The following is a 72,089-nucleotide window of genomic DNA, read 5'->3' as shown; positions in this document are numbered from 1 at the left end:
TTTACCCCAATGCCGAACGCAGATCGTTGTCAATTTGCTTGCGGTGATGTGAGCCAAACTCTCCATAAATGTACAGCTTTGTAGATGAATAGTGGAAAGAAAATTTTGATATCTCGCTGAACCTCTTCCTCTTCCTCTTCAAACGGCGTCTGCCACGGAGCCCGGGCTACGTAAATGTTTACCGGTACTTCTTCTTATTCGGGGCCGCTTTAAATTCTAACATTTGCTTTTCTTCTCCATAGACCTCAATTATGATTTTTTTCTCTCTCTCTCTCTCTATTTGTGGTAGGTCTTCTTCTAATTGCGCTTGCCTGTACACTGCTACTAAGCTACTGAGCTTCTAACAGAAAGGAAACGCTTACGGCACTTGACAATGAACGGCAAACAGCAGTCCGCGATTTCTTTGCCTAAACCTGAGTTTATTTAGCTCTTTTTGCCCGTTGACTTGAAACCTACTTACATTAGAAGAAATCTTTGTCTATTTTTCCCTTTTTCACGCGCTGCACGCGTCAACACTTGCTGCCAAGCTATCGCGGCAAAGTCTGCTGTCCAGCTGGCTTTTACTCGGTTACCGTCGGTTACTGAGCTAACCCATGCCTGATGAGGCGTTCAACTGTCTACAAACCTAGGTTGGCTTAGCTTACTTTTGATTTAACCGCCATTTACCGAGGTTTGCTACTCTGTTTACACGATTAAAAATTTCAGTTCGGTAAAGTTAAAACAAAACCAAGATAAACATCTCTCGAGAAAAAACGGGCTTTGTAATGTTTGTCGGCTTCCACTTTGACTCATTTCATTTTTGGAAATCATAAACTTGCGCAGACACAAATCAAGCGGTGATTTCAAAGCCTTTTTCTTTCAAGGAACTCGACCTCCCCAGTAGAGAAGTTTTAAAATACAGCTCACGACAATTATCTGTGTACGCTGTGCGCTCGGCAGAAATCTTAAGGTGGCTCCGTAGAGTATTTACGAACACCCTCCCTATAGAGCGCGGGTTAGAAAAGGAAACTTTTCTCTTAAAGCTTTCCCTGTAGAGATTATTTTTTGGTTGTTAATTTCTGGATTAAGGCCGGTACCATGGCAACATCTCATCTAATGGCAGGCAGATATACTCCTCATTTCGGCCTAAACGCCTTAACATTTATACTTTTCTTGGTGAAATTTTTCCATACTTTGCCACATCATGGAAATGATATTGTCTGTCATTGTGAATTGGTAAAAAGTCAACGCTGTTCACACGGTTTTTCCAATATTCTGTAATTTGTCATTCTTCTAAATATATTAGATTAGCTCTGACAGATTTTAACAAAAATAGAGTGTTTTATAGGAATTTATGTTGTTACAACTGAGCCAAATTTAGAAAAAATTAACCGAAGGAAACGCGAGAAAATTAACTGTCAGTTTTGCTTTTTGTGCTCATGTGGGCGAGTTGTCTCGCCTCAGCAGGTTGGGTAACCTTGGTTGGGACAACTTTTCTTCATATAAACGCTTTGACGCGCCTAAACGGGACAACTCTCTGCGTGGCGAGTGTCACGTAATGCCTAGATTTTGGATTCTAAAGCAGAAATTCATATCAAAGAAGTGAAAGTTAACCCAGCAAAACCCACTGTGATCGAATGACCGAGGGAAACTCAAAGAAAAAGGAATATTTGCACATTTGATTATTCAATATGGGTCATGAATAATCATGCAGGGTCAACTTTGACTTGGTCTACAGGGACAACGTTTTCACATGTAAACGCTCGCTAAAGTTACCTTGGGGGTGGGGTTGTCTCGGGTACCCAAGACTATATAACTGGGGCCTAACTTTTGTTTTTCTCAATGCGTCACCAATAACAATAGATATGAATTAATTTACTACTTATAACTACTGAATATTTACGAGCAAGAAATGTGTTTAGTAAAGTCAACTCAATTGCTTTAATTAGCATGCACATGCATGCATGCAAACTTTCATCTCCGTCTCTAAGTAATGTCCGGTTGCGAAGATTTTGATCATTATAAGAATTACATTTTAAGAGTAATTCTAAAGCTGAAAATGCGTTTTCTTTTTGTTTCGTGACAAAACCATAGATAATTGCTACTTTTTCTGATATAATGTCAAATTGCAAGTAATGAATTCACTACCTTTTGCCGCGAGTTTGAAAAACAAAACAAGTTGACAATGAAAACTAATGAACCCGGATGTTTTGATAAAGGCAAAAAACATTTTGTTGAATGAAACATCTACTGCGCGACACGCAATTCTTTATTTAAAAGTGAAGTTCTCCCAATGACGCAAGCAAATTCTCGCAAGGCCATATATCCTGCTCGATTACTCTCCCGTTGAAAGAAATTCTTTTTTATCTTTGTTTGAGACCGTGATAGCCTAAGATGTTGACGTGTTTTACATGTATTAAAAGTAAAGCACAAAATTAAACGCACTAGTAATTAATTATAACAGAAACACGAATTTCAAACTTAAAATGTGTATACTTTTAACTGATTTAACTTACCAAACTTTTTTAATCCTTAGGTTCAAACATTGTACCACGAAAAAAATCACCCTTTTCTGCAGCTGGCCTTCCAAAGAAATTATATACTGATATATATATAAAAAAACCATTAAGCAGCGGTGAAAATGCTTTATAATAATAAAGTGATAACCTTTGCGAAATCCATTACTGTACTTCTTATCATGATGCATTCGTCCTTGGTTGTCACCTTACATCAAAATTATTGTCTTGAAGTGGACGGAACAACTGCAAATTATTGTGTTCATATGGGTTCATATCAACTGACTGTACTTGGCGTGCAATTGAATCTTGTGTCAACATGATAATTGAACAATAATTCTCTCTGCGCAGAGTACAACAAATTTACATACCTATCTCATTCGGCACGAGCGAAAGTTCTCTTCCGCCTACGAAGTTGGAAATTCGGTTTCTCTTGAATGTTGTAAGGGGTGTTATCAGGCTACGCAGTGGCAGTGTAAATACTATCCTTCGTTATCCACAAAAAGGAAATTTTCATCATGCAGGTAAATGCACCTTTTGGTACTATTGTCTTCATTTTTTACGCTTAGTTTAGTCTATTCTTCCCTAAATCTGCAAGCCATCCAGACTGATGAAATGCATTTCGTCGCTGGCAGGCCGACAAAGTCTTGTTTTACTGTCTCAGACGCCAACCATGACTTAATATACTGACGGCTTAAAAATATTTATCGCGATCTATAAAAGAAGCTGAAAAAACCATCAGTGAAAGCTCAATTACGTATTTAAAGAATCGCTTTAGTTTCTTCTGAAAGTAATATTTCAGCCGGGTGCGACAAACACAGAATGCAGACCTACAGAAATCCCCAGGCTTCATTCCATTTCATATCGTGTCATCATTACTGTTATCGAGAGCTTAACATTATCAGGCTAACCTAAGCGTTACTTAGGCTACCTGTAACCTGATACACTTTTTCGTAAGAATGTTTCCTTAAAAGAAAATTGAGGCTGAAATTGGCGAAATCTTAAGAATATGTTTAAAATGCACCCGAGGCTGAGATTTTGCCATGATCATTTCTTTTTTTTTTTTTTTTTTTTTTTTTTTTGCATTTTGGCGGAAAATAAAAAGTGATAAAATCACATAATGATTTTAAATGAACTATATCTTACAATTGGAAAGTTGGTTGAATTCTTTCTTCTTTCTAACAAAACTAGCTAACACACCGATAAAAACTAGCACTAGACAGACGATTTTATTTCTGGTTACATTCGTTATATTGACCTGGAATATATGTGCTATACTCTCTGTAATCTAGGAATGTACAGAGAAAATATGTTCAGTCTAAAGTTGGCAGGAAAATAGGAATATCTAGCCTGGGTGTGAAAAATATACATTATTATAAAACGAAAAAGAGGAGTGACCGAGGTTTAAGTCTGCAGATCTGCATTACCAAGAAAAAAATGGAAAGGGAACAGGTGTATTTTTTCCCAAGTATATGCTCATTTTAATTTTGATTATTTCATCAGCTGCAGTATGCGAAATTTCTCCTTGAAATTGCTTGTTTTCTTTTATTAAAAAGATTTTATAAAAGCAGGACTACTTGAGTAGCTCCATTTTCTCTTGATAGTTCGATCTTATGAGTAAGCTCCGTTGAAACTGATTGGTCAGTTTAGCTGTGATGGTACAAACTGTTACACACATGCCTTTTAAGTTTAATTTCCCAACAGTTATTCCTCAGTTTTAGTAAGTTTCGATCTGTCCATTGTTAGTGAAATAAAATCGATCTTTTTGAAATCCGTCCGTCGGTTTTGTTCATGTCAACTGCGGATTACTTTTATTTCGAATGGCAAAAAAACAATATCCCAAATAAATAAATAAAATATCATAAATAACCCATAGTTTTTTCATTTGTTTATTGATTTTTGTTTCATCATTAAATTTACGAGCTTTTTGGGAAAAGAAAAGTTTCTCTCCCATGAGCAAATTAAAGCTCTAATACCGTCTTTATAAAAATCTTATAGCGGTTATGCGGTTTGTAAACTGGTTACTGTGAGTTTAGATAATTTGCGGCATCGTAATTTGCATGCAGCATCATGTTAGGTTATTTATCAACACGAATTTTTAAGCACAAGGATAATTAAAACGCTTGGGAAACAAACTCCAAAATTTTAAGCCCTTAAATTCAACGAAGAAAAAAAACAGGCAATGAAGAAGGCTTGCCAAGATTAATCTTATCTTTTTAAAAGGATGCATTATATTGACACCAAAAAGCACTCTACCGTAATATCAAATCCTGGAATACAATCATATAAAAAATAGAATTTATAAATATGGCTGATTATTTGTCAAATCAGTATGGCATGTTTTAAAGCAATTGTACCTTAGTTTTAAAAAACAATACGGCGGCCATTTCTGTGGTGCAGCGAGTGAAAAAGTGAACATTTCAATAAGGCTCATCTGTCTAAGTTTATCCAAAAAAGTAAAAGAATTTTAAGAAAAACTGCGTGAGGTTTAAATGGATTAATAAATGAACTCGAATGCTTGAACGCTTCAGGGATAAACTTTTGAGGTAATCTCTGAATCAGCTAGATCGATTAAAGTCGTTTATGAGGGAATATTTACCTCGTATTACGGGCAAACATGAACATGGGTGTGAAGTGATATTTGATAATACCGATTTGAAATTGTGTTATTACTCATGCGCAGTATCGCGCATGAGTTAAGGATTGGGCTCCGTTTCTCCGTTTTGGTGTCACATTTGTGCATGCAAATTTGTGCCTGCATACATTTATCACGGTCTTTGAAGCTCCGTCCGTCGTATTGGATTCTTCAAGAAGGCGCCGTTTTCTTTTTGCAAACGTTGTGTTTTTTTCCCCAGTTTGATGCGGTGTGAAAGTACCTATCTGAACTGGCATGTGAGCATGCATAAACAGCAAGAAAGTGTTTCTGGAGAGGTGAGCCATTGTTTATGTCGATCGCCATCTGACAATATGACAAGTATCAAATTTATTAGGGTTTTGAAGATTCAAGGACATATTACGAAGAATCATTTACTAAGGACGTGCTCTGTATACTTAATCTTTTGCTCAAAAAATGCTTCCTGTTCGTGTAAATAAACGTGTTCAACAAAACGGGCAGGTAATAGGCCACGTTCGATATATATCAATATTCTAGCATGTCTCGGAGGATTTCAGGACAAAATTTTCAAGTTTCTTTTGTCCCTCGAATCCCAAAAGATACTTGGTTACAAAGAAATCATTTTGAAAGGAAAATAAATGCTATAACTTGACGTTTCAACATTATCTTGTCGCCATTATCAAATGCAGATTAAAGTCGTTCAGTTCAGTTATAGTTATATACTAGCTTAGGTGTTAGGAAGGAATCCACCAAAAGTTCGAGTAACAAGTGGACTAAAACATTTTACTGAGATCATTGGAAACTTCTGTGCGACTCTTTTAAATATCTTCTCAAAAGAAATCATTTCTAACAACATCAAATGTAGAAAATAAATTTTGAAGTAATATATGAAACACTTGAAAGTACTGGTGAAATGAAACTGATGATGAAATTGTACCTGTGTTTTAACTGACAATTCCTCTGAACTTTGAAATTTACTTGCTCGAGGTCCCATGAGAAAGTGTTTTTGGTGTTATTTCAGACAACGGTTCATATCTTTTGCTTTCAGAAAATGCAAAAAGGACTGTAATATACTTAAATTGAAGTTATTCTGGTACAAGGTTAATTGTGTCCATTAAAAACTGAAATTGCTCGAGTCAAAAAGAATGTGACGAGCAATGTCACGTAATAAAACATTTGTGTGTGTTAAGTTTTTTTTCTTTCTTTCTTTCTTTTTCTGCTTCTTGGTTAGTCTAGTACACCCTGTATTTTGTATCAATTATTGAAACCTATTACATTTTTAGCAACATGTGTAAGGATATCTATATAGTAATATTTTAATTCTCGCAAATATGGCATTGCATGATACAACTTACAAAAAACGCCAGGTGCCTACTGAGAAGTACCGTTATTTTATCAAGTTTCAAGTGTACTTTAAAATCAAATTACAAATATAATAAAAATAAGGCAAAGCTGATATTTCTTACAATGGCCCAGTACTGGAATATATTCCTAACAACCAACATAAACAAGTCTAACACTTGAACAAAAAATGCCTAAAGGGATTTAGTTCAGAATTGCTATGAAAAAAGATACTTCATCCAATTCACAATTCTGATCGTTTGTTAATTCTCTATTTATAATTTTTCGGCTCGGCTTGCTTTGTTATTCGCCTGGCGATATCCTTGTAATAAAGATGGCATATTGCGTTACAGCATTTATCTTCTCTCCTGCGTCTTAATTTTCCATATCTCAGATCTATGATGCACTTTTTTCAAATTAGCATTTCTCCCATATCATTTCTAGTTATCAGATGGCAAACGTTTTCAAATTGCTTGTCTGACTAAGTACGCATTGCGTATCTATTTTATACGACTTGTATTCTCTTGCGCATGAGTATAGGCTACTTGGAGCCTCTTGTTTCAAAAGGATTCAAAATATCACTGGCCTAAGCGACTTTGGACTCTTTGCATAGTCTTAAAGATTTCAGTGGCATAATTCGGCATTGCATTATCTAACCATTTAATACAACGTATGTAATGGACTTTGCGCGCTGCGGGTTATTTGATATCGTTTCAGCACACAGCAAAAGATACGATGTATTTCGTAAGTCAGGCTATCGATGGCGTCACTTTTTCACCGCAAAAAAAAAAAAACTCTGGGAAAGTTTTGAATGACTTGAAATTTGTTGTCCTTCGGGAAAATCTTCCGCAAATAATTATAATTATTCCAAAACTCGATTAAAAACCTTCATTAGAATTTTTACATCAAAAGCAAAACAACACATGTCTTTTAGAAGACACACAGAACAGTTAATTGCGTGGGACATCGATCTTAAAATGCCAGCAGGGAAATTGATATCTACGCGAAGTCATGAATTACTCTCTTTTCCAGTTCCGCATTATCTTGTCATTATCTAGATCAGTTTAGTTTGTCAATTGATACAAATATAAAAAAGGGTGTCTTCCTACAATAAAACATTATTGAATTTTCCGCGGTACTTCTTTCTCATACTCCGCGTGTAGTATCAATTTTAAATTACCATGATAATAGACGTTGTATTTACATATCTGATCATGATTTAAATTGCTGAATAGTGATAATTCACTACTCGACTGGTTTTATCAACAGGCTGCGGTGGGGTTACACTCAATTAACGCTGTGTTGAAGGCTACTGCGAGCTGACTGAACTTCAAATATACCAACTTGACTATACCACGAGGTAAGATGATACTTTGTTTACAAGCCAAAAACACATTTTAATAGAAAGTTTCTAATGGTTTTTGTGGGAAGCACAAGTACAAGAAATGATTGCCCCTTTGGCGATCTGCTCCAATTCTTGAGCGACTAGCTACAGTGTTTACTATTAGTAATTATATAGAAAACATGTACCGTGTTTCTATCGAGTTTTAGAAACACGTGTCGAAATTCGGGAGAACAAGAACACGAGACGACAGGCGAGTGTTTTCATAGCTTTTTCCACCACGTCCGATGATGAAAACGGAGTTAAAGGTAGTAAAGTCTCACTTTGCATGTAAATATTTTAAACTCTTGTTTTAAACCAATAACTTGGAAGTATGTAAAGAGCTGAGATAACCATCACATCAGAAAACCCTCTTGTCAGAATTTGTGTCTTTTGGTGAGAAAAGAGAACTCTGAAGCTTTTTCCATACAGCTGCACATAACACATCCTAAAATATCGTAATATTTCCAAAATAATTTTTCTCGTTTCCCGACCAAGTTTGGCCTTTTTTTTTTCATGAACGTGATGAGCCATAAGTTATGTACGTCATTAGGAAAATCACTCAAAGCTTGCAGCTTGAAATTCATTTGCCAATCGGCAAAACATCGAGACCTTTTCATTTTCGATTTCAGATGACATCCTAGTGGGACTAGACCACAGGTGTCATCACAGATTATTCAACGATCTTGCACATTCTGCTCAATTTCGGGGGAGTGTCAAAAAGTTTAAATTTTAATATCGCCAACAAGCTCCACTAGTATTAATGAGTCCTTTAGTCTTTCCTTAAAAACGGTCTCTTCCAAAATCATCCTCTCAGTAACATCGTGTTTTCAACATTCATTTCCGGACATACGCCCTAAGCAACAAACACGTCAAAATTACTTTCCTCGTCAAACTCAGAGTCAATATTTAAGTTGAAATATCCCTTACTCGATGTTTTTGGTTTATTCCCCCTTTTAGGACTCTTTTAAAAATCGAAATATTCAAGCTTTGCTAGTATTAATGACATTTCTAGTTATTTATTAAAACAACGGTCTGTTCGAACACCATTCTCCCACTAACATCGTGTTTACGACAATCATTTCAAGACATATGTCCTGTGCGACAAACACATCAAAAACGCTTGGCTAGTCAAAATCAAAATTAATAGTTTCGTGAAAATATCCATCACTCAATACTTTTGGTTTGTTCTGCCTTTTTAAGAGTCTTTCTACAGCAACCCAAATATACACGCCTTGCAGGCAGCCATAGCTTACAAGACGAAGCTGGAGTCTAACATTAAAAATGGTTTCCAATATGATATTTTACAGGTTCATATTATTGCCTTAGGCGAAAATGAAATGAAAACATTAAATGGCAACAGTCGAAAAACTTGTCTGCAGCCTTCCAAATGATGAAGGAAAAGCGAAAAAAGGAGTAAAACGGCATTTCTTGCTAAAACCTAAAAGCCGAGTGAAAAAGGCCTGGTATTTACACAGAACTTGAATCTGACGGTGGAAAAGATAAATGGATCCATCTTACACCGTCAGGGCCGCAACAAGGGTAAGACTTGTTGGCACCGTCGATGTGTAATTTCGGTGGACTCGTAACAAATCAAAGCATTAATTTGGACCATCAAAGTCATCCGGCGGAAGATATCTTTCCGGGACAGACACTTCTTTTTTGTTTGCGAATCCATATAACTAATAAACTTGTTTTACTCTTTGATTATTTATGAATGTCGGTTTTGTTACGTCTGTCGTCTCCTTTGTGCATGCACAGATGTATAATAATAAAACCACTTATGATGAGTGCGGACCCGCACAGTGCCCTTCAGTTAAAGAGTTCTTTGGCCTCTTAACAATATACAAGCAAGTGTTAATTTAAAACTGAAGAAAAGAAAAGGGTGAGGTGATCCAAAACACCTTTGACGTGGGTTATACTCAAGACCTACAGATTTAACAGAGCTGCTGACGCGCGGCCAACAATAATTCTTGTTGTCATATTTCACTCGTTCTTATTCCTGCCTCAGGCGAAAATGAAATGAAACTAAATGAAAATGTCAACAATAGAAAAACATGTCTCCAAGGTTCCAACTGATAAAGTTCTCAGTTTTACTGCTGCTTAAATTGAAAACTAAAGAAATTATACGTGGCACGCCAATGTTACTTTGGCATCGGAATGATTATGATAATTATGATATAGATGCCCTGAGGAAGGTTTCGACGAACAATCGGGGAAAAAATGGCAGAAACTCAGCGCTCCACTGGACGAGAAACTGATGACCAAAAGGCATGGATAAAGTACGGCCATTTGTCGGTCTCCTTGTACCGGATGTCGTTATGAATCTTAAACAACAACTGGACGAGGCTGAAATTGATGTAAAGAATTATTAAAATTTATCGAGGACCGAGGTGTGCATAAATTTTCCAAAAATATGACGGCCGCCTGTCTCAAGTCGGCGCCGCCTAAGACAGGTGCTTCTTGGGATGAGATAAAAACAGTAGCTCAAGGAGACCCGTGGAGGCTGGGGCAGTTTTCCCGCTGTTTTCTTCGCGTGACAATGCATTTCTAACTCATCGAGCTGCAGCGTATAAACGTAGGTTTCTGTGACTCTTTGCTAGCATTGTGGGTAGGGCATACGACTTGGTAAGTAGCAGCGAGTTTGTTTTTGAATATTTTTGAGTTCGATATTTTACGCAAAGAAAATTTTCTTACAATAACATTTTAACAAATCGTCTTAATACTTCTGTTATAGACCTTAGCACTTTGCTTTTATCATCTCGTTTTCATGATAGCAAACTATATCGTTTTTAGTGACTAGTTAACGCAGTTTAGTACTTATCATTATTTCTTAATATTTTGTTATCATTTGACTACCTGCCTCGCAATCTAGATCTTCTCTCGGGAACGTTCCTTGCACACATAACGTGTCTTTATGCCTCGCTTATATCCCTGATCTTTTCACAATCATGGAACACAGCTACAAGTTTTTCAAAGAACTTCTGATAGAGAAGCTAAAGCCGGAAAAATGCATAATGCCAATTGAAGGAAAAGCTAAACTCTTTATGTTGAAATATGAATTTTCTAATACAGTTCTATTTTGGCGAAACAAAAAACCAGTGTAGCTGGAAGTAATATTTCTCTGGATTTTATATTTGGTTGCTAATCGTCGCCGAGTAAGCATTAATTTTTTTAATTATTGTTTTAAAAACGTGGTTAACCATTTAATTGTTAATAAATTTTGATTAGCTTGTGGTCGGATTTGTGGCTAACTACCAGTTAATACATTGTTGCTTTGTCTGAGACTAAAAGATGATTTAACCTCTTGTTGTATTAGCCATGATCATGTCTGGTCATGGTGATATTTACGTGGATATCAAAATCATGCCTTTTGTAGCTTCTAAGCATATATTTGTACCACGGTAGTTTATAATGTCAAGAAACAGCCAATCAAAATCATCGGCGTATTGACCAGTGCGGTTTATAGACCTGTTAGGCCAAGCATCATCTCCCTCTTTCTTGCTCTGACCAATGCAGGTATTACATCGCTTTTGAGAAAGCTTCTCAGTCAAGCAAGCCTTACTGGTTTTCCTCAGTGACATGTTATCAGATTATCTAGCCATTCTATTCCTTTCCAGTCGAACTTGAAACTTAGCTTTACCTTCACATTCACCAGGTAAACAGCTCGTATATTTTACTATATCTGAGTATTAAGAGGTGTGAGGCATCGAAGTAGTTATAGCTTAGCCTCGAAAATTAATACTCGGACATTCTCCTGTCTGCCGTATGAGCAGTTGATTGTTTTTAAGTAGACATGCGACTACAGCCTCCGTGGCTGGAAGATTTCCTAGCCACAGTGCTGGAGTATGGATGTGACCCGAAATAGTGACTGATTTAATATCTTCCCGGTTTTGTCCTCTAGTAGTTGTTTTCGTTGTTGCCGGAGAACCTAATGCACATCTTGCAAAATTCTTATGGAGCTAACTTGGCGTAAACACTGTATTGTGAGTCTGACCCTGCGTTTCACAGGTGGTTCAGTGGACTCAAAAAATACACATAACGTTATTTTATTGTAACAACCACTGAGAACACAGACGTCTTCTGGATCACTACCTTTAAATTTTTCTACCGTGAAGATAAGCTCTTGAATAGTCCGAATAGTGAGGGCAATACAGAGTTTTTCGTAACCTAAGAGGGCTTGTTTTAGAGTCTTTGTGTTTTAGGGGTTGATTAATTTAGCCAAGTTTTCTCTTTTCATGTATATTTACAGTCTGCACCTCAAACCAAGTCGTGTGCTCTTTTACGATGCGCAGTGAATCAGCTTTTATTAGGTCACTTTGACTCGTTTACGTCTATTTTTATTTTTGCAAGTGCCGGGTGAAAAAAAGGCGAACGGCGAATTATATTCGGCGAGATCATGAATCAGTATGCAAAAAAAAATTAAATCTGTCCTGGCGAGCAGAACTTACGAGGCAGGATGCCCTGACAAAAAATACACGTGATACTTTATTAATGGCAGTTGATTTTACTGTACAAGGTTTCCTTACAAAAGAGCACAGTTTCAACAGTTTCTCCAGTTCTCCAGGTTTAACCTCGTGGAACTATAATATTATCATTGTTTGATTTACTGGTGCAAGCTAGAAGGACCTGCATCTAAGAGCATAAGAATGTAAGCAGAAATTTACTCGTTACCAAGAAATTTCAAGATACCATCAAATATACAACATGGTAGTAAGGTCAGCTGATAAGGTCAGGTAGTCTGAGCTACGTTTTACCTCCAACGGAAGCACATTCCGTACCACGTACACAGATGCGAACCTTACGTTCAAGATACAGATAAGGCCATTGACAAATAAGATAACCTTCAATTACTAAGATTTCAAAATTCCACGCGCCAAGCACTGGTTGTTGACTTGCCTTTTAGCTGAGCCGATACTTACACCTCGAGGACATATAAACCAATACTTCCGTGCTAAAGCGTTTTTGAGTTTCTCGTGAAAAAAGAAATATCTAAAAAAAAATTTAAGAGGACCCTTGACTAAGTTCCCGATTTGACAATACTATCTACCCCCGCCCCTTCCACGCTCCCAATCAATTCAAATTACAGTATCGATTAGAAAGGAAGGAATCATGATGATAAATCTTGAAATTAGAGGACCATAGAAAGAAACCAGACACAATTTGTTTAAAATATGTCGATTGAAACCAAAACTGTATTGTGGAAATAAAAATAAAGTACATGAAAATGGGGACAGAATTTGGTGGGCAATATGTTTTCAAACCCGTCACTGTTATTCCTTGGACTTTACCAAATACATTAGAGCATTGGATTTAACGAACAAAAAGAGCATTGAACTTCACGAAAAAGAAGAATATTTTTTTAAAAAAATTGTATGTGTGTATGCACGTAGACGGAAAATGAGAAGCCGTGATTATAGAAATTCAAGGAATTCTCTAGTAGAAGCAAATCGAGTATTTTAGCCCCAAATAACCTTTCCTATAAATTCTTATTAGACACTGATTCTTGTTAAATGATTTCAAATAAACTCGCCCTGCACAACTTTCTAGAGCATTCTCAGACAGTCAAAGAAGACTACGATTAGATTAAGGAAACAAGCTATTCCAGAAGTCCCTTAATTATAATCCGATTAAACTGCATATTTAAAACTGTAGAGGTCAGCGATATATTCATTTGTTTTAGGTGCAAGGCCAAGGTAAGAAAATGTTTTTACTGTGTATTATCCGAAACACAATAGCTTTTTTTTTTTTTTAACACACACAATTAATAACAGACTATTTATATAGTCAGCGATTAGGCTAAAAGAAGAAAATGTGTCAATTGACAAAACAATAGTTCTGTATTAAGCTTATGCAAGAACATCACAAGCATTTTTTCCTCTGGTATTTCATCAGCCGATAACAAGCAGCTAATAACTTCTGCAAGTCAATCAAACTTTTATGTACTTTACCCGACGCGTGCTTTGTTGATAACTCCCCACGCACAAGGGTCAGCTTCCGATTTTTACTAGAAGAATCTTCATAGAGATTCCTACTGTATAAAGACTGCGACCAAGCAATAAGATCGATCGTGCCAAAAGATCTAAAAACATCTCATCAGCTTAACACTCGGAAAAGAAATTACACTTTGCGTGAAGGACAACTTGACAGTGTGCCCGACTGAATAATACAAGAGAGATATCGCTGACTGAGTCGTGGCGACATGCACTTTGGTGAGATTCAGTTTAAAGCAATGCCTGTTTGCTAAACCGTTTTAGTTCAAAAACATGATTTATCGTCTAATACATTTTAGACAACAGTAGTAGAAGAGAATTAGTCAGTTCACTAGTAATCATAAGTGTAATGTTTGTTTATGAGCGTGGGTTGGTGTATCCTGATCAATCTCGATCCTGAAATATTAGCCAAAAAGGACTCCGTCTGTGTGGAACTTATGCACTGATCAATGATTACGGCTCAGCAAACGCCAGTAATACCGGCTGTTTCTTAACTGGGTACTTTAGAAATGTTGAAATCAAATTAATTTTTAACACCCATTTATTTAAGTCCAGTGGAGGACCTTCTTGATATCATTTATATTCAAATGACGATGTTCATGTTTAAGAACTCAACCTTAACACTTAAATCGTTTAATGTGGGTTTTTCAGTCTAACGGATTCACTCCTTTTAATGGCGCAAACTGTGTATCCGTGTATATTAAAAGCAACATTGCCAATTTAAGTGAATAGTATCTAGTTTTAGAAAGACTATAGTGTGGTAAATTGTTTTCGCACGCAACAAGCTGCAACAATTATCAACTCGCTCCCTATAGCCATCAATCTGGTCGCCAGCTGTAGCTTAAAAATTGATGCCTGCTGCAAATTTGGACGATTTAATCAAAACATTTATTCCATTTCTCGTTCTTTGACTAACAATGCTATAAAGTAATACTAGTGTTTGCGTTAATGGAAGATATCGGAGAATCGCAAGAAAAGCCGATTACTACGTTACCATTTGTGAGCTGAGGCCAGTTGGTTAATTATTTGAAATGTTGTGCTGTATCGTATTGGATCATTCTCTTTCATAAGAGTAACGACAAGTTCCGGTTTTCGACCAAGCCTCAAGAACCAGCGTATTTCAAACGAAGGAGTTAAATACCTGTACAGTTTAACCCGGGTGTTTAGTAACCTCGGATGAGAGCTACTGTTGACATAACATTTTAACACACGTGAAGGAAAAATAAATATAAAGATTGCATCCCGACAACGGCTAATTATGTAGTGTCTAGTGACGTTTTTCAGTATAGAACTGAATTGGAAAGATTCTATTCGTATTGTAGAAGTAAGCAAATCTCTGGCCTAAATTGTGAAGTTGTGCAAAATTGGAGAAATGAAGCAAAATGAAAACCACCAAAATAATCGACGGAAAGTTTTAACCGAACACTTGGTACAAGTATCCCCAAGAAGAAGAAGAAGAAGACTGAGTTTCGTGGACATCACTTCGTTTTTTTTTTTGTTTTTTTGTTTTTTTTTTTAACTTTTTGGTTTGGAGCTCTGCTTTATTTATTCTCAGCTTGGTAATGAAAACCACAGGCTACTCCTCTTCGCTATTTGCGGGTAAATTTACGAACACTGAAGCCCTTCCTGCGGAAATACATTCTGTAAACTTAATCTGACGTTAACATTGCCGCCTTCAGTTGTCATGAAGATAACTTTAATTGTACATTTTTATTTCGAGCCGGCGTAGATAGTTTAGCGAGCATTAGATTTTATTTCAGCAAACAATGAATCAAAGTCGAATTGGTTGTCTATGTTAACTTGACTCCTCCTTGACTCTGTGCCTTGTTGTCGAAGCTGAACTAAGACAACTAAGCACGATCTGTTACAAGTTGTTGACACTTATCAACTGTCGCAAAGGTATTTTCAAAGGTATTTCAATCAGTTCAGTTGAAATTGATAGTGTCCTCTTATTAATGCAAGCGAGTTATCACGCGTGCTGAGCTGAGAAGGTCAGAGCAACACTTCATATGGATCTCGGTAATTTCTTTGTCAAAACGCTTTAGTCTCGTACTTGTGAGGTTCGGGCCGTGGTTACGCTTAACTCGTATCAGCGTTAGACAGTCAACTTCGCGGTCTGCCTTTGGACACCTTACTTCTGAGCCGCGCAATCCATTACGTCCCGATGACTTTTGTTCAGCTGTAACATGAACAGATCAAGGAGGGAGAAAGAAACTCGTACTGCCAACTTCACTTCTAGGGTAGCTTTAAATGCTTTTTTATCTCCACTGAAACTAAATTGTAGTCTGGTGAAAACATCTTTATGAGTGGATGAATGAATATCATATGTCATCAGATGGAATAAATAAATAAATATCTTTTGGGTAACTGCAGCCGGTCAATTGATATATCGTATATGGAAAAGCAAAAGTCCAAGGTCGTAAGACACCCAGAATAAATAACAAAAACAACGAGCGGAAACGGATTTGTTTTTAATCATTTCTTAAGTTCGCACTTTTGTAATGCTCATTTCATAATACTGATGTCACTTTTAGCCTTCCTTTCAACCATAAATTTTGACAAATATAAGATAAGATAACCCCATTAACTTAGTTTGAAAATATTTTTCACAAGTGCCCTCTTCAGCGAATTGGGTGTTAAGTTGTCAAGTATCCAGTTCTTCCCTATTGATTATTGTAGCTGCTATTTATGTTTTAGGTTATCAGCAACACGAACAGCGTAAGGCCTTGAGTTATAGTTTAATAACTGGAAGAAAGGCAAATTAACTAAGTGCCGTACTTGATCAACATGTCATCTTTATAATTACTACCTTTTCTTGGAGTAGAAAAGCTAGCACTTTTGGGCAACCGAAGTCCACAGTTCTTCATGGGTCTCATCGAGCCCGTGGAATTGAGTTTTAACTGTATTTTGGTATTTTAAAACCACTCAATCGCCACTTCTATTTTTGTTTTTATCAGAATGCAGATGTCGAACAGCACAGACAGTCCACTGCCTGATCTTTCACCAGACACCGAATACTCAGAGATACCAAGAACTCCTCTAGTAGTTACTCTGGCGTGTCTTTCATTTTGCACAGTCCTTGGTAACAGCATAGTATGCTTCGCAATCTATAACCATCCAGCTTTGCGTCATGTAACCTACATGTCAATCTTCAGCCTAGCAATCGCTGACTCTTTGGCAGGCCTGGTCGCCATGCCGAGCTATATCTTTAAAAAGTTCACATGGGAAGAACCAATGCAGACGATCGTTTGCCACATATTTCGCTCTTCCTACTTTCTCACGGGTTACGCTTCCATTCTGAGTTTGTCTGTCATCAGTGTAGAGCGCCTGATCGCCATCAGAAATCCGCTGAACCATGTTAGTATTGTCACTCGTCGTCGTGTTGCCCTGGCGCTACTGTTCGCCTGGATGGACGCCCTGTTTGTTTCTTCCCTTCCTTTTGTCCCATGGGAATCAAACGAACCTTATAAGGAGTGCAACTACAGCCCGACCCACTGGTGGGGCATCATGGTCATTATATCCAACGTCATAGTTCCGTTTCTTGTGATCGTGATCTGCTATACCTACATGTACATCACGGCCCAGTCGCACATCAAGAAAATATCAAGTAATAGGAAAAACGTATCACACAACAGCGAACATTCTCGCAAAGATTACAAGGAACGCCGAGCAAATATCACCATCATGATTGTGATTGGCGTCTTTGTGGCCTGTTGGTTTCCATCCTGCTTTTACTACTTTTTACAGAAAACATGTCCGCAATGTTTCTCTGAATCGTTCCGTTCGAAGCAAAGCCTTGTCAATGCTTTGGTAAAGATCCTGACTTTTACATCGTCCTTTGTGAATCCATTAATTTATTGCTGGAGAAGTCGTGAGTTTAGAAGCGTGTTCCTGAAAATTTGCATTCGAAAGAAGCGAAGCTTTTCTGACTCGCTCTCCAGTTATTTCAACAGTTACATTTCACGACGGGGAAACGACGATCAAACGAGGTTGCAGTGTTCTACGACACAAGAAAAAGTGAACATTATCAAAACTAGCGACAGCAAAGACAGCATTGTTTAGATATAGTGGAGTCACTGGAATGATAATTACTATTAAGCAGAGTGGAATAATTTTTCTATTAAATCTTAACCTCTGACAATAAAAATAAACGGTAAAAGTTTGCGACGTTTCGACCGCTCTTCGGTCATTATCAAGCAAGATGTAAGAAGTAAAATTTGCATAGATATATATAGCAACAAAGAGATAAGAATGTGTGAAAAATTATTAATGAAGTAAAAATATGTAAAAAGTATGTAAAAGAATTTACAAAGTAGTGCTTAAAACAATAAAAACATGTAAAACTAATTAATAAAAAAAAAAAGATTATCTAAAAACTTTCGCACGAATAGAGTCAGATTGTACATTGAGACTTGGTCGAAACGTCGCAAACTTTTACCGTTTATTTTTATTGTCAAATGTTTTAAAAAACCCTTACTGATAAGAATCTTAACCTCGGATAATGTATTTATAGCTTTTTGATTGGTTCAATGAATCTCGGTTACCAGCCATCATACCTGTGTTAAAGTGTTTGACCGTATATGGAGAACGAGGGAGGAGTGGGCCGCTTAGTTAAAAATTTTTCGCCTGAAATGAAAGTTCTGTCGGGAAAAATTGCTTAAAACAGCACATTTGGTAAGCTTTCTTGCGCAAAAATACAGGGAATAATAGGTCATTGCATCCCGGAAACTACAAAACATCTTATATCGTCACAATAAACTCAACTACGTAGAGTTTGACAGGAACATTAAAATTCATCAAAATGCTTGTAAACATACAGCAAAAGCCAGGGAATCAAGAAGATAAGCGTGCCAAACGTTTACTCGAAGATCCAAAAAACGTACTCAAAATCAGTGTTGAGGTTTATGATAAATAAAAATAAACTGTTCACAATGTTTAATTAAGCCCCATTTTTCTTAACAGAGAGAAAATTACTCTGACTGGCTGCGTTTCCCGCAGCATCCACATCACATTGCTTTGAAAATTATTTTGATTAATTAGTAATTGTTACGACGAACGCCTGCTCCTTACTATTTTGAGTAATTTAGCCTTAATAACTAGATTTTTCAAGCTAGTGTGAAAAATAATTGTTGCATGTTCTTTTGTTATTGCTGAAAAAATCAAATCGCTATTGCTAGACCTCCGACAATCTTAGAATCTTTTTAAACCCGTTGAGTTTAGAATTCTGCTTAATTCGGTATCAGAGCTTCCTAAAATTATGGATTAAAAACGAGTTAATATTTCAACTGATGGATAAATTTATGCAAGTTGCTGTGGTAATCAATTTAACTGGCTTTACGTGCACAAAGAACGCAGAACAGGAATTCAAGGGCTTCCGCAGATCTGGTGATAAATTTGAATCTCGTTCGACGTTCCAGCCGTCGTAAGCTGTTGATAAATTTTCACGATTTTACTTTAGTAAAGCCAATACCAATTCAGTTGAAATCGATTTATTAGGTGAAATAAAAATAAACAAATTACGCGCTTTGCAGAAATGCGCCCTTCGTAATGAAAAAAGAGCGAAAAAACAGAGACCTTCAATTTTGTTAACAACGTACTGATTATCTATAATCAGTCCAGTTTTGGAGTATTAACTCCTAACATTACATTGCCTTTTTTTCTGGAATGAGTAATAGAAAAATGAGTTAGATTAAAGCGCTTCGGAAAATCGTAAATGAAGATATCCGTGGTTACAAATGAACGTCCGCCTCTATTTCGCAAGATTTATAAAAAGATAAACAACAGGAATGTAAGGAGTGCATTTTAAGTTCACTGCTTGATGGTATTAAAGCCAATTTGGACTGAATATAAGTTTTTCACGGGATCAGTTTCTTCTGTTAATTCCGTAAACGAAGGCTTCAATATTGATGATAAAAGAACGAAAGTTGATAAAAATTTAATCGGCAAAGGATAGCTTTATTGAATTTAAAGTTAACAATATCTCCAAAATTGAGAGTTTGGAGTTCGGTAGAAAGTAGAAATGTCGACATTTACAAACGAATTGAATATGCGTATATGTTTCACCTGTTGGAAGCATGTATCGTATTTCTCAACACGGTTCGTGTTGGTCACATCATGACAGCTCTCTAGGCCGTCATGTAAATGCCGCGTCACGCAAAAGCTTAGAAATTCAAGCGTAGTGTATCACAAAACCAAGAACCCATTCGGAGCGAAAATTTGTATGAATATTAGTTTTCAGCCGGTCTTATACATCATTTAAGTAAAATCTCAGGAAGATCAATAGTTTTGTAGTTCAAATTTTAGTGACGTCATGTGAAAACCAGCTATAGTAAAAATTTCTAAGGCGACTAGGGTAACATTTTGAAACGAAACACCTCCAAAGTTCTCATATTTTTGTTAATTAAAGTTAGTACCTTAAAAATTTCTGCGATTTTCAACTGCTGAACAAAACATAAATATATATATTTTTTAAAAAATCACCGACTAAAATATCAAAACTAAAGCAAATATACGTGAAAACAGACACAATATGATATGAAACAACTAGAATGTTTATAATTACTTCACCATTTCTGAAGTTTGTCACCTTACTTTAAAGTTAAGCGATGGAATCAAAAAGACGGTAGAAGATTGAAACATGTTTTGACACAGACAAATGTGTGTGTACGTGATTGTTAATTGTGGTTTGGGCTTTAGTGATACACTTCAAATAACTGTCTGACAGAATACTGACTCCGTTTTCAGGACTGACTTCCTCAGGGAGGATCTTACTTAGTACTATTGTCCCGAACAGTTGGTACTCAAACGAACTTTGATTAATTTTTGTGTTCTTTTAGACGTCGTGGTGCGCCACTTTTGCCGTGTTTTCACGAGAGAGGTTTACTACGGTTACTCCTTACTGAGGTTTAGTATACAGTTTCGAGTTCAATTTGGAATTAATTTGCAGGAGTGAGTTTTTCAAAAAGCTGAAATTGCACGAGCCGCTTCGGCGAGTGTAATTTCAGCTTTTTGAAAAACTCACAAGTGCGAATTAGTTACAAACTGAGCGAGAAAAACCGTATGATTACTTATTAATAATATAAATATGCAAAAATTCGCTCGGAGGAAGTGGCGGAAGACCTTTCTTGAAGCCATTTTTTCTCATTCGAGAAAACTTTTTTTAAAGTTTCCGCACAAAATTTTCCTCCTCATTTTACGTAATATCATTGGCTTCGAAAATTTCCTATTATCTTTCAGCCAATCATAATCCAGACTTACGATGTGTAATTTGCACTGGTGTTACACTTTTGCACCGGTGTTACACTTTTTGCACTGGTGTTACACTTGAACTGCACTGTTCTCAACCAATCAGAATCGAGTAATTTTTTCCTGTATATTATTAGTAACTAAACCGCAGTTATTAGAGAAGCTGTTAACGAGAAACTAATTAACTAAAGTAGGCTGCATACAACCTGGCCGGACGGTTTGAGGTTTTCTCGGAAAGCAAGTGCTGCAATGTTGCTCAGAAACTATTCTTGGTTTTCATGTGACGTAGTCATATTCCAAAATTAGAAATTATCCTTCCTTCTGAGGTTTTAGTTTCATCAGATAAAAGACCCTGTAGGAACGTGACGTTTGACAATGTTTTAGCTCGACAGAGTTCTTCTTTTTGTAACAGAGCACTCCAAGATTTTGCGTTGCGTGACATGAAAATGGCGGCCAGAAAAGACTGTCGCCTAGGTCAAAAGACGAGTTATCGCTTTAGTTTTTGTTAAATAAACGGTGCTTGCACTGGAAGAAGCATTTATTTCAATGTGTCGGAGAACTAGAGTAAAAATTTTCGTTTCAATAGCAAAACTCAATGACGGATGTTTTTGTTATTTTACGGTCGCCACGTTTGTGCCCCTCCGAAGGGCACAAACATGGCGTCTCCATACAAAGCTCTATAAATTTGGATGACACGCTTCTACGAATAGCGGACCAATGAAAAACAGCAGAAACCTGATTCTTGGCGAGGTTGTTTATATAGCAATCATCTATCATATTCCAGATTCTTGAATTTATTTATTGAATGGTTACGATTTTTAGTTTTGATCACATGACTGGTGAAAACCGAGAATTGGAAAATTATAAAATTTGACTTTACCCCAATGCCGAACGCAGATCGTTGTCAATTTGCTTGCGGTGATGTGAGCCAAACTCTCCATAAATGTACAGCTTTCTAGATGAATAGTGGAAAGAAAATTTTGATATCTCGCTGAACCTCTTCCTCTTCCTCTTCAAACGGCATCTGCCACGGAGCCCGGGCTACGTAAATGTTCACCGGTACTTCTTCTTATTCGGGGCCGCTTTAAATTCTAACATTTGCTTTTCTTCTCCATAGACCTCAATTATGATTTTTTTCTCTCTCTCTCTCTATTTGTGGTAGGTCTTCTTCTAATTGCGCTTGCCTGTACACTGCTACTAAGCTACTGAGCTTCTAACAGAAAGGAAACGCTTACGGCACTTGACAATGAACGGCAAACAGCAGTCCGCGATTTCTTTGCCTAAACCTGAATTTATTTAGCTCTTTTTGCCCGTTGACTTGAAACCTACTTACATTAGGAGAAATCTTTGTCTATTTTTCCCTTTTTTACGCGCTGCACGCGTCAACACTTGCTGCCAAACACTTGCTGCCAAAGTCTGCTGTTCAGCTGGCTTTTCCTCGGTTTCCGTCGGTTACTGAGCTAAACCATGCCTGATGAGGCGTTCAACTGTCGACAAACCTAGGTTGGCTTAGCTTACTTTTGATTTTGCCACCGTTTACCGAGGTTTGCTACTGTGTTTACACGATTAAAAATTTCACTTCGGTAAAGTGAAAACAAAACCAAGATAAACATCTCTTGAGAAAAAACGGGCTTTGTAATGTTTGTCGGCTTCCACTTTGACTCATTTCATCGTTGGAAATCATAACCTTGCGGTGACACAAATCAAGCGGTGATTTCAAAGCCTTTTTCTTTCAAGGAACTCGACCTCCCCAGTAGAGAAGTTTTAAAATACAGCTCACGACAATTATCTGTGTACGCTGTGCGCTCGGCAGAAACCTTAAGGTGGCTCCCTAGAGTATTTACGAACACCCTCCCTATAGAGCGCGGGTTAGAAAAGGAAACTTTTCTCTTAAAGCTTTCCCTGCAGAGATTATTTTTTGGTTGTCAATTTCTGGATTAAGGCCGGTACCATGGCAGCATCTCATCTAATCACAAGCAGATATACTCCTCATTTCGTCCTAAACTCCTTAACATTTATAGATTTTAAGGAAAACGACCAATTTTTTAAGTTTGCAAGACATGTTTCGACAGAGCTTCTGTCATCTTCAGTTGAATGAATGATTACAAAGCAAGTTGAATAATAAGTAGGCAAAAATGCTAATCAAGACAAATAGTAACAACAGAACGTGAAAAGGTGTAAGTTAAAAGGATAATTTTAGATTTACATGGTGTAATTGCTGATTGAGGGAAGGTAGTTCTTTTTGAATATGAATAGCCTCCTTTATCTTGAGTTGAAAGCTGGTAGTGGCGTGATCTAAAATATGAAAGCAGTCTATTGAACACAATGAGCGACAACGTTCAGAATTCTGAAGATGTTTGAAGATGTGAGAGGCCCTATCAACGGCTAAGTGCTCACGTACGCGTGTGGAAAAATGTCGGGAGGTTTCGCCGACATAACAGGCATTACAGCCCGCACATGTAAACTTATAAACCACACGTGAACGAAGCCCGTCGGGGATAGGGTCTTTCACACCAAAAAGGTTACCTATCTTAAAGGAAGAAAAAACTAATTTGATGTATCTAACATTTATACTTTTCTTGGTGAAATTTTTTCATACTTTGCCACATCATGGAAATGATATTGTCTGTCATTGTGAATTGGTAAAAAGTCAAGGTTGTTCACACGGTTTTTCCAATATTCTGTAATTTGTCATTCTTCTAAATATATTAGATTAGCTCTGAAAGATTTTAACAAAAATAGAGTATTTTATAGGAATTTATGTGGTTACAACTGAGCCAAATTTAGAACAAATTAACCGAAGGAAACGCGAGAAAATTAACTGTTAGTTTTGCTTTTTGTGCTCATGTGGGCGAGTTGTCTCGCCTCAGCAGGTTGGGTAACCCTGGCAAGCGGGACAACTTTTCTTCATATAAACGCTTTGGCTCGCCTAAACGGGACAACTCTCTGAGTGGCGAGTGTCACGTAATGCCTAGATTTTGGATTTTAAAGCAGAAATTCATATCAAAGAAGTGAAAGTTAACCCAGCAAAACCCACTGTGATCGAATGACCGAGGGAAACTCAAAGAAAGAGGAATATTTGCACATGGGTCATGAATAATCATGCAGGGTCAACTTTGACTTGGTCTACAGGGACAACGTTTTCACATGTAAACGCTCGCTAAAATTACCTTGGGAGTCGGGTTGTCTCGGGTACCCAAGACTATATAACTGGGGCCTAACTTTTGTTTTTCTCAACGCGTCACCAATAACAATAGATATGAATTAATTTACTACTTATAACTACTGAATATTTACGAGCAAGAAATGTGTTTAGTAAAGTCAACTCAATTGCTTTAATTAGCATGCACATGCATGCATGCAAACTTTCATCTCCGTCTCTAAGTAATGTCCGGTTGCGAAGATTTTGATCATTATAAGAATTACATTTTAAGAGTAATTCTAGAGCTGAAAATGCGTTTTCTTTTTGTTTCGTCACAAAACCATAAATAATTGCTACTTTTTCTGATATAATGTCAAATTGCAAACTAATGAATTCACTACCTTTTGCCGCGAGTTTGAAAAACAAAACAAGTTGACAATGAAAACTAATGAACCCGGATGTTTTGATAATGGCAAAAAACATTTTGTTGAATGAAACATCTACTGCGCGACACGCAATTCTTTATTTGAAAGTGAAGTTTCTCTCAATGACGCAAGCAAATTCTCGCAAGGCCACATATCCTGCTTTATAACTCTCCCGTTGAAAGAAATTCTTTTTTTATCTTTGTTTGAGACCGTCATAGCCTAAGATGTTGACGTGTTTTACATGTATTAAAAGTAAAGCACAAAATTAAACGCACTAGTAATTAATTATAACAGAAACACGAATTTCAAACTTAAAATGTGTATACTTTTAACTGATTTAACTTACCAAACCTTTTTTAATCCTTAGGTTCAAACATTGTACCACAAAAAAAAATCACCCTTTTCTGAAGCTGGCCTTCCAAAGAGATTATATACTGATATACAAAAAAAACCCATGAAGCAGCGGTGAAAATGCTTTATAATAATAAAGTGATAACCTTTGCGAAATCCATTACTGTACTTCTTATCATGATGCATTCGTCCTTGGTTGTCACCTTACATCAAAATTATTGTCTTGAAATGGACGGAACAACTGCAAATTATAGTTTCATATGGGTTCATATCAACTGACTGTACCTGGGGTGCAATTGAATCTTGTGTCAACATGATAATTGAACAATAATTCTCTCTGCGCAGAGTACAACAAATTTACATACCTATCTTATTCGGCACGAGCGAAACTTCTCTCCCGCCTACGAAGTTGGAAGTTCGGTTTGTCTTGAATGTTGTAAGGGGTGTTATCAGGTTACGCAGTGGCAGTGTAAATACTATCCTTCGTTATCCACAAAAAGGAAATTTTCATCATGCAGGTAAATGCACCTTTTGGTACTATTGTCTTCATTTTTTACGCTTATTTTAGTCTATTCTTCCCTAAGTCTGCAAGCCATCCAGACTGATGAAATGCATTTCGTCGCTGGGAGGCCGACAAAGTCTTGTTTTACTGTCTCAGACGCCAGCCATGACTTAATATACTGACGGCCTAAAAATATTTATCGCGATCTATAAAAGACGCTGAAAAAACCATCAGTGAAAGCTCAATTACATATTTAAAGAATCGCTTTGGTTTCTTCTGAAAGTAATATTTCAGCCGGGTGCGACAAACACAGAATGCAGACCTACAGAAATCCCCAGGCTTCATTCCATTTCATATCGTGTCATCATTACTGTTATCGAGAGCTTAACATTATCAGGCTAACCTAAGCGTTATTTAGGCTACGTGTAACCTGATACACTTTTTCGTAAGAATGTTTCCTTAAAAGAAAATTGAGGCTGAAATTGGCGAAATCTTAAGAATATGGTTAAAATGCACCCGGGGCTGAGATTTTGCCATAAGCTTTTTTTTTTTTTTTTTTTTTCTTTTGCATTTTGGTGGAAAATAAAAAGTGATAAAATCACAAAATGATTTTAAATGAACTATATCTTACAATTGAAAAGTTGGTTGAATTCTTTCCTCTTTCTAACAAAACTAGCTAACAAACCGATAAAAACTAGCACTAGACAGACGATTTTATTTCTGGTTACATTCGTTATATTGACCTCGAATATATGTGCCATACTCCCTGTAATCTAGGAATGTTCAGAGAAAATATGTTCAGCCTAAAGTTGGTAGAAAAATGGGAATATCTAGCCTGGGTGTGAAAAATATGCATTATTATAAAACGAAAAAGAGGAGTAACCGAGGTTTAAGTCTGAATATCTGGAAAGGGAACAGGTGTATTACTTCATCAGCTGGAGTATGCGAAATTTCTCCTTGAAATTGCTTGTTTTCTTTTAATAAAAAGATTTTATAAAAGCAGGACTACTTGAGTAGCTCCATTTTCTCTTGATAGTTCGATCTTATGAGTAAACTCCGTTGAAACTGATTGGTCAGTTTAGCTGTGATGGTACAAACTGTTACACACATGCCTTTTAAGTTTAATTTCCCAACAGTTATTCCTCAGTTTTAGTAAGTTTCGATCTGTCCATTGTTAGTGAAATAAAATCGATCTTTTTGAAATCCGTCCGTCGGTTTTGTTCATGTCAACTGCGGATTACTTTTATTTCGAATGGCAAAAAAACAATATCCCAAATAAATAAATAAAATATCATAACTAACCCACACTTTTTTCATTTATTTATTGATTTTTATTTCATCATTAAATTTAGGAGCTTTTTGGGAAAATAAAAGTTTCTCTCCCATGAGCAAATTAAAGCTCTAATACTGTCTTTATAAAAATCTTATAGCGGTTATGCGGTTTGTAAACTGGTTACTGTGAGTTTAGATAATTTGCGACATCGTAATTTGCATGCAGCATCATATTAGGTTATTTATCAACACGAATTTTTAAGTACAATGATAATTAAAACGCTTGGGAAACAAACCCCAAAATTTTAAGCCCTTAAATTCAACGAAGAAAAAAAACAGGCAATGAAGAAGGCTTGCCAAGATTAATCTTATCTTTTTAAAAGGATGCATTATATTGACACCAAAAAGCACTCTACCGTAATATCAAATCCTGGAATACAATCATATAAAAATAGAATTTATGAGTATGGCTGATTATTTGTCAAATCAGTATGGCATGTTTTTAAGTAATTGCACCTTAGTTTTAAAAAACAATACGGCGGCCATTTCTGTGGTGCAGCGAGTGAAAAAGTGAACATTTCAATAAGGCTCATCTGTCTAAGTTTATCCAAAAGAAGTAAAAGAATTTTAAGAAAAACTGCGTGAGGTTTAAATGGATTAATAAATGAACTCGACTGCTTGAACACTTCAGAGATAAACTTTTGAGGTAATCTCTGAATCAGCTAGATCGATTAAAGTCGTTTATGAGGGAATATTTGTGTCGTATTACGGGCAAACATGAACATGGGTGTGAGGTGATATTTGACAATACCGATTTGAAATTGTGTTATTACTCATGCGCAGTATGGCGCATGAGTTAAGGATTGGGCTCCGTTTCTCCGTTTTGGTGTCACATTTGTGCATGCAAATTTATGCCTGCATACATTTATCACGGTCTTTGAAGCTCCGTCCGCCATATTGGATTCTTCAAGAAGGTGCCGTTTTTTTTTGCAAACGTTGTGTTTTTTCCCCAGTTTGATGCGGTGTGAAAGTATCTATCAGTACTTTAGTTCGTTGTTAAGATTCTGAACTGGCATGTGAGCATGCATAAACAGCAAGAAAGTGTTTCTGGACAGGTGAGCCATTGTTTATGTCGATCAGCCATCTGACAAATTTATTAGGGTTTTGGAGATTCAAGGACATATTACGAAGAATCATTTACTAAGGACGTGCTCTGTATACTTAATCTTTTGCTCAAAAAATGCTTCCTGTTCGTGTAAATGGACGTGTTCAACAAAATGGGCAGGTAATAGGCCACGTTCGATATATATCAATATTCTAGCATGTCTTCGAGGATTTCAGGACAAAATTCTCAAGTTTCTTTTGTCCCTCGAATCCCAAAAGATACTTGGTTACAAAGAAATCATTTTGAAAGGAAAATAAATGCTATAACTTGACGTTTCGACATTATCTTGTCGCCATTATCAAATGCAGATTAAAGTCGTTCAGTTCAGTTATAGTTATATACTAGCTTAGGTGTTAGGAAGGAATCCACCAAAAGTTCGAGTAACAAGTGGACTAAAACATTTTACCGAGATTATTGGAAACTTCTGTGCGACTCTTTTAAATATCTTCTCAAAAGAAATCATTTCTAACAACATCAAATGTAGAAAATAAATTTTGAAGTAATATATGAAACACTTGAAAGTACTGGTGAAATGAAACTGATGATGAAATTGTACCTGTGTTTTAACTAACAATTCCTCTGAACTTTGAAATTTACTTGCTCGAGTTCCCATGAGAAAGTGTTTTTGGTGTTATTTCAGACAACGGTTCATATCTTTAACTTTCAGAAAATGCAAAAAGGACCGTAATATACTTAAGGTATCAGTAAGGGGAAAATTTGCAATTTTGCATAATTTTATACTTTTTTAAGCGGTTGGATAAATCTTAAAGTAATCTTTAAGATAAAAAAAACTCCACGAAAAAATCTTATATCTGCCGCTAGTTATTGCGCGAGAAAGATTTTTTGCATGTCAATTACTTAATTGAGAGTTGACAAGTTCTGTCAAATGAATTAATTATCGAGGCAAGAAGTCACATGACATCAAGATCATGCTGAGTTGACACGCGATTCGCGCGCCATAATCAGTGCCGGTTGTCTTCGAAGAAGACAGAGCGATCTTGCACGTTTTCATCGGCTAAAGGAAGGCCAAAGAAGGCGAAAAACACTTTCGACAAAGAGTGGGCCGCTAAATTAGCGGAAAGCGGCAAAGGGTTCGTTTTACAATCAAGAAAAATTGCTGGATGAACTCGACAACGATCACGATCACGAAGCCAGTGAGCAAGCCGAAATGAGCGCAAGCCGTGCTAAAATACTGTTGCGAGAAACTGTCGAAGCAGAGGAGATTGACGAAGAGAAGTGGACGAAATTGAAAGGCAGATCGATTGTACAAAATTAGAATCAGCAGTGCAACGTTTTTTTTTCTTACCCAGCTATTGTCATTTCTTCCAGTATCTTTGCCTTTGCATCAACATCAGTCGATGTAGTCCCGTTTACGATGTCGTCTCCAGCGTTTCCCTTTGTGCGCTTGCATTTTCTCGGGGACCTTCTACGGGCCTTCAGCATGTTAACAGTGACATGGTCATAATTTTGAAGATTAGTCAACCGATACGTAAAATTTCGAACGCTAATATAGTAAATCAAAAGATAATTTCACGTTTACTAACTTTGGAATTCTGACTTCACACATGAAAAAGCGGTTTATTCACTGGTGAATAGTTGACCGCGCGCCGTCGCGGAAATTTGTATCTGTTGCATGTTAACTGTCACAGTCCTATTGTTATACAGAAAGTTGATTCCTCTGCGGTGTCTCTCTTGGTGTGATAATCTCGTAACACTTGGATGCCGCTGAATTTTATTTTTTCTCTGTTTCTCGAAAGTAAAAAATAGCGAGTTGTCTGTGCATTTCGAGTTCCAGGTCGGCAGCCCCTGGACCAAATTGGCTGAAATTCGGAGAGAATGTTGCCAGAACGATCGCCGACAAAAACGTGTCTGCGAATTCTGATTACTCTTTTCATTAAAAAGTTATGCCTTTTTTTCGCGGACAGTCCTATTTTTTCCCTTTTCTAACTTTATCCTCTTGTAAAATAATAACAAACGCATGTGCCAAAAATCTCAGACACGGTTTTTGAGGTCAATGTGTGAAGAAACGGACGCCATGTTAATCGTTTTCTCCGACCTAAATTGAGCGGGCGTATACCTTGATTTATGGGTTCGTGAAGCTTTGTAAATATATTCACATTTTCGAAACACGGTAAATTTCCGCCGTTTTAAACAGGTCGGGTCATAATCTGTAGTTATTAAGCTTCCAGTAAATATACGGTTTATATGGGTTTTTGTTAAAGCCACGAACGCTAGAGCGGACCGCGCGCGGATGGTCAAATGGGTTATACTGATACCTTAAAGTTATTCTGGTACAAGGTTTGTGTCCATTAAAAACTGAAATTGCTCGAGTCAAAAAGAATGTGACGAACAATGTCAGGAAATAAAACATGTGTGTGTGTTAAGTTTTTTTTTTTTCTTTCTTTCTTTTTCTGCTTCTTGGTTAGTCTAGTACACCCTGTATTTTGTATCAATTATTGAAACCTATTACATTTTTAGCAACATGTGTAAGGATATCTATATAGTAATATTTTAATTCTCGCAAATATGGCATTGCATGATACAACTTACAAAAAACGCCAGGTGCCTACTGAGAAGTACCGTTATTTTATCAAGTTTCAAGTGTACTTTAAAATCAAATTACAAATATAATAGAAATAAGGCAAAGCTGATATTTCTTACAATGGCCCAGTACTGGAATATATTCCTAACAACCAACATAAACAAGTCTAACACTTGAACAAAAAATGCCTAAAGGGAGTTAGTTCAGAATTGCTATGAAAAAAGATACTTCATCCAATTCACAATTCTGATCGTTTGTTAATTCTCTATTTATAATTTTTCGGCTCGGCTTGCTTTGTTATTCGCCTGGCGATATCCTAGTAATAAAGATGGCATATTGCGTTACAGCATTTATCTTCTCTCCTGCTCTTAATTTTCCATATCTCAGATCTATGATGCACTTTTTTCAAATTAGCATTTCTCCCATATCATTTCTAGTTGTCAGATGGCAAACGTTTTCAAATTGCTTGTCTGACTAAGTACGCATTGCGTATCTATTTTATACGACTTGTATTCTCTTGCGCATGAGTATAGGCTACTTGGAGCCTCTTGTTTCAAAAGGATTCAAAATATCACTGGCCTAAGCGACTTTGGACTCTTTGCATAGTCTTAAAGATTTCAGTGGCATAATTCGGCATTGCATTATCTAACCATTTAATACAACGTATGTAATGGACTTTGCGCGCTGCGGGTTATTTGATATCGTTTCAGCACACAGCAAAAGATACGATGTATTTCGTAAGTCAGGCTATCGATGGCGTCACTTTTTCACCGCAAAAAAAAACTCTGGGAAAGTTTTGAATGACTTGAAATTTGTTGTCCTTCGGGAAAATCTTCCGCAAATAATTATAATTATTCCAAAACTCGATTAAAAACCTTCATTAGAATTTTTACATCAAAAGCAAAACAACACATGTCTTTTTGAAGACACACAGAACAGTTAATTGCGTGGGATATCGATCTTAAAATGCCAGCAGGGAAATTGATATCTACGCGAAGTCATGAATTACTCTCTTTTCCAGTTCCGCATAATCTTGTTATTATCTAGATCAGTTTAGGTTGTCAATGATACAAATATAAAAAAGGGTGTCTTCCTACAATAAAACATGGGCTACATATCTCCTGCTGGCGCTAACCAGATGGTCTGCGTGTGTGTCTTTTGAGTCGTAAACATTATTGAATTTTCCGCGGTTCTTCTTTCTCATACTCCGCCTGTGGCATCAATTTTAAATTACCATGATAATAGACGTAGTATTTACATATCTGATCATGATTTAAATTGCTGAACATAGTGATAATTCACTACTCGACTGGTTTTATCAACAGGCTACGGTGAGGTTATACATTAACGCTGTGTTGAAGGCTACTGCGAGCTGACTGAACTTCAATATACCAACTTGACTATACCACGAGGTAAGATGATACTTTGTTTACAAGCCAAAAACACATTTTAACAGAAAGTTTCTATTGTTTTTTTATGGGAAACACAAGTACAAGAAATGATTGCCTCTTTGGCGATCTTTGACGTTCTGCTCCAATTCTTGAGCGACTACCTACAGTGTTTACTATTAGTAATTATATAGAAAACGTGTACCGTGTTTCTATCAAGTTTTAGAAACACGAGTGGAAATTCGGGAGAACGAGAACACGAGACGACAGGCGAGTGTTTTCATAGCTTTTTCCACCACCTCCGATGATGAAAACGGAGTTAAAGGTAGTTAAAAGTCTTAGTTTGCATGTAAAAATATTTTAAACTCTTGTTTTAAACCAGAGACTTGGAAGTATGTAAAGAGCTGAGACAACCATCACATCAGAAAACCCTCTTGTCAAAATTTGTGTCTTTGGGTGAGAAAAGAGAACTCTGAAGCTGAAGCTGAAGCTGCTCATAACACATCTTAAAATATCGCAATATTTCCAAAATAATTTTTCTCGTTTCCCGACCAAGTTTGGCCTTTTTTCATGAATGTGATGAGCCGTAAGTTATGTACGTCAGTCGGAAGATCACTCAAAGCTTGCCAGCTTGAAATTCATTTGCCAATCGGCAAAGCATCCAGACCTTTTCATTTTCGATTTCAGATGACATCTTAGTGGGACTAGACCACAGGTGTAATCACAGATTATTCAACTATCTTGGACATTCTGCTCAATTTCGGAGGAGTGTCAAAAAGTTTAAATTTTAATATCGCCAACAAGCTCCACTAGTATTAATGAGTCCTCAAGTCTTTCTTTAAAAACAATCTGTTCGAAAATCATCCTGTCAGTAACATCGCGTTTTCAACATTCATTTCCGGACATACGCCCTAAGTAACAAACACATCAAAATTACTTTCCTAGTCAAACTCAGAATCAATATTTAAGTTGAAATATCCCTTACTCGATGCTTTTGGTTTATTCTCAGTTTTAAGACTTTTTTAAAAATCTAAATATTCAAGCTATGCTAGTATCAATGAGTCCTCCTAGTTATTTATTAAAACAACGGTCTGTTCGAACACCATTCTGCCAGTGACATGCTGTTTTCAACAATCATTCCAAGACAAATACATCAAAAACGCTTTGCTAGTCAAAATCAAAATTAATAGTTTCGTGAAAATATCCATCACTCGTCGCTTTGGTTTCTTCTGCCTTTTTAAGAGTCTTAAAAACAAGCTAAATATACACACACGCCTTTCAGACAGCCATAGCTTACAAGACGAAGCTGGAGTCTAACATTAAACGTAATTTCCATTATGATATTTTACAGGTTCATATTATTGCCTTAGACGAAAATGAAATGAAAAAATCTGAAAATTTCAACAGTCGAAACACTTGTCTGCAGTCTTCCAAATGATAAAGGAAAAGAGCAAAAAAAGAGTAAAACGCCATTTCTTGCTAAAACCTAAAACCCGAGTGAAAAAGGCGCGGTATTTACTCAGAACTTGAATCTGACGGTGGAAAAGATAAATGGATCCATCTTACACAGTCACGGCCGCAACAAGGGTAACACTTGTTGGCACCGTCGATGTGTAATTAGGGTGGACTCGTAACAAATCGAAGCATTAATTTGGACCATCAGAGTCCCGCATCCGGCGGAAGATGCCTTTCCGGGAGAGACACTTTTTTTTGCTTGCGAATCCATATAACTAATAAACCTTTTTTACTCTTTGATTATTTATGAATGTCGGTTTTTGTTACGTCTATCGTCTCTTTCGTGCATGCACAGATGTATAACAATAATAAAACCACTTATGATGAGTGCGGACCCACAGAGTGCCCTTCAATTCAAGAGTTCTTTGGCCTCTTAATAATATACAATCAAGTGTTAATTTGAAACTGAAGAAAAGAAAAGGGTGAAGTGATCCAAAACACCTTTGACGTGGATTATACTCAAGACACTACAGATTTAACAGAGCTGCTAACGCGCGGCCAACATTAATTCTTGTTTTCATATTTCACTCGTTTTTATTTCTGCCTCAGGCGAAAATGAAATGAAACTAACTGAAAATGTCAACTATAGAAAAACATGTCTCCAACCTTCCAACTGATAAAGTTCTCAGTTTTACTGTTGCTTAAATTAAAAACTAAAGAAATTATACATGGCACGCCAATGTTACTTTGGCATCCGGATAATTATGATAATTATGATATACATGCCCTGAGGAAGGTTTCGACGAACAATCGGGGAGAAAAAGGGCAGAAACTCGGCGCTCCTCTGGACGAGAAACTGATGACCAAAAGGCATGGATAAAGTACGGCCATTTGTCGGTCTCCTTGTACCGGATGTCGTTATGAATCTTAAACAACAACTGCATGAGGCTGAAATTGATTTAAAGAATTATTAATTTATCGAGGACCGAGGTGTGCATAAATTTTCATAAATATGACGTTCGCCTGTCTCAAGGGGGCGCCGCCTAAGACATGGGTGCTTCTTGGGATGAGATAAAAAAAAAACAGTAGCTCAAGGAGACCCATGGAGACTGGGGCAGTTTTCCCGCTGTTTTCTTTGCGTGACAATGTATTTCTAACACATCAAGCTGCAGCGTGTAAACATAGATTTCTGTGACTCTTTGCTAGCATCGTGGGTAGGGCATACGACTTGGTAAATAGCGGCGAGTTTGTTTTTGAATATTTTTGAGTTCGATATTTTACGCAAAGAAAATTTTCTTGAAATAAAATTTCAAATCATCTCAGATACTTTCTGTTATAGACCTTAGCACTTTGCTTTTATCATCTCGTTTTCATATGCATGATAACAAAATGTATCGTTTTTAGTGACTAGTCAACGCAGTTCAGTACTTATTATTATTTCTTAGTATTTTGTTATCATTTGACTACCTGCCTTGCAATCTAGATCTTCTCTCGGGAATGCTCTTTGCACACACAGCGTCTCTTTATGCCTTGCTTATATTCCTGATCTTTTCATAATCATGGAACACAGCTACAAGTTTTTCAAAGAACTTCTGATAGAGAAGCTAAAGCCGGAAAAAATTGAAGGAAAAACTTAACTCTTTATGTTGAAATGTGAAATTTCTATACAGTTATTTGCCTGGCACGATCGAGTGACTCCTATTTTGGCGAAACAAAAACCCAGTGTGGCTAGAAATAATATTTCACTGGATTTTATATTTCGTGGCTAATCGTCGCCGAGTAAGCATTAATTTATTATTATTATTATTATTATTATTATTATTATTATTGTTGTTGTTGTAGTTGTTGTTGTTTTAAAAACACGGTTAACCATTTAATTGTTGGTAAACTTTGATTAGCTTGTGGTAGGATTTGTGGCCAACAACCAGTTAATACATTGTTGCTTTGTCTTAGACTAAAAAATGATTTAACCTGTTGTATTAGCCATGATCATGTTTTGTCATGGTGAAATTTATGTGGATATCAAAATTGTGCCTTTTGTAGCTTCTAAGCATATGTTTGTACTGCGGTAGTTTGTAATGTCAAAAAACAGCCAATCAAAATCATCGGCGTACTGACCAGTGCGGTTTATAGACCTGTTAGGCCAAGCATCATCTCCCTCTTTCTTGCTCTGACTAATGTAGAGATTACATCGCTTTTGAGAAAACCTCTCAGTCAAGCAAGCGTTACTGGTTTTGCTCAACGACATCTGATCAGAATATCTAGCCATTCTATTCCTTTTCGGCCGAAACTAAGCTTTTCCTTCACATTCACCAGGTAAACAGTTCCTATATTTTATTATCTCTGACTATTAAGAGGTGTGAGGTATCGAAGTAGTTATGGCTTTCACTCGAGAATGAATCCTTGGACATTCTCCTGTCTTCCGTATAAGCAGTTGATGTTTTTTAAGCAGACAATTCCAGCCTCCCTGGCTGAAAGATTTCATTGCCACAGTGCTGGGGTGAGGATGTGGCCCGAAATAGTGACTGATTTAATATCTTCCCGTTTTTGTCCTCTAGTAGTGGTTTTCGTTGTTGCCGGAGAACCTAATGCACATCTTGCAAAATTCTTATAGAGCTAACTTGGCTCTCAACCGTATTGAGAGTCTGACCCTGCGTTTAAGATGTTTCACAGGAGGTTCTGTGGAAAAATACACATAACTTTACTTTTTGTTGTAACAACCACTGAGAACACAGAGGTGTTCTGGATCATTACCTTGAAATTTTTCTACCGTGAAGATAAACTTTTGAATAGTCTGAATATTGAGGGCAACACACAGTTGCTCGTAACCTAAAAGGGGGTGTTTTAAAGTCTTTGTGTTTTTGTGGTTAATTTAACCATTTTCTCTTTTCATGTATATTTACAGTGTGCACTTCAAACCAAGCCGTGTATTTTTTACGATGCGCAGTGAATCAGCTTTTATTATGTCACTTTGACTTGTTTTGTCTGTTTTTGTTTTTGTAAGTGCATATTCAATTACATTTGGCCGAATCATCAAATTTCAAATTCTGAGAGTGAAAAGAAGGCGGCGAACGACGAATTATATTCGACGGGATGATAAATCAGTATGCAAAAGATCGAAATTAAATCTGTCCTGGCGAGCAGAAATTACGAGGCAGGATGCCCTGATATCATGAAGATAAGCGAAAACATGCACGTTACATTTAATGGCTATTGATTTTCCTGTACAAGGTTTGCATGAAAAAGAACAATTTCAACAGTTTCTCCAGTTTTTCTAGCCTTGTGGACCTCTAATATTATGATTATAATATAATTGTTTGATTCACTGGCGCAAGCTAAGAACCTGCATCTAAGAGCATAAGAATGTAAACAGAAATTTACTCGTTACTAAGAAATTTCAAGATACCTTCAAATGTATAACATGGCAATGAGGTTAGCTGCTAAGTTCAGGCAATCTGAGCTACGTTTTACCTCCAACGGAAGCACACTACGTACCCATGGCCATGTACACAGATATGAACCTTACGTTGAGGATACAGATAAGGCCATTGATAAATAAGATAACCTTCAATTACTAAGATTTCAAAATTCCACGCGGCAAGCGCTGGTTGTTGACTTGCCTTTTAGCTGAGCCGATACTTACACCTCGAGGACATATAAACCAATACTTCCGCGCTAAAGCGTTTCTGAGTTTCTCGTGAAAAAAAAAAATATCTAAAAAATTTTTAAGAGGATCTTAGGTTAAGTTCCCGATTTGACAATACCATCTACCCCCGCCGCTTTCCCGCTCCTCCCGATCAATTCTAGACTAATTAAAGAATCAACTAGAAAGGAAAGAATCATGATAAACCTTAATTAAAGAACCATAGAAAGAAACCAGAATCATTTTGTTTAAAACATGTCGATTGAAACCAAAACTATGGTATGGGAATGAAAATAAAGTACATACAAAATGGGGACAGGATTTGGTAGGCAAGATGTGTTTAAACCCGTCAATGTTATTCCTTGGATTTTACCAAATTAAAGAGCATTGAATTTAACGAAAAAAAAAGGATATATTTTTAAAAAAAAATTGTATGTGTGTATGCACGTAGACGGAAAATGAGAAGCCATGATTATAAGAATTCAAGGAATATTAAAGGAATTCTTTAGTAGAAGCAAATCGAGTTTTATAACATAACTAAAGCAAAGCGCGCGCTCTGATTGGTTAATTTAGCGTCTACTATTTGCCCATGGGTGTACCCTGCTGACGTGTGTCCTAATGTTTACAAAGCAAATCTTTTGACAGACATTGTTTCCAAAGTAATGACCGACGTTCTTCTGCCAGAAATGCGAAACTGTCTTCACAGTTGTCTGAAGATGAAACTTTATCGAGTTACCGGTGTGCAGTCGGTTGCCATGAATGAATTTTCGCGCGCTTGCTTTTTCTTGTCATGTAAGACTACACGAACCTTTTTTTGTGATGTAGCTCAATAAAAGGACTTCTGTTGTTCCAATGTCTCAATGTTGTGTTATAAAACAATTGGTAAACGCCATAGCGTACACTATTGAGTTATGGATGCACTTGGGAGGTTTGCTAAGCACTCAAGAAGCTAGAGTCGCACTCGGCTATCGCCTCGTGGGACTCTAACTTCTTGAGGGCTTAGCAACCTCCCGCGTGCATCCATAACTCAATAGTGCAGGCTATGGCGTTTACCATTTGTTAATTCTAGCACCAAATAACCTTTCCTATAAATTTTTATTAGACCTTGATTCTCGTTAAATGATTTCAAATAAACCCGCCCTGCACAACTTTCCAGAACATTCTCAGACAGTCAAAGAAGACTACGATTAGGTTAAAGAAACAAGCTATTCCAGACGTCGCTTAATTATAATCCGATTAAACTGCATATTTAAAACTATAGAGGTCAGCGATATATTCATTTGTTATAGGTGCAAGTTAAGAAAATGTTTTGACCGCGCATTATCTGAAAGACAATAGCTTTGATTTGTTTTTACACCTACATAACATAGCTTTTAAATTACAGAGCTTTTAAATAGTCAGCGACTAAGCTAAAAGAACAAAATGTGCCAATTGACACAACAATCGTTTTGTAATAAGCTTATGCAAGAACACGACAAGCATTTTTTTCTCTGGTATTTCATCAGCCGATAACAAACCGCTAATGACTTCTGCAAGGTAATCAATCTCTAAGTATTTTACCCGATGCATGCCTTGTCGATAACGTTCCACGTACAAGGGTCAGCTTCCGATTTTTACTAGAAGAATCTTGAGAGAGATTCCTGCTGTACATAGACTGCGACCAAGCAGTAAGATCGGATGTGGCAAAAGATCTAAAAACATCTAACCAGCTTAACACTCGGAAGAGAAATCACACTTTGCGTAAAGGACAAGTTGACCGTGTGCCCGACTGCATAATACAAGAGAGATTTCGCTGACTGAGTCGTGGCGACGTGCACTTTGGTGAGATTCAGTTTAAAGCAATGCCTGTTTGTTAAATAGTTTTAGTTCAAAAAACTAATTTATGGTGAAATTCATTTTAGACCACAGTAGACGAAGAGAATCAGTCAGTTCACTAGTAATCATAAGTGTAATGTTTGTTTATGAGCGTGGGTTGCTGTATCCTGATCAATCTCGATCCTGAAATATTAGCCAAAAAGGACTGCGTCCGTGTGGAACTTATGTACTGATCAAGGATTACGGTTCAGCAAACGCCAGTAATACCGGCTGTACGTTTCCTAACTGGGTACTTTAGAAATGTTGAAATCAAATTTAATTTTTAACACCCATTTGTTTACGACCAGTGGAGGATCTTCTTAATATCATTTATATTCAAATGACGATGTTGATGTTTAAGAACTCAACTTTAACACTTAAATCGTTTGATATGGCTTTTTCAGTCAAATGAATTCACTCCTTTTAATGGCGCAAACTGTGTATCCGTGTATATTAAAAGCAACATTGCCAATTTAAGTGAATAATATCTATTTTTAGAAAGACTATAGTGTGGTAAATTGTTTTCGCACGCAACAAGCTGCAACAATTATCAACTCGCTCCCTATTGCCATCAATCTGGTCGCCAGCTGTAGCTTAAAAATTGATGCCTGCTGCAAATTTGGACGATTTAATCAAAACATTTATTCCATTCCTCGTTCTTTGACTAACAATGCTATAAAGTAATACTAGTGTTTGCGTTAATGGAAGATATCGGAGAATCGCAAGAAAAGCCGATTCCTACGTTACCATTTGTAAGCTGAGGCCAGTTGGTTAATTATTTGAAATGTTGTGCTGTATCGTATTGGATCATTCTCTTTCATAAGAGTAACGACAAGTTCCTGTTTTCGACCAAGCCTCAGGACCCAACGTATTTCAAACGAAGGAGTTAAATACCTGTACAGTTTAACCCGGGAGTTTAGTAACCTAGATGAGAGCTACTGTTAACATAACATTTTAACACACGTGGAGGAAAAATAAATATAAAGATTGCATCCCGACAACGGCTAATTATGTAGTGTCTAGTGACGTTTTCCAGTATAGAACTGAACTGGAAAGATTCTATTCGTATTGTAGAAGTAAGCAAATCTCTGGCCTAAATTGTGAAGTCGTGCAAAATTGGAGAAATGAAACAAAATGAAAACAACCAAAATAATCGACGGAAAGTTTTAACCGAACATTTGGTACAAGTATCCCCAAGAAGAAGAAGAAGAAGAAGAAGAAGAAGAAGAAGAAGTAGTAGTAGTAGTAGTAGTAGTTTCGTGGACATCACTTCGTTTTTGTTTTTTGTTTTTTTAACTTTTTGGTTTGGAGCTCTGCTTCATTTATTCTTTAATAGCTTAGTAATGAAAACCACAGGCTACTCCTCTTCGCTATTTGCGGGTAATTTTACGAACACTGAAGCCCTTCCTGCGGAAATACATTCTGTAAACTTAATCTGACGTTAACATTGCCGCCTTCAGTTGTCATGAAGATAACTTTAATTGCACATTTTTATTTCGAGCCGGCGTAGATAGTTTAGCGAGCATTAGATTTTATTTCAGCAAACAATGAATCAAAGTCGAATTGGTTGTCTATGTTAACTTGACTCCTCCTTGACTCTGTGCCTTGTTGTCGAAGCTGAACTAAGACAACTAAGCACGATCAGTTACAAGTTGTTGACACTTATCAACTGTCGCAAAGGTATTTTCAAAGGTATTTCAATCAGTTCAGTTGAAATTGATAGTCCTCTTATTAATGCAAGCGAGTTATCACGCATGCTGAGCTGAGGAGGTCAGAGCAACACTTCATATGGATCTCGGTAATTTCTTTGTCAAAACGCTTTAGTCTCGTACTTGTGAGGTTCGGGCCGTGGTTACGCTTAACTCGTATCAGCGTTAGACAGTCAACTTCGCGGTCTGCCTTTGGACACCTTACTTCTGAGCCGCGCAATCCATTACGTCCCGATGACTTTTGTTCAGCTGTAACATGAACAGATCAAGGAGGGAGAAAGAAACTCGTACTGCCAACTTCACTTCTAGGGTAGCTTTAAATGCTTTTTTATCTCCACTGAAACTAAATTGTAGTCTGGTGAAAACATCTTTATGAGTGGATGAATGAATATCATATGTCATCAGATGGAATAAATAAATAAATATCTTTTGGGTAACTGCAGCCGGTCAATTGATATATCGTATATGGAAAAGCAAAAGTCCAAGGTCGTAAGACACCCAGAATAAATAACAAAAACAACGAGCGGAAACGGATTTGTTTTTAATCATTTCTTAAGTTCGCACTTTTGTAATGCTCATTTCATAATACTGATGTCACTTTTAGCCTTCCTTTCAACCATAAATTTTGACAAATATAAGATAAGATAACCCCATTAACTTAGTTTGAAAATATTTTTCACAAGTGCCCTCTTCAGCGAATTGGGTGTTAAGTTGTCAAGTATCCAGTTCTTCCCTATTGATTATTGTAGCTGCTATTTATGTTTTAGGTTATCAGCAACACGAACAGCGTAAGGCCTTGAGTTATAGTTTAATAACTGGAAGAAAGGCAAATTAACTAAGTGCCGTACTTGATCAACATGTCATCTTTATAATTACTACCTTTTCTTGGAGTAGAAAAGCTAGCACTTTTGGGCAACCGAAGTCCACAGTTCTTCATGGGTCTCATCGAGCCCGTGGAATTGAGTTTTAACCGTATTTTGGTATTTTAAAACCACTCAATCGCCACTTCTATTTTTGTTTTTATCAGAATGCAGATGTCGAACAGCACAGACAGTCCACTGCCTGATCTTTCACCAGACACCGAATACTCAGAGATACCAAGAACTCCTCTAGTAGTTACTCTGGCGTGTCTTTCATTTGGCACAGTCCTTGGTAACAGCATAGTATGCTTCGCAATCTATAACCATCCAGCTTTGCGTCATGTAACCTACATGTCAATCTTCAGCCTAGCAATCGCTGACTCTTTGGCAGGCCTGGTCGCCATGCCGAGCTATATCTCTAAAAAGTTCACATGGGAGGAACCAATGCAGACGATCGTGTGCGACATATTTCGCTCTTCCTACTTTCTCACGGGTTACGCCTCTATTCTGAGTTTGTCTGTCATCAGTGTAGAGCGCCTGATCGCCATCAGAAATCCGCTGAACCATGTTACCATTGTCACTCGTCGTCGAGTCGCTCTGGCGCTATTGTTCGCCTGGATGGACGCCCTGATGGTTTCTTCCCTTCCTTTTGTCCCATGGGAATCAAACGAACCTTATCAGGAGTGCAACTACAGCCCGACCCACTGGTGGAGCATCATGGTCATTATATCCAACGTCATAGTTCCGTTTCTTGTGATCGTGATCTGCTATACCTACATGTACATCACGGCCCAGTCGCACATCAAGAAAATATCAAGTAATAGGAAAAACGTATCACACAACAGCGAACATTCTCGCAAAGATTACAAGGAACACCGAGCAAATATCACCATCATGATTGTGATTGGCGTCTTTGTGGCCTGTTGGTTTCCATCCTGCTTTTACTACTTTTTACAAAAAACTTGTCCGCAATGTTTCTCTGAATCGTTCCGTTCGAAGCAAAGCCTTGTCAATGCTTTGGTAAAGATCCTGACTTTTACATCGTCCTTTGTGAATCCATTAATTTATTGCTGGAGAAGTCGTGAGTTTAGAAGCGTGTTCCTGAAAATTTGCATTCGAAAGAAGCGAAGCTTTTCTGACTCGCTCTCCAGTTATTTCAACAGTTACATTTCACGACGGGGCAACGACGATCAAACGAAGTTGCAGTGTTCTACGACACCGTGACAAGAAAAAGTAAACATTATCAAAACTAGCGACAGCAAAGACAGCATTGTTTAGATATAGTAGTCATACCTGTGTTAAAGTGTTTGACCGTATATGGAGAACGAGGGAGGAGTGGGCCGCTTAGTTAAAAATTTTTCGCCGGAAATGAAAGTTCTGTCGGGAAAAATTGCTTAAAACAGCACATTTGGTAAGCTTTCTTGCGCAAAACTACAGGGAATAATAGGTCATTGCATCCCGGAAACTACAAAACATCTTATATCGTCACAATAAACTCAACTACGTAGAGTTTGACAGGAACATTAAAATTCATCTAAATGCTTGTAAACATACAGCAAAAGCGAGGGAATCAAGAAGATAAGCGTGCCAAACTTTTACTCGAAGATCCAAAAAACGTACTCAAAATCAGTGTTGAGGATTATGATAAATAAAAATAAACTGTTCACAATGTTTAATTAAGCCCCATTTTTCTTAACAGAGAGAAAATTACTCTGACTGGCTGCGTTTCCCTCAGCATCCACATCACATTGCTTTGAAAATTATTTTGATTAATTAGTAATTGTTACGACGAACGCCTGCTCCTTACTATTGTGAGTAATTTAGCCTTAATAACTAGATTTCTCAAGCTAGTGTGAAAAATAATTGCTGCATGTTCGTTGTTATTGCTGAAAAAATCAAATCGTTATTGCTAGACCTCCGACAATCTTAGAATCTTTTTAAACCCGTTGAGTTTAGAACCCTACTTAATTCGGTATCAGTATTATGGATTAAAAAGAGTTAATATTTCAACTGATGGATAAATTTATGCAAGTTGCTGTGGTAATCAATTTAACTGGCTTTACGTGCACAAAGAAGTCAGAACAGGAATTCAACGGCTTCCGCAGATCTGGTGATAAATTTGAATCTCGTTCGCCGTTCCAGCCTTCGTAAACTGTTGATAAATTTTCTTGATTTTACTTTAGGCACGTAAAGCCAATACCAATTCGTGCGTCAGTTGAAATCGATTTATTAGGTGAAATAAAAATAAACAAATTACGCGCTTTGCAGAAATGCGCCCTTCGTAATGAAAAAAGAGCGGAAAAACAGAGACCTTAACAACGTACTGATTATCTATAATCAGTCCAATTTTGGAGTATTAACTCCTAACATTGCATTGCCTTTTTTCTGGAATCAGTGACAGAAAAATGAGTTAGATTAAAGCTCTTCGGAAAATCGATAAAGGAAGATATCCATGGTTACAAATGAATGTCCGCCTCTATTTCGCAAGATTTATAGAAAGATAAACAACAGGAATGTAAGGAGTGCAGTTTAAGTTCACTGCTTGATGGTATTAAAGCCAATTTGAACTGAAGATAAGTTTTTCACAGGATCAGTTTCTTCTGTTAATTCCGTAAACGAAGGCTTCAATATTGATGATAAAAGAACGAAAGTTTAAAAATTTAATCGGCAAAGGATAGCTTTAATGAATTTAAAGTCTCAATATCTCCAAAATTGAGAGTTTGGAGTTTGGTAGAAAGAAGAAATGTCGGCATTTACAAACGAATTCAAGAACACGTAATGAATATGCGTATGTTTCACCTGTTGGAAGCATGTATCATATTTCTCTAGCGAGTCCGTTATCATGTGTTCTAGAACAAACCTCTGGTGAGCACGATATTTAACTTTTCAATCGTGATATCGGATGTTATAAAACGGGCATTACGAACAACAGGAAAGCTATTCGTTTACAATACATAAAGTTAAAATTAAATCCGGACATAAAATCAATAACAATTTTTTTTTCCGAGTTATAACAAAGAAAGGTAAGAAGATATTAAAAGATGCGTGATCGCGTCCAAAAGGTGAAGTCCGTCCCGAATAAATATGAGTTTTATTTACTTTGACATTTGTCATGTAAATTATTGGCGCCATTGAGCGCCATCAAATTGCTCGGTGATCGTTCCCGAGAACACGTTTACAGATAGGCCAGTGTCAATAATTAATTTTCTGTAGTTGATAAATCCATTAGGGAATTTTATCTGGGCGTTATACAAGTGAATGTCTCATCTAGTTTCCCGACCAAGCGAGGTTTACTCTAACAGCAGGTATTGGCCGTTGCGGATGGTTGTGCAGCAAACTGCCAAAAGGAGGTAAAAGTTACTTATCACGTCTACTAGTATTGCGGAGTTAAAGTTAAAACGATCCATTGATTCTTCGAAAAATTAGTGTCAGGATTTATTTCAGCCAAAAAGTTGAAAAGGTAGGCTTTATCATGGTTTATATTTTCACCCTTTTCTCCGGTTATAGAACCAAATCGAACAAAACCCGCAATTTCATTTTTGTGTGCCATTATTCCACCAAGGGGCATGATATCGATTCGAGTTAATCTGATATTGATTTTCAGCACTGAGTGATAAGGAGACGCTAACCTAGATTATTTTGAAACATGCGTGACTCCAATAGTGGAAAAATCACCGTGACGCGGACCTCTGGGTATACTTTGTCTAAAGTTGTGTGCGCAATATACATGTTTCTTTATATCGACAATTAAATTGAATTAAAAAGAGGAATAGATCACTTTTCTTCTTCGGAACGGATGGGAACACAAGTAACTGGAGGCGATAAAAAATAGATAAAATATAGTATTGGGTAACATTCTGTACATTTAGTAAGAAGCAACAAATTGTATATCGTGGATTTGAATAATATGTCAATCCAGATGCTTCACCCAATAAAATTAAAAACGATTTTAAGACATGAAATTTATGATTTTAAGCTTAATAGTATGCCTATTAGATCTATGATATTTAGACAAGATTGGCTCAAATGCAAAGAATTATTTTTCCATTGTCATTACTTGCAAGGTCTACGCTAACGGCTTTTAAAATGTTTTTTTTTTTTTTTTTTTTTTTTTATTGATATTGTATAACATTTACAATACTTACAAAGACACAATACCTACAGGACTTACAAGACTTTTATAATACAATAACTATTATGTTTAAATAATTATATACAGGAGGAAAAAAAAGACAATAAAGACAAACATCGAAATATCCTTAAACTAAGTTAAAGAAAATATAAAGCAGATACGTGTAGTGATTTTAGCATGGTTTTTTCCATAAAAGAGTTAAGGGGAGGGGATCCCTGTATTGTAATGTGAGAGGAAGAGGGGAAAGCTTTTTATCTCCGGAGAGGTGTTGCGTGTTTTGCATATCCATACAAAATATCTAGCGACCAAGAAAAAGAAGTTTAGTTTTTTGCTATCGTTTGGCTTAAGCACTAGTACGATGTATGGCGACAGATTAAAAGTTTCCGAAAGTTCTCCACGATTAATTAACCATTGTTTAAATTCTTGCCAAAGAAAGTAGGATATATCACAAGTCCAAAATAAGTGGATGAGAGTCTCTTTATCCTTTTTACAAAAAGTACACTGCTCGTTATCCTTGAGATTTATTTTGGTAAGAAAAATGTTGGTCGCTAGTCTTCTGTGTAGTAGCTTAAATTAGAACACGATCAATTTAGAGATTTTTGTGCATAGAAAGGGTGTTTTGTAAACTGCCTTCCAGTCGATATCGTCTGGTGTTTCAGGCATGCATTTTGTGACCCACTTTCTTTGGACCTCAACTGGGTTTTTTTGTTTTTTGCTCTTAAGGATTTTATACGTTAGTCTGTTTGGTTTTGTCGACTTTTGGAAGGTATCAAAAACAGATTCGTAAGCAGCGTTGCAGTTGTTGAAGTTGGCTTCACTGCTTTTTTATAAGGTCTTAACCGCTGATAACATGCCTTGAAAAGTAAGAAAGTTTGTTTTTATGTTGTAGAGTTCTGTAAAATCAGAAAAAGATAGGAAACTGTTCGCATCATTCATCAAATGGCCCACTTTTTTAACTCCCTTTACAGACCATGAACGATAGTATTTAGGTTTGTTACCAACACGTATAAGGGAGTTATGCCATAGACTTTGCGCCTTTAGCTGATCGATAGAGGAGATACTAGTTTCAAGTGAGATTTCTGCCCAGATGTGGAGTATTTCTGAAGTAAAGGTGTCTGTTGTTTTGATAATTTTTAACAGATCTTGCTTCTTGAGGTTGGCACGAAAAAATTCGACACCACCGAGACTTCGTAATTCAGAATCAAGCAAAAATTTCCATTTACCTTGATTTTCCGGATCTAGATATTTTTTTACCCAACTTGATTTAAGGGCTTTGTTAAAAAGTTTGATATCAATCATCTTTAGCCCTCCATTCTCGTGGTCGTTGATCATTATGTCGCGCTTTATCTTGTCCCCCTTGCCACCCCATAGAAAATTGAAGAAAATGTTATTTATTTCTGCAATAGCACTGTGGTTGGACGGCAGAGGAGACAAGATGTAGACCAGTTGAGAGGCAATCAGACTTTTTAGGACTGTAATTTTGCCTAGAAGAGTTAAACGACGCAGCTCCCAGCAGCTTAAGCTATTTCTGATTTTGCTTAGTTTTTCGCTGTAATTAGCTTCTATGATGGTTTCGGGGTTGGTGGAGAGCCATACCCCTAGAGCCTTAACCTTATCTTTTACCCATTTAAACTCTTTATCAGGGCACTAATCTTTACTTCTTGTTCGCTTATTGTTATGTCCTTAATGTTTTTATTTTTCCTTATTGTTTCGGCTAATATTTCTACACCGAGAATAAACAGATACGGAGACAGAGGGCAGCCTTGTCTTACCCCCCTTTCGAGTTTGAAAAAATTGCTAGACCAGCCATTGTTGAGAATGCAGCTTTCTGTGTTATGATAAAAAAGCCTGATCCAGTTTATAGCAGATTGTCCAAAGTTGTAATGTTGTAAGGTTTTTTGCAAAAAAGACCACTCTACCGTGTCAAAAGCCTTTTCAAAGTCGAGAAAGAGTAGGAGTCCTGGAATGTTCTTCGCGGCTGTATGCTTGATAATACCATCGATGAGTCGAATGTTTTCTCCAATAAATCTGCCTTTAAGAAATCCGGTTTGGTCATGGCTAATAATATTTGGAATAACCTGTTTGAATCTGTTAGCAATAGCTTTAGCTGCTATTTTGTAATCGCAGTTAAGAAGAGATACCGGGCGCCAGTTTTTTATTAAGTTGAGTTCTGCGTCTTTTTTTGGTATGAGTTTTATAATACCTCTCCTTTGAGTTACTGAAAGCTGACCGATACGATAAGCGTAGTTTATCGAATTTAAGAAAAGGTCAGAGATATCATTCCAAAAGACTTTGTAAAATTCGTCCTGTAAACCGTCAGAGCCCGGGGTCTTGTTGCATTCCATATCCTTAAGTGCTTTTAGACATTCCGCTTTCTTTAGTAAACCTTCACAGCCTTTTTGTTCAGTTAGGTTTAGTTTTTTCTCCGTTTGCGAACCGAAGAAGACACTATTTGTCAGTTCATTTTGAGAACACTTGTTTGAACTATAAAGGCGTTTGTAGAAGTTTTCGCACTCATTCAGAATTTCTTTGTCTGTACTGACAAAGTTTTCATTATCTAATTTTAATTGGCTTATTGTCCCTTGTTTGTAATGCCGTTTTTCTAGGTTTAAAAAGTATTTTGTATTCTTTTCACCTTCATTGTGCCATCGGCATCTAGCTCGCAAGATTGAACCTTTTGTTCGGTGTTAAATTATTTCTTCTAATTCTAATTTTTTTGCGTCTAAAGCATGCAGAGTGTCTTTCTTATCCTCGTCCTCAATATTGTTGGATTCAACTAAGCGTTGCAAATTATTAATTTCCTTTTCAAGTTCTTCTTCATAACGTGATATTTTTGCATTTTTAATTGTTGAATATTTTAGAGACTGTTCTCTAATTTTTAGTTTTGTCATTTCCCACATAAGGGCATCGTTGACGAAACAATCATTTTTGTAACTTTCCTGAGTATCTTTGATTGTAGCTCGTATTTGGTTTATATAATCAATTTCTGATAGGAGCGAGGTATTAAGTTTCCAAAAACTCGGGCCTCTTTCATTTGAGTGAGCGGCGATCATGATTTCTATTAGAGAGTGGTCTGTTTTGTATCCAGTGGCGATATTAGCAGATTTAACATTACACATTAAATTTTGCGTGACAAGAAAGAAATCCAAACGACATTGAATTTCTGGGCGTTTGCGCCGCCACGTATATCTGCGGTTGTCCGGGTTTAGGATTCGCCATGCGTCCACTAAATCAAGTTCGGCACAAAGCTCTTTTAATGTTTTAACCGATTCTGCATGTGTTCTAGCGATTCCGCCCTTTTTATCTACATTCAGGTTCAAAACCAAGTTGAAGTCCCTTCCAATTATTACATCGTCCCACTCAAAATCATTTAGATGGTCAAAAAAATTCGAAAAGAAATTAGGCTCGTCCTCATTAGGCGCGTAGAGTGTGGCTATGGTTACACATTTTTCATCTGTTGTGATATCGCAGATAACAAATCTGCCGTTGGGATCCACGTATGTTCGTTCAAGTTGAAAATCAAAGTTGTTATTGAATAGAATAGCGACGCCTCCTTTAGCACTGGTGCAGCAGCTAAAAATTGTTTTGTATCCCCATTCAGCAGACCATACAGGGATTGTTATTTCTGAGCAGTGTACTTCTTGGAGCATGTAAATTGAAAACTTTTTCCTTCTGAGCCAATCAAACATTTCCCGTCTTTTTAGTCTCTCCCCGAGTCCTCTCACATTAAGAGAACCTATTTTAAGATCCGTGAACAAAACAGAGGAGAAAACATTGGAAGAAAAACCATGCAGAAAAAGTAAGCTAATGTTATTTTGGTTATTATACCAGAACATGATGTTTGTGTTTTTAAACAAACGAAATACATGCAAGAAAAGGCGGCAAAAAGCACATAAAAGCACACGTAAAAAGGTTCCATTGTCAGTTTGAGTCCCAGCAGAGTTGACTGTCGTAATCATAATAATAGGTAGATGGGTCAACTCATTAGTCTTTGCGATCAATTTGCATACGCTTTTTTTTTTTTAAAAAAAATAATAGTTACTTAGAGAGAAGAGGGAAAGGAGGAAATTAATTTAAGTAGGCTGGGATATTCTTATAATCGTATTTTTCGTTATTTATTAGAAGATATCGTCCAACTACCTTCGCGTTTGGATGCTCTTGAGTTTCCCTTGCCTTCATCATCGCCTTGATTAACACTTTTCTTTCATCTTGTATCGCCTTCGCGAAATCTTCGGTAATGTAGGCATCAGGGTAGTTTTCTGAATACTTTATCTTACCTCTTTTGCTCCAGATTTCGTTCCTGTCTTCACGGCTGATAAAGCGGGCGATGATGGGTCTGCATCTGTTCTCGATTTTCTTACCCACTTTCTTTCAACGATGTCACTTCGCTTTTCATCACTTCAATCTCATGTTTAAATTCCTGTCTGAGTTTGTCGAAGTCGGCACGTAAGCTGGCGAAGCCGGCTTCCATCGCTTTGATTAAAGAGTCGATAGAGCTTTTGATGTCTTCGTGGACTCCTTCTTCGTTCATCGTGTCGGATTCGCTGTGAGTCGAAGAATTTGATCCTCTCTGTTTTCTTTTTTGTTTCTCTTACTTGCCATAAATTAGATATTTTGCATTTCCTGAACTTGAAATAAGCAATCGGTAATTGATTTAACTGTTACTCGCTTTGAGAACTGACATGAGCGCCCATACTTGGCGGAGCGTTAGAAGTTGCGTCCGTACGCCATGCTGCCGCATGCGCTCTCTCGGCTTTTAAAATGTTTTCAACCATGACAAAGTCGAAAAGTTTAACCGAAACTGATCGATATGTAAGACATTCGATTTGGTTGATGGGATGTTTAAAAGCCCATACCATAAAGAAAAGCTGGATTTTGAAATATAAAATTTGAGGTAAAAAATATCCTTCTATTTTGCCCCCACTACACATCCGGACACACTAGACAGTGATTAAATTGGGTGCGTTGGCCAGCCAAGCCATCGTCCCGTTTATTCCATCTCAGCATATAATACAAGCTATGAATAAAAAGACAATTGCTAAGTGCACCAAAGCCGGACACGAAAACCCTAAAACCAGCAAGTGGAGAAAATTGGGAACGTGTACCCCCGACTAAGGCAGTGGTGCAACCCTCGGGGTTTTAGGGCATCCTTAGTTAACATCAGTACTGTAGAATAATAAACCTAAGGCTTTATACAGTGATATAATAGCAATAAGAGAACTAAATAAACGTACAACAGTGGATTACAACTGATGATATTATTAAAGAAAACCAAACTTAACCTAAACACGGCAAAGGCTGGCCATAGAATGTCTCACCTCGCCAACTGTCACCGATTACAAACTCAAATCCCACTATACACTGCGCACCTCAAACCCGTACCCAGCCCTCTGGTCCGTGCCGGCAAAATAGTAATTTATGCTAATTTAAGATCATCACAAATTACATTTCACGCTCATGGCTGATGTCACCTGATGAGTGTGCTTGTTAGAAGTAAAAGACGCCTAATTTTTTCACTACTCTTAAATTATTTTTGCAAAAAACAATAAGCTCAGAAAGACTTTGAAAGGATAGCAAATAACGAACCACAAGTTAAAAGCAAGCGGTCGAATTTGCTAGAGCAATCAATTCATGATAGATACGTCTTACGTAAAACATGGACATGCCTAAAAGTTATCGCTAAAATCGTTGTTTGCATATGTAGGTGGGATATGCAAAATGATATTTATTTTCTCGGCAATCTTTGTTTGGACACGCGGGAAAAAATGATAATAAACAAATAAATTGAAAGGGTTTAATAACGGCGTAAAATAAACGAGTTCTCAAACGGCGTCGGCAGTCATGCAGACGCGAATGAAGCTGTTTACTGCTGAAGATACGTAAGTGAAATATCCTTTTTGGTGAGAAGAAAATTATAGTAACTATCACTGAGGTTACGTAATTTTGAGATGACTACCTCCCTTAGCTTCTACCAATTTCCAGTCATGTTTGAGGGTTTACAAATTAGGCCGCACTGAGACATTCCAATCGCTTTGTTGGTGGGCCTTTCTCGGAGTATAGGGCTGCGGTGGATACCAAGGCGATCGAAAAGCCAGGTGGAAAGGGGGTATCCTTCTATACCTTTCTTTAATGAATATATCTATTTACTTAACAACGAGAAACTCAGGGTTCTAAAAAATCATATATTTTTGTTTAGAATTATAACTATGTTCTTAGAAAGAAGGATAACTAGACGAGGTTCGTATAGAGGTTAATCGTGTGCTGTTCCGTGGAACCAAGACATTTTAAAAGATTAAAACGGTAGATAGAAATAGAAACCCAAACTTATTATAGAAAAAGCGTAAATACTAAGCATTTAGTGCTTTTAATTCGTGCATGTAGCTGTGTCAGACGTGTAATAAGAAAACACCTGGTGTTTTTCAGTACCTAAACCATCACCAGTTTGCTTGTTAGATATTTAATACAGTAAACTAAGAGGCCCATTTACCCCACACGAAATTGTTAGTGTCCAGTTGCAGTTATGCCTTGACTGCACATAAACCTGATCCAGGCAGAAGTTAAAATTGTCTGTTTTAGGAGTCCAGACTTTCAGGAAGGGTTTGGTGATATTTTAACGCCCACCAAAGTGTTCTGGTATTGTCAAATCCCATTTTCACGTTTCATTACGAAATTCTGATCACAAAGATAAATATTACTTTCTTTTTTTTCAAAGAGGTCTACTGATTTGACTGCCCTGTTTGGAAACTGGACCGCATAACAAACTACTCTGGAGTCATTTGGAATCCTCGCCATGTAGCTAACAATTACCTATCATGCTTTCTTAAATCCAACAGACCTAATTGACGCGTCTGTCTGTCGCAAATATTACGTTGTGATATGATAAGACTTTTACACTTAAGTCCGATGTGAATTGTTTAGCGTATTGTTCTTCAAGACATGTAAAAATGTTGCTCACGTTCATTTATCGAGCCTGAATATCACGATCTACGATGCGATCAAGACTGCAAAACCCGCCTCTTTCAAGTTCAATTCCTGACAAAACTTTGCAACTTAAAAGGTGGGCTTGTCATAAAATGCCCGCCTCTTTGTAAACATCAATACCTTAAAAATAAACGGTGCAAACATACTATTTGCGCAGCGTGAAAAAGCAAAACAAAGCAAAAATATTGCTGTCATATTGTTGACTTTCAGTTTAACAGATTGCAAATTATTTTTATTAAGAACGTTTCCTGATATTTTCTTGGAAAAGTCAGACATTTAATAATTGTTGATTAGTTTCAAGTTGGGAAGGACACTTTCTGCTCCACTCCAGACAGAAAAGGCAAAAGCAAAAAGATTCATCAGGAGTCGCAACAGTGTGATCAAAACATATCTTTTTTTACATTGCGTTATGTTTTTCAAGTTTTTTTATTGCTTCCTTTAATATTTTATCGGAAACAAAATTTCTCATTCTTTAATTGTATTTAAAAAAACTGCCGAAAGCAGATGTTCGAAAGTAGGCAGTCATTGTTATTTTTTAACGACATTACACATTTCCTGGTTTGATATTATCACCTTACCTCAAAGTTAAAACTTTGAAAAACGAAAGCTGCAAAAAATATATTTTAAAGTGTTTTGACATGAACTGCTGGAAAGGGGTTAATATCAACTGATGTCGGTACCGAATTTTATTAAACCTTATGTCAACATTATAACTAAAACAATTCGTTTTGTAAAGTGCGTTTTATCAAAATAACTTCATCGGTGCTCGCAGAGTTTACATAACTTAATTCCTTCATAACGAACCATCGAGCAAGGCTGCAGTTCAGTTTGACTCCTCTCTTGAATCACATTCAACAACAAGAAATTTTTAGTGATAATTCAAGTACTTATCTACGTTCTGAGGAATCTGGAGTTATTTGACGGTAACAATTGTTTGACTCAGTCATTCTATGTCAGTTTTAATCCATAACTCACCAAAATTTGTTTGTTATGTAAATGCATCAAATATTTGGTGTTCATGGCGTCAACCGCGGCCTCGACAATTTCACTAGTGTTTTTAAACCTTTTGTCGATTTCTTTTACAATTTTTCGCCGTTAAATATCTAACACCTATGGAACATGAGAATAGCTTTTAACGTGGTTTGACGTGGTTTTAACGTGCTTTAGCATTTTTTTTTTTTTTTTTTTGTGCAACTTCTGTCATTTTACCCCAGAGTATTTATATATCATTGTAAAACTTTTTCCAAATGCGTCGGTGACAATAAGGGGGTAGGCGTCAGTTGCTGGTTTTCAGTGTCACGCAATTCAAAATAGATCAAAATAAAAATCAAAGCCGGTCTATAGATAAAGTCCAGAATCTGGGAAATGAAAGAAGGTAAATATGCAAAGACTCTCGCCAAAATTCTGGTCACAGCAATTTTTCTTATGCGAGATATGCGGAGAAATTTTTTACTCAAATTTATAGAGATTTGTATGGAGACGCCATACTGGTACCCATCCGTATGGGCACCAACATGGCGGCCGGAAACAGAAACATCGGTCACTGAGTTTTGCTACAAAAGCGTGAATTTATCCCTCGAGGAACTCTAAAACATTTAAATAATACTTTTTCTAGGACATGATCTGTTCAGATGGCCAAGTTCCCCGAAATAAGTCACTTTTTTAACCATCATGACAGCTCTCTAGGCCGTCTTGTAAATGCCGCGTCACGCAAAAGCTTAGAAATTCAAGCGTAGTGTATCACAAAACCAAGAACCCATACGGAGCGAACTTTGTATGAATATTAGTTTTCAGCCGCTCTTATACATCATTTAAGTAAAATCTCAGGAAGATCAATAGTTTTGTAGTTCGAATTTTAGTGACGTCATGTGAAAACCAGCTATAGTAAAAATTTTCTAACGCGATTAGGGTAACATTTTGAAACGAAACACTTCCAAAGTTCTCATATTTTTGTTAATTAAAATTAGTACCTTAAAAATTTCTGCGATTTTCAACCGCTGAACAAAACATGAATATATTTTTTTAAAAAAACTCACCGACTAAAATATCAAAACCAAAGCGAATATATAATGGTAATTGAACTTCGGGTCGTGCAATTTGGTCTGAAATCATACGCGTGATTTCAAAATCGAACGAGCACGCAGCGCGAGTTCGATTTGAAATCACAAGTATGATTTCAGACCAAAATTGCACGACCCGAAGTTCAATTGCCACTTTATTAAATCCATTTTGAAACCGCACGATTTTATCGCCTTCAATTTAGATTTTTAGTGTATTGTTCCAGTAGCCGGTTTGTTAAAAAAAGTGGAACAGGAAACGCCTTTACATCTGATTTAGTATGCAAAACGATGTCATATGACGAAAACTCATTCGAGCATGATAAAGAAACAAGCAGTTCTGAAGTCAGAACGAAAATAATGTACTTCAGGGATAAAAGTTCAATTCTCGTTGCCTGAATCAATTATGCGGCGCCATTTGTGTTCGCTCTACGCTCGGCAGAAACCTTAAGGTGGCTCCCTAGAGTATTTACGAACACCCTCCCTATAGAGCGCGGGTTAGAAAAGGAGACTTAGTTAATTTCTCTTAAAGCTTTCCCTGTAGAGATTATTTTTTGGTTGTCAATTTTTGGATTAAGGCCGGTACCATGGCAACATCTCATCTAATGACAGGCAGATATATCCCTCATTTCGGGCTAAACTCCTTAACATTTATACTTTTCTTCGGTGAAACTTTTTAATACTTTGCCACCACATGGAAATGATATTGTCTGTCATTGTGAATTGGTAAAAGTCAAGGTTGTTCACACGGTTTTTCCAATATTCTGTAATTTGTCATTCTTCTAAATATATTAGATTAGCTCTGACAGATTTTAACAAAAATAGAGTATGTATTTTATAAGAATTGTGTGTGGTTACAACTGAGCCAAATTTTAAAACATTAACCCAGGGAAACGCGAGAAAATTAACTGTCAGTTTTGCTTTTTGTGCGCATGTGGGCGAGTTGTCTCGCCTCGGCAGGTAGGGTAACCCTGGCAAGCGGGACAACTTTTCTTGATATAGACGCTTTGGCTCGCTTAACCAGGACAACTCCCTACGTGGCGAGTGTCACGTAATGCCTAGATTTTGGATTTTAAAACAGAAATTCATATCAAAGAAGTGATCGAATGACCGAGGGGAACTCAAAGAAAAAGGAATATTTGCATATTTGATTATTCAATATAGGTCATGAATAATCATGCAGAGTCAACTTTGACTCGGCCTACAGGGACAGCGTTTTCACATGTAAACGCTCGCTTAAGTTACCTTGGGGGTAGGGTTGTCTCGGGTAGCCGAGACTATATAACTGGGGCCTAACTTTTGTTTTTCTTAACGCGTCACCAACAACAATAGATATGAATTAATTTACTACCTACAACTACTGAATATTTACGAGCAAGAAATGTATTTAGTAAGATTAACTGAATTGCTTTAGCATGCACATACATGCATGCAAACTTTCATCTGCGTACTAAGTAATGTCCGGTTGTGAAGATTTTAATTTTGATTATTATAAGAACTACATTTTAAGAGTAATTCTAGAGTTGAAAATGCGTTTTCTTTTTGTTTCGTGATAAAACCATAAATAATTGCTACTTTTTCCGATATAATGTCAAATTGCAAACTAATGAATTCACTACCTTTTGCCGCGAGTTTGAAAAACAAAACAAGTTGACAATGAAAACTAATGAACCTGGATGTTTTGATAAAGGCAAAAAAAAATTTGTTGAATGAAACATCTACTGCGCGACACGCAATTCTTTATTTGAAAGTGAAGTTTCTCTCAATGACCCAAGCAAATTCTCGCAAGGCCATATATATATATATATATATATATATCTTGCTCGATTACTCTCCCGTTGAAAGCAATACTTTTTATCTTTCTTTGAGACCGTGATTGCCCAAGATGTTGACGTGTTTTACATGTATTAAAAGTAATGTACTAAATTAAACGCACTACTAATTAATTATAACAGAAACAAGAATTTCAAACTTAAAATGTGTATACTTTTAACTGATTTAACTTACCAAACTTTTTTAATCCTTAGGTTCAAACATTGTACCACAAAAAAAAGTCACCTTTTCTGCAGCTGGCCTTCCAAAGAAATTATGTACTGATATAAAACAAAAAAAACATTGAGTAGCGGTGAAAATGCTTTATAATAATAAAGTGATAACCTTTGCGAAATCCATTACTGTACTTCTTATCATGATGCATTCGTCCTTGTTTGTCACCTTACATCAAAATTATCGTCTTCAAATGGACGGAACAACTGCAAATTATAGTTTCATATGGGTTCATATCAACTGACTGTACTTGGCGTGCAATTGAATCTTGTGTCAACATGATAATTGAACGATAATTCTCTCTGCCCAGAGTACAATAAATTTACATACCTATCTTATTCGGCACGAGCGAAAGTTCTCTTCCGCCTACGAAGTTGGAAATCCGGTTTGTCTTGAATGTTGTAAGGGGTGTTAACGGGTTACACAGTGGCAGTGTAAATACTATCCTTCGTTATCCACAAAAAGGAAATTTTCATCATGCAGGTAAATGCACCTTTTGGTACTATTGTCTTAATTTTTTACGCTTATTTTAGTCTATTCTTCCTTAAATCTGCAAGCCATCCAGACTGATGAAATGCATTTCGTCGCTGGGAGGCCGACTTCTTGTTTTACTGTCTCAGACGCCAGCCATGACTTAATATACTGACGGCTTGATAGTATTTTTCGCGATCTATAAAAGACGCTGAAAAAACCATCAGTGAAAGCTCAATTACGTATTTAAAGAATTGCTTTGGTTTCTTCAGAAAAAAAAATATTTCAGGCGGGTGCGACAAACACAGAATGCAGACCTACAGAAATCCCCAGGCTTCATTCCATTTCATATCGTGTCATCATTACTGTTATCGAGAGCTTAACATTGTCAGGCTAACCTAAGCGTTATTTAGGCTACCTGTAGCCTGATACACTTTTTGGTAAGAATCTTTCCTTAAAAGAAAATTGAGGCTGAAATTGGCGAAATCTTAAGAATATTTTTAAAATGCACCCGAAGCTGAGATTTTGCCATGATCACTTTTTTTTTTTTTTTTTTTTTTTTTTTTTTTTTTTGCATTTTGGTGGAAAATAAAAAGTGATAAAATCACATAATGTTGTGAAATGATCTATGTCCATCCATGTCTGCAGATCTGCATTTCTAAAAAAAAATGGACTGGGAACAGGTGTATTTTTTCCCAAGCATATGCTCATTTTAATTTTGATTATTCCATCAGCTGGAGTATGCGAAATTTCTCCTTGAAATTGTTTGTTTCCTTTTAATAACAAGATTTTATAAAAGCAGGACTACTTGAGTAGCTCCATTTTCTCTCGATAGTTCGATCTTATGAGTAAGCTCCGTTGAAACTGATTGGTCAGTTTAGCCGTAATGGTACAAACTGTTACACACATGCCTTTTCAGTTTAATTTCCCAACAGTCATTCCTCAGTTTTAGCAAGTCTCGATCTGTCCATTGTTAGTGGAATAAAATCGATCTTTTTGAAATCCGTCCGTCGGTTTTGTTCATGTCAACTGCGGATTACTTTTATTTCGAATGGCAAAAAAACAACATCCCAAATAAATAAATAAAATGTCATAAATAACCCATACTTTTTTCATTTATTTATTGCTTTTTATTTCATTGTTAAATTTAGGAGCTTTTTGGGAAAAGAAAAGTTTCTCTCCCATGAGCAAATTAAAGCTCTAATACTGTCTTTATAAGAATTTTATACCGGTTATGCGGTTTGTAAACTGGTTACTGTGAGTTTAGATAATTTGCGGCATCGAAATTTGCATACAACATCATGTTAGGTTATTTATCAACACGAATTTTTAAGTGCAATGTTAATTAAAGCGCTTGGGAAACAAACCCCAAAATTTTCAGCCCTTAAATTCAACGAAGACAAAAAAAAAAGTCAATGAAGAAGCGTTGCCAAGATTAATCTTATCTTTTTAAAAGGATGCATTATATTGACAGCAAAAAGCACTCTACCGTAATGTTAGATCCTGGAATACAATCATATAAAAAATAGAATTTATAAATATGGCTGATTACTTGTCAAATCAGTATGGCATGTTTTAAAGTAATTGCACCTTAGTTTTAAAAAACAATACGGCGGCCGTTTCTGTGGTGCAGCGAGTGAAGAAGTGAACATTTCAATAAGGCTCATCTGTCTAAGTTTATCCAAAAAAGTAAAAGAATTTTAAGAAAAACTGCGTGTGGTTTAAATGGATTAATAAATGAACTCGAATGCTTGAACGCTTCAGAGATAAACTTTCGAGGTGATCTCTGAATCAGCTAGATCGATTAAAGTCGATTATGAGGGAATATTTGCCTTGTATTACGGGCAAACATGAACATGGATGTGAAGTGGTATTTGATAATACGGATTTGAAATTGTGTTATTATTCATGAGCAGTATGGCGCATGAGTTAAGGATTGGGCTCCGTTTCTCCGTTTTGGTGTCACATTTGTGCATGTGAATTTATGCCTGCATACATTTACCACGGTCTTTGAAGCTCCGTCCGCCATATTGGATTCTTCAAGAAGGTGCCGTTTTTTTGCAAACGTTGTGCTTTTTCCCCAATTTGATGCGGTGTGAAAGTACCTATCAGTACTTTAGTTCGTTGTTAAGATTCTGAACTGGCATGTGAGCATGCATGAACAGCAAGAAAGTGTTTCTGGAGAGGTGAGCCATTGTTTATGTCGATCGCCTTCTGACAATATGACAAGTCTCAAATTTACTAGGGTTTTGGAGATTCAAGGACAAATTACGAAGAATCATTTACTAAGAACGTGCTCTGTATACTTAATCTTTTGGTCAAAAAATGCTTCCTCTTCGTGTAAATGGACGTGTTCAACAAAACGGGCAGGTAATAGGCCACGTTCGATATATATCAATATTCTAGCATATCTCCGAGGATTTCAGGGCAAAATTTTCAAGTTTTTTTTGTCCCTCGAATCCCAAAAGATAATTGGTTACAAGGAAATAATTTAGAAAGAAAAATACATACTATAACTTGACGTTTCGACGTTATCTTGTCGCCATTTTGAAATGCAGATTAAAGTCGTTCAGTTCAGTTATAGTTATATACTAGCTTAGGTGTTACGAAGGAATCCACCGAAAGTTTAAGTAACAAGTGGACTAAAACTTTTTACCGAGATTATTGGAAACTTCTGTGCAACTCTTTTAAATATCTTCTCGAAAGAAATCATTTCTAACAACACCAAATGTGGAAAAAGAATTTTGAAGTAATATATGAAACACTTGAAAGTACTGGTGAAATGAAACTGATAATGAAATTTTCCCTGTGTTTTAACTGACAATTCCTCTGAACTTTGAAATTTACTTGCTCGAGTTCCCATGAGAAAGTGTTTTTGATGTTATCTCAGAGAACTGTTCATATCTTTAGCTTTCAGAAAATGCAAAAAGGACTGTAATATACTTAAATTGAAGTTATTCTGGTAAAAGGTTTGTGTCCATTAAAAAACTGAAATTGCTCGAGTCAAAAAGAATGTGACGAACAATTTCAGGTAATAAAACACTTTTGTGTGTTAAGTTTTTTTTTCTCTTTATCTTTTTTCCTTTTTCTGCTTCTTGGTTAGTCTAGTGCACCTTGTATTTTGTATCAATTATTGCAACCCGTTACATTTTTAGCAACATGTGTAAGGATATATATATAATAATATTTTAATTCTCGGAAATATGGCATTGTATGATATAACTTACCAGACCATTATCTAGGAAAATACGGCAGTCTGAGCTTTCTTTTAAGATGTAACTACGACACAAAATATATCGACGGTTTGCCATCATTTTATAAAGACATTTTAAAGTTTTTTAATGAATTGAAAACCTTGTATAACTATGACAGAGGACAGGGTATGATCGTATTCAATAACAAAGAAATCCTCGTTGGAGGGAAGCCCATTTTCATCAGTGAATGGCTTAACAACAACATTTTTTTTATACAAGACCTGTTGAACAGCAATGGCCAGTTTATGTCTTATCAAGAATTTAAAAACAAATTCGCTTGCAAAACAAACTTTCTTCAATTTTATCAAGTTGTAAGTGCGATACCGAAGCATCTAGCCACAAAAGCGAAAAACACATTACCACCAGAAAGCGAGCCATACATCGAGAACAACCCCCTTTTCCAACTAGACGACTTGACAGAAATTAACTTAGTCAAAGCCAAAACTAGGGACTTCTATTGTTTAATTAACAAAAAAATTCACACGAGGTGTCAAACTGGCCCAACGAAATGGAATCAATCCATGCAGTTGGATGGGGAGACATGGGGAAAAATATTTTCCTCGCTGAAAAACATTTGTAAGGAAACAAAATTAAAAGAATTTCAATTCAGACTTATTCATAGAATTGTTGGAACAAAAAAGGAACTTTTTAGATACGGAATCAAAACGGATGATGAATGCCTCTATTGCGCTGAACATGATTCAATTGATCACACATTTAATGATTGCGAATTTGTTAAGAGCTTTGTTAAAAACGTCATCGACTGGTTTAATGCTGTCAATAATTCGAATTTTAGTCCAACAATAGAAGAAAAACTATTTGGCATCCTGCCCGGCCCATACGATAAAACAGTATTAAAGAAATTTAATTATACGATCTTGTTTATGAGATTCTACATCTACACTTGTAAGATGCAAAACAAAGCTATTCACCTCTCTACTTTCGTTGATAAAGTGTTAACCAAATACAGAATAGAACATCTTTCTTAGTAATTAGATAGGAAAAAACACCCCTCCTCCAAAGCATTATAAGTGACATGCACTTGTATACACACCTATTTCACTTAAATATTTTAATTGGCACTAGTAACAATGTAAATATTGTACTTGTAAACACACTTATATTATATTATATTTTATTATATTATATTACTTATTTATTATAATTAGCACTTGTAATAATGTAAATACTGCTCTTGTAACAATGTAAATACTGTACTTGTAAACACACCTACATCACTTATATATTATAATTAGCACTTGTAACAATGTCAATACTGTACTTGTAATCACACTTATATTACCTATACACAATAATTAGCACTTGTAACAAAGTAAATACTCTACCTGTAAGCACATGCAGATAACAAATAAAATTTTAAAAAAAAGTGATATAACTTACAAAAAACACCAGGTGCCTACTGAGGAGTACTGTTATTTTATCAAGTTTCAAGTGTACTTTAAAATCAAATTACAAATATAATAAAAATAAGGCAAAGTTGATATTTGTTACAATGGCCCAGTACTGGAATATATTCCTAACAACCAACATAAACAAGTCTAACACTTGACCAAAAAATGCCTAAATGGGTTTAGTTCAGAATTGCTATGAAAAAAAGATATCTCATCCAATTCGCAATTCTGATCGTTTGCTAATTCTCTATTTATAATTTTTCGACTCGGCTTGCTTTGTCATTCGCCTGACGATATCCATGTAAAGTAAAGATGGCATATTGCGTTACAGCATTTATCTTCTCTTCTGCGTCTTAATTTTCTATATATCAGATCTATGATGCACTTTTTTCAAATTAGCATTTCTCCCATATCATTTCTAGTTGTCAGATGGCAAACGTTTTCAAATTGATTGTCTGACTATGTACGCATTGCGTATCTATTTTATACGACTTGTATTTCTCTTGCGCATGAGTATAGGCTACTTGGAGCCTCTTGTTTCAAAAGGATTCAAAATAACACTGACCTAAGCGACTCTGAACATTTGCATGGTGGACCTGCGGTTAATTAGGAGTTACAAAATAAATAAATAAAAAAAGAAACCTAGTAAACCTAATAATTACAAAAACGTGGAAAATTCTAAAAATATGATTACAAGTTAAATTAGAATTCCTAAAAATATTTATAATTTGATAAATCTTTAGTGTAAATTATCTTAAAGATTTCAGTGGCATAATTCGGCATTGCATTATCTAAGCATTTAATACAACGTATGTAATGGACTTTGCGCGCTGCGGGTTATTTGATATCGTTTCAGCACACAGCAAAAAATACGATGTATTTCGTAAGTCAGGCTATCGATGGCGTCACTTTTTCACCGCAAAAAAAGACGCTCTGGGAAAGTTTTGAATGAGTTGAAATTTGTTGTCCTTCGGGAAAATCTTCCGCAAATAATTATGATTATTCCAAAACTCGATTAAAAACCTTCATTAGAATTTTTACATCAAAAGCAAAACAACACATGTCTTTTTGAAGACACACAGAACACTTAATTGCGTGGGATATCAATCTTAAAATTGCCAGCAAGGAAATTGATATCTACGCGAAGTCGTGAATTACTCTTTTTTCCAGTTCCGCATAATCTTGTCATTATCTAGATCAGTTTAGTTCGTCGATTGATACAAATATAAAAAAGGGTGTCTTCCTACAGTAAAACATGGACTATATATCTCATGCTGGCGCTAACCAGATGGTCTGCGTGTGTGTTTTTTGAGTCGTAAACATTACTGAATTTTCCGCGGTACTTCTTTGTTATACTCCGTGTGTGGTATCAATTTTAAATTACCATGATAATAGACGTAGTATTTACATATCTGATCATGATTTAAATTGCTGAATAGTGATAATTCACTACTCGACTGGTTTTATCAACAGGCTGCGGTGAGGTTTTACTCAATTACCGCTCTGTTGAAGACTACTGCGAGCTGACTGAACTTCAAATATACCAACTTGACTAAACCAGGAGGTAGGATGATACTTCGTTTACAAGCCAAAAACACATTTTATCAGAAAGTTTCTAATGGTTTTTGTGGGAAACACAAGTACAAGAAATGATTGCCCCTTTGGCGATCTTTGACGTTCTGCTCCAATTCTTGAGCGACTAGCTACAGTGTTTACTATTAGTAATTATATAGAAAACATGTACCGTGTTTCTATCGAGTTTTAGAAACACGAGTCGAAATTCGGGAGAACGAGAACACGAGACGACAGGCGAGTGTTTTCATAGCTTTTTCCACCACGTCCGATGACGAAAACGGAGTTAAAGGTAGTTAAAAGTCTTAGTTTGCATGTAAAAATATTTTAAACTCTTGTTTTAAACCAGAGACTTGGAAGTATGTAAAGAGCTGAGATAAACATCACATTAGAAAACCCTCTTGTCAAAATTTGTCTCTTTTGGTGAGAAAAGAGAACTCAGAAGCTTTGTCTATACATCTGATCATAACACATCTTAAAATATCGCAATATTTCCAAAATAATTTTTCTCGTTTCCCGACCAAGTTTGGCCTTTTTTTCATGAATGTGATGAGCCGTAAGTTATGTACGTCAGTCGAAAGATAACTCACAGCTTACCAGCTTGAACTTCATTTGCCAATCGGCAAAACATCGAGACATTTTCATTTTCGATTTTAAGTGACATTCTGTCCTTGTGAACATGCAACATCATGAGGTGGTTCAGTCTAGAGTCTCCCGTTGTTGAGCGCAAATACGTCTTCACCCGCTTTAAAGCTGAAAACGATCTTTCCCTAACGGCATTGGTTGCTAGCATGACGAGTAACAGCTTTCCCAGGGTAGAAATTTCCAGGTTGTTCTTTCATTCGGATTGTTTCTTCGACTACACCAGGCTCTGTGTCACTAGTGCATGCTTTTACCCAAGATAAAAGTGTTCTCTGCTTATTTTTGACTTGTTTGGATTTCTTTTTCGGCGGCTCTTGCGAAGACATTGTGAGACTTTCAATATAAAAGCGCAAAAAACCTAAGTTTCACTCTAGTACAGTAGTATATTTTACACTGGCGGACCTCTTAGGAAACCAATAAAGTTCAAGAGGTCAAGTTCAGGGACTGTCATTGGTGCATTTCGATCCATTTTGCTTCTATCTATTTTGATGAAAAATAAGCAGATATTTTAAAACTGTTGGTTTTTTTTGGCGGAGCAAAACTACGATTTTGTTCCTTTACGCAATTCCAAATTGCACAGAAGAACAACCGTTTATAATCTTACTATGATCGACAATACTTTGAAACTGTAGCTTCCATTGACAACTATCCATTTTAGTGGCAAATTTCCACTTTTGTAGCAGAATTTAAGTTAAGTCTGGAAATTTCTGGGGGGGCTTGAGGCCCCCCTGCCCCTCCCCCTGCTACGGGCCTGCAGATTATTCAACGATCTTGGACATTCCGCTCAATTTCGGGGGAGTGTCAAAAAGTTTAAATTTTAATATCGCCAACAAGCTCCACTAGTATTAATGAGTCCTGTAGTCTTTCCTTAAAAACGGTCTGTTCCAAAATCATCCTCTCAGTAACATCGTGTTTTCAACATTCATTTCCGGACATACGCCCGAAGTAACAAACACATCAAAACTTTCCTAGTCAAACTCAGAATCAATACTTAAGTTGAAAGATCCCTTACTCGATGTTTTTGGTTTATTCTCCCTTTAAGACTCTTTTAAAAATCTAAATATTCAAGCTATGCTAGTGTTAATGAGTCCTCTAGTTATTTATTAAAACAACGGTCTGTTCGAAAACCATTCTGCCAGTAACATGGTGTTTTCAACAATCATTCCAAGACATGTGCGACAAATACATCAAAAATACTTGGCTAGTCAAAATCAAAATTAATGGTTTCATGAAAATATCCATCACTCATCGCTTTTGGTTTCTTCTGCCTCTTGAAGGGTCTTTAAAACAAGCTAAATATACACGCCTTGCAGACAGCCATAGCTTACAAGACGAAGCTGGAGTCTAACATTAAAAGTAATTTCCATTATGATATTTTACAGCTTCATATTATTGCCTTAGGCGAAAATGAAATGATAACATCTGGAAATGTCAACAGTCGAAAAACTTGTCTGCAGTCTTCCAAATGATGAAGGAAAAGCGAAAAAAGGAGTAAAACGCCATTTCTTGCTAAAACCTAAAAGCCGTGTGAAAAAGGTGCGGTATTTACACAGAACTTGAATCTGACGGTGGAAAAGATAAATGGATCCATCTTACACCGTCAAGGCCGCAACAAGGGTAACACTTGTTGGCACCGTCGATGTGTAATTTCGGTGGACTCGTAACAAATCGAAGCATTAATTTGGACCATCAGAAACTAATAATACAGAAACTAATAATATAGCTAATATAACTAATAAACTTGTTTTACTCTTTGATTATTTATGAATGTCGGTTTTGTTACGTCAATCGTCTACTTCGTGTACGCACAGATGTATAACAATAATAAAACCACTTATAATGAGTGCGGACCCGCACAGTGCCCTTCAATTGAAGAGTTCTTTGGCCTCTTAACAATATACAATCAAGTGTAAATTGAAAACTGAAGAAAAGAAAAGGGTGAAGTGATCCAAAACACCTTTGACGTGGATTATACTCAAGACACTACAGATTTAACAGAGCTGCTAACGCGCGGCCAACATTAATTCTTGTTTTTATATTTCACTCGTTCTTATTTCTTGCTCAGGCGAAAATGAAATGAAACTAAATGAAAATGTCAACAGTAGAAAAACACGTCTCCAAGCTTCCAACTGATAAAGTTCTCAGTTTTACTGTTGCTTAAATTGAAAACTAAAGAAATAATACATGGCACGCCAACGTTACTTTGGCATTGGGATAATAATGATAATTATGATATACATGCCCTGAGGAAGGTTTCGACAAACAATAGGGGGAAAAATGGCAGAAACTCAGCGCTTCTCTGGACGAGAAAATGATGATCAAAAGGCATGGATAAAGTACGGCCATTTGTCTGTTTCCTGGTACCGGATGTCGTTATGAATCCTAAACAACAACTGGATGAGGCTGAAATTGATGTAGAGAATTATTAGTTTATCGAGGACCGAGGTGTGCATAAATTTTCATAAATATGACGTCCGCCTGTCTCAAGGGGACGCCGCCTAAAACAGGTGCTTCTTGGGATGAGATAAAAACAGTAGCTCAAGGAGACCTGAGGAGGCTGGGGCAGTTTTCCCGCTGTTTTCTTCGCGTGACAATGCATTTCTAACTCATCAAGCTGCAGCGTATAGACATAGATTTCTGTGACTCTTTGCTAGCATTGTGGATAGGACATACGACTTGGTAAGTAGCGGCGAATTTGTTTTTGAATACATTTGAGCTCGATATTTTACGCAAAGAAAATTTTCTTACAATAACATTTTAACAAATCGTCTTAATACTTTCTGTTATAGACCTTAGCACTTTGCTTTTATCATCTCGTTTTCATGACAGCAAAATATATCGTTTTTAGTGACTAGTCAACGCAGTTTAGTACTTATCATTATTTCTTAATATTTTGTTATCATTTGACTACCTGCCTCGCAATCTAGATCTTCTCCTGGAAACGTTCCTTGCACACATAACGTGTCTTTATGCCTCGCTTATATTCCTGATCTTTTCATAATCATGGAACACAGTTACAAGTTTTTCAAAGAACTTCCGATAGAGAAGCTAAAGCCGCCGAAAAAGCTTAATGCCAATTAAAGGAAAAACTAAACTCTTTATGTTGAAATATGAATTTTCTAATACAGTTCTTTGCCTGGCACGATCGAGTGACTATATAGTGCTATATCGTATTGGATCATTCTCTTTCAATAATGTAACGACAAGTTCCGGCTTTTCGAACAAGCCTCAAGACCCAGCGTATTTCAAACGAAAGAGTTAAATCCCTGTTAAGAGGGTGTCTCTGTAAGAATCGACCACTGATTTTACTTCGAAGATTCGATTTTTCTCATTAGCTGGGATTTCGAAGCCCTAACCTAGTCAATCACTAAAATGAGTTTTGTTTCATTAAAAATTCCAATTGAAGTTTTCTAGCCGAGGATTGATTGAAGTTCGGTCCGCTCGACACAAGTTTCATGCCCGCCGAAACTGGAAAAATAGCACATATTGCCGGCGCTCTAAAAAAAATAATATTCGCTCAAAAGTCCCAATTCTTTTTTTCAACTATAGATATATCATAGCAGTTTGTTTAGCCATGTTGCAATTATAATTCAATGTTGTTCCTTCAACGGTTAAAAGAAGATTTTCTACCCGTTAAATCGAGTTTTGAACCAAACGCGAAAATAGCTCTACTTTGAAGGCACGTTTTAAAACTGAGGCACCTGTTTGAAACTACTGAACTACATGAATAGAAAGTATAAATGTCCCTTAATTTAAAACAATAATAAAATTTGGCGGGCATGAAACTTGTGTCGAGCGGACCGAACTTCAATCAATCCTCGGCTAGAAAACTTCAATTGGAATTTTTAATGAAACAAAACTCATTTTAGTGATTGACTAGGTAAGGGCTTCGAAATCCCAGCTAATGAGAAAAATCGAATTTTCGAAGTAAAATCAGTGGTCGGTTCTTACAGAGACAGCCTCTTAAATCCCTGGAGTTTAATAACCTATGTTGACAGCTACTCGGATTGACATAACATTTTAACACACGTGGAGGAAAAATTTATATAAAGATTGTATCCCCGAAGAAAACGGCTAATTATGTAGTGACGTTTTTCAGTTTAGGACATATTTGGAAAGATTATATCGATATTATAGCCTTAGAGCAAGTCTTTTTGAAGTAACCATTGGCCTATAAATTGTAACATTGGAAAAATGTAATAAACTGAAAACAACCAAAGTAATCGTCTGAGAGTTTTACCCGAACATTTAGTAGAAGCATTTCTAAAAAAGAAGACTGAGTGTCGTTGATATCACATCGTTTTTGAAATTTTAGCTGCTTTATTTATTTTTAGCTTTGGTAATGAAATAACAGCCTACTCCTCTTTCGGCTATTTAGGTCATTTTACGAACATAGACGCCCTTCCTGCGGAAATACATTTCTGTAAACTTAAGCCGTTAACAGTCCTGACATTGCCTCCTTCAGTTGACACTACGTTTTAGTGTGACACGGCGTAGATAGTGTAGCCAGCATTAGTTTTTATTTCAGCAGACAATTAATCGAAGTCAAACTGGTTTTCTACGTACCTAAACTTGACTCCTCCTTGACTCTGTGCCTTGTGGCTGAAGCTGAGCTAAGACAATTAAGCACGATCAGTTGCAAATTGTTGACACTTATCTCCTGTCGCAGAACGTCACAAATCAAAATTACCTAAGGTATTTCAATCAATTCAGTTGAAATCGATAGTGTCCTCTCAGGAATGCAAGCGAGTTATCACGTATTCTGAGCTGAGAAGGTCAAAGAAACACTCCATATGCATTTCCGTACTTTCTTTGTCCAAACGCTTTAGTCTAGTACTTCTGAGGGTCGGAACATCGTTATACTTAACTCGTCCCAGGGTTAGACAGTCATAGCCCTACGCGGTCTGCCTTTGGACACCTTACTTCTGAGCAGCGCATCCCATTATTTTCTTCCTGACTACTTTTGTTCTGCTGTATATATTACGAACAGATCAAGGAGGGAGAAAGTAACTCGATCCTACCACTGACTTCACTTCTAAGGTAGCCTTAAATGCATTTTTATTTCCACTGAAACACAATTATAGTCTGGTGTAAACACCTTTATGAGTGGATGAATGAATATCATACGGCATCAGACTGAATAAGTAGTAAATATCTTTTGGGTAACTGCAGCCCGGCCAATTTATGAAAAAAATAATAAAAACAGCGCGCGGAAACTGAATTTTTTTTAATCTTCTTAAGTTCGCATTTTTTTAATGCTCAAGTCATAATACTGATATCACTTTTAGAATTCTTTTCAACCACAATTTTGGCAAATGTCGGCAAAGAAAACATGAAGTGAGATATTCACTTTTGTCCATTGCATGCTATTAATATTTTAGGTTATCAGCAATGCCAACAGCGTAATAAAGCCTTGATATATACTTGGAATATAGGCAGATTGAGTGCCATACTTGATCAACATGTCGCTTTTACTGTTTTTACTCGGGGTAGAAAGAGTTAGCAGTTTTAGACAACCGAAGTTTTCAGTATTGGCTGGGTCTCATAAGCCCCGCAAGGAGTTGAGTTTGATTCTAACAGTATCTTGTTATTTTGGATAACACTCAATCGCCATATCTATCTTTGTTTTTATCAGGATACAGATGTCGAACAGCACAGACAGTCCACTGCCGACTCTTTCACCAGACACTGAATACTCAGTGATACCAAGAACTCCTCTGGTAGTTATTCTGGCGTGTCTTTCGTTTGGCACGGTCGTTGGTAACAGCATAGTATGCTTCGCGATCTATAACCACCCAGCCTTGCGTCACGTGACCTACATGTCAATCTTCAGCCTGGCAATCGCTGACTCTTTGGCAGGCCTGGTCGCCATGCCGAGCTATATCTTTAAAAAGTTCACATGGGAGGAACCAATGCAGACGATCGTGTGCGACATATTTCGCTCTTCCTACTTTCTCACGGGTTACGCTTCTATTCTGAGTTTGTCTGTCATCAGTGTAGAGCGCCTGATAGCCATCAGAAATCCGCTGAACCATGTTACCATTGTCACTCGTCGTCGAGTTGCCCTGGCGCTATTGTTCGCCTGGATGGACGTCCTGATGGTTTCTTCCCTTCCTTTTGTCCCATGGGAATCAAACGAATCTTATCAGGAGTGCAACTACAGCCCGACCCACTGGTGGAGCATCATGGTTATCATATCCAACGTCATAGTTCCATTTCTGGTGATCGTGATCTGCTATACCTACATGTACATCACGGCCCAGTCGCACATCAAGAAGATATCAAGTAATAAGAGAAACATATCGCACAACAGCGAGCATTCCCGCAAAGATTATAAGGAGCGCCGAGCAAATATCACCATCATGGTTGTGATTGGCGTCTTTGTGGCCTGTTGGTTTCCATCTTGCTTTTATTATTTCTTACAAAAAACATGTCCGCAATGATTCTTAGAATCGTTCCGTTCGAAGCAAAGCCTTGTCAATGCTTTGGTAAAGATCCTGACTTTTACATCGTCCTTTGTGAATCCATTAATTTATTGCTGGAGAAGTCGTGAGTTTAGAAGCGTTTTCCTGAAAATTTGCATTCGCAAGAAGCGAAGCTTTTCTGACTCACTCTCCAGTTATTTCAACAGTTACATTTCACGACAGGGCAACGATGATCAAACGAGGTTCCGATGTTCTACGATACAAGAAAAACTGGACAAGATCAAAACTAGCGATAGCAAAGGCAGCCTTGTTGAACTTGTTTAGATGAGGTTAAGTCACTGGTTTTAATTAGGGACTTACTAAAGAGAAGAGTAGAATAGTTCTTTTATTAAATTGAACTGTTATTTTCAGGTTTTTACTACCATTTAAAGGTAATTTTGTATGTGGCCAAAATAACTCAAAATAACGTGATTGAGCTCCTTTAACCTCGGATAAGCAACAAAAAAAAAAGTAAATTCTTACTTTATGTGACTTGAACAAGGCGTATTTTCGGCATCGACACTACTTTGGATCTTCTTTTTATCGTTTCCAGAATGTAAATAAGTTTGGAGATGATTATCAGCGGAGAATAGCTCGGGAGACGCAGGTTTTTTCGGTACTCGGCGTTCACTTTAGGCCCAGAAAATAAATTAGATAGCATTCATCGTTCGTTGCATGCAATAAGGAATACTTTGTCAATTTAATTTCATAGCCGAGTAAGCAAAGCTGAAACTAAAGCCGCTAGAAAACTATTTCTTGTGAGCACGTCAAAAAGATAGTTAGCCAATCAAACCACATTTTTTCTGTATATCTATAAGCCATAAACAAATTTATTTTATTTTTCATTTTAAGCATAATGTATTGTTCAAATAAGTCTCGAGGTTAATATGTAGACACTGATTCTGTTAACAAAAAAATTAAAATATTGTTTTAACGTTGCATTACTGTTGTTGCCTCTCACATGATTTGTGAGTGACCTTCTTTCAGGCAAAATAGAACTGATGATTTATTGAGAAGGCTATTGACTCAGTTCTACCGGCAAAATTCTGCTATTCAGAATCGTAATAAACTCATGTGCCAAGCTTGTCATATATTTAACTTAGTGTTAAAGCATAGATGTTGAATTGGACGGGTGTACAGTGCAACTGGAGTGAGGAAATTGATCTATTCGGTAAAAACAGAACATTACAAATAAACAGAGACTCGAAATTAGTAACTTTTTCGTAGACTTTGTGAAGATTAAAAGTTAAAAGTAGTGATTAAAAACGACCAAATGATTTGTATTGCTGTCTTCATTAGACGAACATAAATAATTGAATAAATCAACCAATAAAGTTAATGACTGCGTCGGTTTAATTTATTAAATGATTTTCATGGTGAGAATCAACTCAAGATTTAGAATCCAAATGAATTACATTTCTTTGACGTTTTCAAGGTGCATACGTTTTCAGTCTAGGTACAGGTGGACAAGGCCCCAATGTTGGAGTGATCACAGACACGAATGAGGACCAAATCATCTTCCTAAATTTCCTGCCTTATTTAGGCAGTGTGTTCAACGTGTCAGCAGTCGTCTCAAAATTTTTGCAAACGTTGCAGATTGCCAGGCTCTGTGTATGAATACTCCTCGCTGCCTTTCTGTCAACGCAGCAACGCATCCTGGCGATGAACAACGTCATCTTTG

The 72,089-nt window shown here is 36.7% G+C and overlaps 3 protein-coding genes across 7 annotated transcripts in view; all 3 read left to right on the top strand.

Annotated features, from left to right (window-relative positions):
- Positions 1-18,794, top strand: part of LOC149106343 (histamine H2 receptor-like) — a 24,651-nt gene extending 5,857 nt beyond the window's left edge. For 2 of the 5 annotated variants that reach the window (XM_089298158.1, XM_089298157.1), the window contains exons 2-3: positions 7,720-7,810; positions 16,782-18,794. In XM_089298158.1, the coding sequence (XP_089154284.1) occupies positions 16,783-17,886 (1,104 nt within the window). In that variant the 5' untranslated portion in view covers positions 7,720-7,810; position 16,782 and the 3' untranslated portion in view covers positions 17,887-18,794. Of the gene's footprint in view, positions 1-2,184; positions 3,020-5,347; positions 5,427-7,719; positions 7,811-13,511; positions 14,044-16,781 lie in introns of those variants that run through there. The other 3 variants (XM_089298156.1, XM_089298159.1, XM_089298160.1) reach the window with 3 other exon arrangements.
- Positions 18,795-38,356: 19,562 nt separating this feature from the next.
- Positions 38,357-45,321, top strand: LOC149106342 (histamine H2 receptor-like). Its single transcript, XM_089298182.1, has 2 exons — positions 38,357-38,775; positions 41,545-45,321. The coding sequence occupies exon 2, from the start codon at positions 41,546-41,548 to the stop codon at positions 42,599-42,601; it is 1,056 nt and encodes a 351-aa protein (XP_089154308.1). The 5' UTR covers positions 38,357-38,775; position 41,545; the 3' UTR covers positions 42,602-45,321.
- An 11,034-nt stretch (positions 45,322-56,355) lies between these two features.
- LOC149106341 (histamine H2 receptor-like) lies at positions 56,356-71,747 on the top strand. The gene is made up of 3 exons (XM_089298103.1): positions 56,356-57,076; positions 63,204-63,294; positions 69,580-71,747. The coding sequence occupies exon 3, from the start codon at positions 69,587-69,589 to the stop codon at positions 70,385-70,387; it is 801 nt and encodes a 266-aa protein (XP_089154229.1). The 5' UTR covers positions 56,356-57,076; positions 63,204-63,294; positions 69,580-69,586; the 3' UTR covers positions 70,388-71,747.
- The last annotated feature ends 342 nt before the right edge of the window (positions 71,748-72,089 follow it).

Source organism: Orbicella faveolata, unplaced genomic scaffold (genome assembly GCF_042242905.1).
Source record: "Orbicella faveolata isolate gen_17 unplaced genomic scaffold, um_ofav_v1 contig_3, whole genome shotgun sequence".
NCBI classification, from domain to species: Eukaryota; Metazoa; Cnidaria; class Anthozoa; order Scleractinia; family Merulinidae; genus Orbicella; species Orbicella faveolata.
Note: the sequence above shows the minus strand (reverse complement) of the source record. Positions and strands in the feature narration are given on the sequence as shown.

Excerpts from the sequence above, each read along its gene's own strand:
- LOC149106341 (XM_089298103.1), top strand. The coding sequence starts at position 69,587 with ATGTCGAACAGCACAGACAGTCCACTGCCGACTCTTTCACCAGACACT.
- LOC149106342 (XM_089298182.1), top strand. The coding sequence starts at position 41,546 with ATGCAGATGTCGAACAGCACAGACAGTCCACTGCCTGATCTTTCACCA.